The sequence below is a fragment of the Coturnix japonica genome, chromosome 2, assembly GCF_001577835.2.
Source record: "Coturnix japonica isolate 7356 chromosome 2, Coturnix japonica 2.1, whole genome shotgun sequence".
In the NCBI taxonomy this organism is placed as follows: domain Eukaryota; kingdom Metazoa; phylum Chordata; class Aves; order Galliformes; family Phasianidae; genus Coturnix; species Coturnix japonica.
Window position 1 is genome coordinate 54,891,042 of NC_029517.1, and position 60,948 is coordinate 54,951,989.

The 60,948-nt window shown below is 41.1% G+C and overlaps 1 protein-coding gene across 1 annotated transcript; it reads left to right on the forward strand.

Annotated features, from left to right (window-relative positions):
- Positions 1-1,878: 1,878 nt before the first annotated feature.
- BASP1 (brain abundant membrane attached signal protein 1) lies at positions 1,879-49,475 on the forward strand. The gene is made up of 2 exons (XM_015854432.2): positions 1,879-2,074; positions 47,839-49,475. The coding sequence occupies exon 2, from the start codon at positions 47,848-47,850 to the stop codon at positions 48,580-48,582; it is 735 nt and encodes a 244-aa protein (XP_015709918.1). The 5' UTR covers positions 1,879-2,074; positions 47,839-47,847; the 3' UTR covers positions 48,583-49,475.
- The last annotated feature ends 11,473 nt before the right edge of the window (positions 49,476-60,948 follow it).

The window sequence follows — 60,948 nt, forward strand, 5'->3', positions numbered from 1 at the left end:
AGGGGCGGTGGCCCAGCGCCGCACTTAACGCAACGTGAGGAGCTGTCGGTCAGAACCAGCTGCACCCAGATGGAAGAGCGAGGGGGTGCTCGGGGTTGGGTTTGTTCCTCCGTGGCAAAGATGGAAATGTGACAGTCGGTGCCACCTGGGAATCAGAGGGGGTTGAAAGGTTGCAGGGAGAGAGATGATGAGAGATGACGGGGCTGGGTGATGGGAAGGAGGCCGAGGTTTGCCATAGCGGCAGCATGGGTTCAGGACAAACAGCTGTGTTACACAGCAGGACCGGACCAGAGCTACGTGGCCAGAGCTCCCCATCCTTTGTCAGACGTTCTGTACTTTCTCCCCCCTTCCTGATTACGACCTCCTCCTTCATTCCTTGTACACGGGAGGAGAAACTGCGGATACCCCACACCTCTCCAGTTAGGACAAAAGAATGTCCAAAGGCAGCTTTAAAAAGCCATAGTTTAGTAGGAAAATGTTGGCGGTAGGTGGACGGTAGGACTGGATGATCTTGGAGGTCTTTTCCAAAGTTGTCAATTCTAAAATTCTATGATTCGGGGACCTGCATTTGTCTAAATTCCAGGTCAGGCTGGACGGGGCTTGGAACGACTTGATAGAGCTGTGGATGTCCCTGTTCATCGCAGGGGGACCGGGCTAGATGACCTTTAGGGATGCTTTCCAATTCAAATGATTCTCCGATTCTATGAAATCGATCACATCTATGGGGTGTGTTCATGCAGCAAAGAGGCCAAAGGGAGTGTCGGATGCGTTCCGCATTTGCGCTGTGTGCATTCAGAGATCTCTGACCCCGCGTGTCGCTGTCCCCAGAGGAGCGCCCACGCCCCGAGCCCGCGGCCGGAGCGCCCCGCAGGCACAGCAGCACCACCCGCTTCTCCTCCACTGCCGCATTGTTCTACGGCGCTCTCGTGGCAGTGCGGCGATGGCACGGCCCCGCCCGCCGGATCCGGCACTCCTAGAGGCACTGCTGCCTTTTTTTCTCTCTCTTAAATGTGTGTGTGTCCCGTTTCTTCGTTCCTCGATTACCAGACGTCACTCGGCGGAGTTCGGGCAGGTGCGGCGCACAACGGGGCGGGGATGCAAAGAAAATAAAGAAATAAAATAAAATAAAATAAAATAAAATAAAATAAAATAAAATAAAACAAAAGAAAATAAATGAAAAAGGGATTAGGAAAAAAAAAAAAAAAAAAAAAAAAAAGGGCGTGCCGAACCGCAGAGCACCGCAGCGCAGCGCAACGCAGGCGGTGACGCCCCGATGCCGAGCAGGGGGCGCCCCAACTCCGCGCATCGCCGTGCGGGCGGGGGCCGGGGTTGGGGGGAGTAGGGGGAGCGGTGCGGCACCGGTGGGGCTGGGGAGGCTGGGGGCAGCGCACCTCGAACCCCGGAGAGCTCCATGCCCCGATGCCAGGGCTGCTTCCCTCCGTGTCCTGCCTTTTGTTCTGCGGCACAGAACCTCTTGCGTGGGCTCTCTCGCTCTCTCGAGGGGGGTGCTCTGCCTGCAGCCCCTCCACCCGCCTCGGCTCCGAGATCCGTAGGGGAGAGCTTGGGGTTACAGCGGAGAGCCACGCAGCGCCGCTCCGCTCAGGAGCCGCTCCCTGCCCTTCCTCGACGGCACCGTCCTCCCCAAGATCGCTTTATTTTGGGGGTGAGGTGGGATATATAAGGCTGCAAGACGAGTGCGCAGCCCCCCCGTGCTGTTTCACATCCCGGCCCCGTGCGCCCCCTACGCGCAAGCGCCGCGCAGCGCACCCCTCACTCCCCTACCCCCGCCCGCCGGGCCTGGAAATAAATAAATAAGTGCGTGTGGCTTTTGAACTGCCCACAGACTGTCACAGGGAAGGGGGGAGGGAGGAGAGAGAGGGAGGGGGGAGAGAGAGAGCGAGAGCGAGAAATGCAGAGGCAGCAGCCGCGGTAGCGGCGGCAGTGCTCCAGCAGCAGCGCTAGGCACTCCGCGCCCGGCGAGCGAGCGGCAGCCGCAGCGCACAGCGGCTCCGGGCTGCGCGGAGCGGGCGGCAGCGCGGCACAGGCACAGAGAGCGGCAGCGGCAGCACGCGGGGTAAGGAGCGGCGCGACCCGTGCGTGGCGATGGGCAGCGGAGCGGTGGGCTCCGAGCCCGCAATGCTTTATCCCTCGCTCCCGGTGCGGGGATGCGAGGAGAGTGGGGAGAGCGGTTCCTCGAGAGACGGGCTCCGTCCATCTCCCGGGAGAGGCTTCGAGGCACAAAGCGGACCGAGGGCGATGCCGTGGGGTTTTAAATGCCCGACGGCGCTTTCTCGGGGTGGGGTGTGGTGGGGGTGGGGGGGCAGGAAACGATGGGTGTGGTGGGAACGAGAGGGTTTTGTGCCCGATTTCTTAACAATGAGAGGAGAAAACCCTCAGTCTCAGCGCACCCCCGAACCTCTCGGCGGGGGCTGAACGCGGGGGGGGGGGGTTCCTTGTGGGGGCGGCAGCGCGACGGTTCCCAGCCGGGCGGGACCTCCCGACACCGGGTGCGGGACGCGGTAGTGGGTAGGTGGGTGCATCGGGGTACGGGGTGCTGCGCTGCCTCAGCTCCCGGTCTCCATCGTCGCGTACCATGAATATTCATCGAGCGCCTTCTCGTTCTCCCAGGAGATTCCTCCTCACCGTTTTTCATCCCTTTTTCGCCAATTTCAACCCCCCATCCCCAGGAAACCGTACATCCCCAGCACCCCGCTGCCTACTCTCCTCCATCTCTCCCCACGAACACGCGTGTCCTCGCCCAGCCGCCGGACACACGCGCAACATCCCCCTGCCACGACCCACTGCCGCGCGGGGGGGCCGCCAGCGCCCGCTCCTTTGTCTCTGCCCGGCGCATGCGCGGGGCGGGGGCGCGGGCCCACCCCGTCGGGGATCGGGCCCGGGATGGAACAAAGCCGCCCCCCAAACCCCCCCGCCCCTCCTCGAGGAACCTCGAGGGACCCCCCCGTCTCTTCGCCGCGCTCCGGCCCCGCACTGGGCAGTGGAGAGACGGTGGAGCTCCCCCCCCCGCCCCCCAGCCCGCTTCCCACCCGCGGTGCGCATCTCGCGCGGCGCTGTCCGCTAATTCCAAAGATCCCTTCTCTCCCCACCGATCTCTCTAAATGACCCCTCGGCACCGATGGAAAATGGGGAATGCCCCCCCTCCCTGGACCGTGGGAGCCCCGTCGTCCGCTGTCGAGTCCTTTCGGCGGTGATTTCCGCGCTGCGGTTCTATCCCGCGTAGCGATACGGACGCGCCAGGGGGAGCCACCCGTGTGCCTGCATCCCCCGAGCATCCCCCGCTGCCGGGAAAGGGGGGTTCGGGGGGCGGGGGGAGAGAGCTTTCCGCAGGAAGATTTTCTCAGTGCGACATCTTGGAATCTCTTTTGTTCGAATGGTTGCGTCTCACCATCGGAGCTGCTGCTGCTCGTCCTTCCTCCGCCCCATTGGGTGCCCCTGCCTCAAAATGAGACAAGTGTTTTTGTGTGGTGGGCACTCTGCAGCCTGCTGTAATGGGGTGATATTGTCAGCAAATGGCTCGTCTGTTTCCGATGAGATATGTGAGGTTCTTGTCAAGCACAGAGATGACAAAAGAATGGTGCGAGTGGGCTCCTCATGAGGGTGGCCATGGGTTTGACTTTCCCCTATGAACACTGATTAGGTTCTATAGATGCCTGAAGTGTAGAGCAATGAACTGCCAGCTCCCAGCCCAGCCTTCAGCTTTCCAGGTAGCCATCTGGATTACCTGCCCTAGGGAGCCTGCTTTAGGAGGCTGTTGGATTCTGTGGTCACTGGGAGGTCCCTTCTGTGATTAGCTGGAAAGCACCTGTCCCAAGGCCTCAGGTCAGGATCCCTGCATGTTCCCAGCTGAGATCACTCCTGGAGCCCTCACACACCCCACTACCACCTCTCTGCCTGCTGGGCGCCACCCAAGCTCCAGACACAGGTCTGGGGTTAGGAATGCCATGTGGGAGCAATGCGGCACTGGCTGCTGCTGTCCTTAGGAGATGCTGCCCTGCAGCCCCTTTGTGTCTGGGGGTTTCAGGCATCGGGGAACTGCCCCCAGCTTTCATTGCGGTGGGAGGGAGAGGAAAAGGCGGGGGGTGACCAAAGGGCTCCGCACTGCTGTTCCTGCTCATTGTCTCATGGAGCGCCATGCGAGTGAGCAGCGTTGCTTTGTCATCTTCATACTGGTGGGACCGTATGCCATGAATATTTTCTTTAAAGGGGCTGTTCGGGTTTCACTGGAGAGCACTGATGTTCTCCGGATGGAACAAACCCAAAGAGATGGGAAATTCATGGTGGCTCTGCCTGTTCCTGTGTGCTCCATGTATGAGACAGCCGATTGTGTAATTTGGGGCATTTGTTACACGCCGCTGCCAAGAAGCAATCACGCAGCCCTTTCTTCTGCTGATAGGAATCTCTGAGAGTATCACATCCAGTTAAATGGAATCAGCATTAGAACTGGTTCATCTACCAGTGCTGTTGTTACATGAAGCAATTATTTGGTGTTAGCTTTTTTTTCCCCCCCTCCTCTCTTTCCATCTTTCTTTGCATTTGAAGTACAATAGCCGCTGCTATAGGAGCACGGTAGTAGGAGATAGGTTTGCCTTGGAGCAGGCACACCTTTGGAGCAAACCCCTCCATGAGATTACAGAATCTCTCCATAATTCTAAAGCTGCCACCAGAACTGTCCTTAAGCATTTGTCTATTTTGATCCTTCAACATGAAGTCTCTGCAATAAATTGAATTTTCCGAGCGAACCCTCTTGTATGTGTGCTGTGTTCCAGTGAAAGCTTTACCCGATGCAGTGAACCATGAACCACAGAAGGGCAGCTTGAGGCTGAGCAAGGCTTAGTCCTTGCCTTGTGCTGGCATCCACACGTGGACAGGGCACACGGAGCTGGCACAGTTCAGGAGCTGCAGGGCAGAACCAGGCATTGCCATGGCATCGTGGGAGAACTCTGTGTGGCTGCGTTTGCAGGTGTCTGGCCACCATTCAGCTGCTAATGATTTGGAAACTTGACGAAAACAAGAATTGTGGAGTATTTCTTTCTGGAAATGCTCTACTTGTGCGTACAGATTAGTATGAAAGCCCTCAGTGCTGACATAGGTCTGTAGGTGTGAGCATAGCATCCTTAGGCACACTACAGATTTGATGGTTAACGCCTCAGTTCTCCAAGTAAGAAAAATGGATGCTATTCAAATGTAACACAGATTTATTGACCCATGGTTGAGGCCCCACCTTCCTTCCTACAAAGGCCATTTTGAACTTCTACATCCATCAAGACAGCTTCATATGGAAAGAAATAAAGCTTAGGAGGGGCTGAGGGTTGTTTCTTCTGTGTCAATCAGGAATGATAAGAATGAGGTAACAACTAGAGAAATCAAAGAAATTCCTGAAATCATTAGAGACTTGAAAATAGAAACCATATGTGGCATAATAGAGGTTTCATGCATTAGTAGGAAATGCTTTCAAGTTTAACAAAAGTGCAGGGGGAGGGAGGGGGAAACACCTCGTGCAGGATGGAGAGAGCTTCAAAGTCTTCTCTGCAGCATCTCGTATCCCACAGCTGTCCTTAAAGCGAGATGCCAGCTAAGCCTCTTACTTCAAGATGGAGAGATGTGGCTATTATAAAAATGTAACCGTTGGGTATGTGATATGAAAATTCATAAGTTCAAAATAGAAACTGGTTGATAACGACATGGTTCTTCATACATGAAAGATTCCCAACTTGCCACAGTCTTAAAAAGAAATCCTTTGGCTTTTTTTCAACACACAAATAAATGTAAAGAGATACTGATTTTTAACATGTGTGGAATGGTCATGTTTCGCTTGGGGGCAAGATGTGTAGTAACTCCCTCTTAAGTATGGTTAAAGGAATTTAAGTCTGAGGAAACAGTTTTATTAATAAAACCCTTCTGTCTTAGGATATAGATTGGAGGCAGATCTCTTTTGATGTGTTTGGTGTTGTGTTCTGCAGAGCAGAACTGAAGCAGCCTGCATCGCTGACCTGGCTTGCGGGGTGTTGGCAGCCAAGCACAATGCGGTAGTTCTGGGAAAGACACATGCTTTGGGGTCAGGTGTTGCATAGTTTAGGGTTTAGCCTGGTAATAGAGCCACAGGGATTTACTTCATGTTATTTTATTTTTTACCCTGCAGGAATTTGAATGTATTTTCAAAAGATATAATTTTACTAGCAATTCTCTAACTGCTCTTCAGAGTGGCATCCACTTGGGACTTAATGTAAATTGTTGGGCTTGTGACACAAGCTTTGCTTTGATGAATAACTTGCGGAATGTGCAATAAGGCTGGTCCTTAACCTGCTACCTTTTGCTGCTTGCAGAGGTATGTTGATGGAGGCTTGCTCATGGGTCATGGTGCTGGTTGTAGTACCTACACGATGCCATCAGGAGGTTATGAACACAACACTGAAGTGTAACTTTTTACTCCAGGCAAAAAACAAACATCTGCATTGGTAAAACTTCCCATAGGATTACTTTTAATGGCAGAAGTGTCTGCCCTCGTGACTTTTTATGACAAATGGAAGCTGCTCCTGTTCAAGTAGTAAAATCAGAGAGCTGCTGGCCATCTTCTGTTCCAACAGTCCTTAAATGCTCAATGGGATGCAAAGGCTAAAAGCCTGTTTTATCTGATTATTTTCTGCTCTTGCAGTTTTCCTTATGGGATTGACTGCTGAAGGAGGGGCTTACACTCAAAATTACAGCTTGCCTTTATTAAACATTTTAGGATAGAGCTGATAGTCACACAGGAGAATGCATCTGCCAGAGGTTTAAGATGGTTGCTGAACTGTGGAGAAGAAATGAAGCAGTGTTAGTCAAAACAAAGAACATCAACAATAGAAATGATACATGCCCCACTATCTTACTACCTTAGGGAAGCACACACAAAACAAGAGCAAATAATAATCTGGAAACTAGAGAAAACCCACAGTTATGAAAAGAACCTGGGAGAGTAAAGTCATGACAAACACTGATACAGCGATCCAAGATAGGCTGGAGTCTGAGAAATGCTACATCAGCTTCCTGTAATCACAATTACTCAAATCATGTACTCAATTACTCAAGCATGTAATTCTGGAAGAAAACAAAACCAAGTGAAAAGCAGGCTGAAGGTGGTACAAAACTAGGCGTCTGCAAATGGAGACCATGAAACCTGTCACTGCTAGGCGTGGTGCTCAGGTGATGCTCCTCACCAGTATGCAGTTTCCATTTGCTTGTACTTCAGCCAGCACTGGTAAGTGCATGACTGACTGTTGATACTGGTTGTGCTGAGCTGGTGGTAGGAAGCAAATTCAGTGAGCTCCAGGATGGCGAAAGCAGCTTTTCTGGGTATCTTGCCTTCACAGCAAAGAGAAATAAGGAAGATATGTTACCTGCTCTAAACAACAAATTTCTCTAGCAGATAGGCTGAGTGGAGCTGGTTCTTTAGCAGCACCATTCAGCCTGGTGTGCGCGCTGTGCACCAATGAGGGTGTAGCCCACTGGGAGCAGCTGGTCTCACTGAGGGGTGTGCAAGCAAGCTGCTCACTGACCTGCTTTTCTTTCCACATCTAAGAGCCCTGTGAAGGCAGGGAGACAACAGGTTCCCAAAGAGTAAAAATGAATATCTGGCCAGAATTCCCAGCTTCTTCCATTCCGTCCTTTCCTTGAGTGGGACTAGAACACAGTAAGATTCATAGCTTTGTTTCACTGGGAGCTTTCACTAGGAGCTACATATAGTCAGTGAGGTCTCCACAGTGTACCCCAGTGCTTGGGATAATCTCTGAGCCTCATCTTCACACGCATAAATTAGTGGGCCAAAGCAAATGTGGTGAGTTTTTCCTTATCTGATGCATCTGGCATATACTCTGCATAACTCCAACATTTGTAGCCAAGAGCATCCTGGTGTCTATAGGATGTAAGAGGTCAAGGAGTGTGTGAAGGATTTTCCTTGGTAGACAGTGTTTTCTATTGGAACCGTTGCCATTCATGGATAAGGATTTTGGTAAGGACTTACTTGTTTTCTGTTCCTGTACTGTGCCTTTCTCCTTCCCTGCCCGCAGGGGTATTCATCTTGAAAACCATTCCACAGTGCACATGCACCAGCAGAACCCTTTTGAAGCTGCCTGTGGGTATTTGATATTCTGTCAGTATTATGATTGCTAAATTATCCATTTTGGTGTTATCCTCTGTGCCCAGCTCCCTAAGTGATATGTATTAGAGCATTCAGCTTTCTTCATGGTGGCCCAAGCTTTACCTCCATTTGCCTTGAACTGATGACGTTGCCTTTGTGAATGACACTTTTGTAACAAAATTAAGTCAGTGCTGCTGTTTAAGTGTATACACTTAAATACAATAGTTCACCTCCAAATGCTCTTTTTTTTGGTGTGTGTAGTATTAAAGTCTACAATAGTGCTCAAGAAAATGAACATAATAGTAATTTTTCTGTAAGCACAAGAATGATTAATAGTTTGCTGGAAGTTCAGCTCTCATCCTCTTCTCTGGACAAGGCAGCTAAGAGTGGATTCATGAACAAACTGTGGATGGCAATGGCAACAAAAGTGTGGCACTCCTCAAGATTTCTAATTCCTGGCCAAACAGTGCAGTGTATTGGCAACCCACAAAGCCATAATGTCTTGAAAGTGTCTTCAGTTTTGAGGTAGCTCCTGTTACTAAGGGTTCGAACTACACTGCAAATCACCTACCGGTATTTGTTCTTGTAAACATCTCTTGAAACAATGTTGTTACCAAGGCATTATGGAGAAAAGCAAACATATTGAGTCAACACATGACAAATATAATGGAACCCCCTTGCTCAAAATAGGCTAAACATTGTGACATTATATACTTGCCACCTCCATTCTGCTATGGAGTTGGTACAGGGAGGATGGTATCGAGGGAGATGAAGTGGCTTTGTTTGCCCTCTCACAGCCATTGACTACGCAAGCCCCTCACAATCTAAAGCACAGAGCTAAGAGGGGAAAAGGAAGGAATGAAACATCTTACCAGTTCTGTACTAACAGATTTATGGTTAAGAAAAATGTGTATCCAGGAGTTTGCTTTTAAACAATGGCAGCAAATTTATGGTCTGAGAACAGAAATATTTATCACTGCAGCCTTTATTTCCATTCTACTTCAAATAGGAAACTCTTTTGCACACTTGCTTATGGTTAAAGAAGCCACTCCATGTATTTTCTTATAGAAACACTACATTATCCCTTATGTATCTCTGTGCATACCGCGTATTTCAAAACATGTTGAAGTAAAAAAAAAATCAAATGCCTTTAAATATCTAGCTCTCATTCATATATATATATATATGAATATATATGAATATATATATTCATATATATATATATATATGAATATATATATATATACTTTCCCAGCAAAATTTGTTCTCTGTTCTTCCTTGTATTATTGGAGTAGATAACATTTTTATTCTTATTTTATTCTTATTTTTTAAAATTTCAGTTAATTGTCATACTGGTTATGTTGGTGTTTCCTTTAACTGTCTTCTCTAGAAGTCTGTATTTTCAGCTGTGAACTAATGTGTGTTTCACAGAAGATCTTGTTAATCACATGCTAACATGAAACGTGCATTAGCAGGTGTACAGAATGCAGTAAGATCTACACCATAAGATTAAACGTAGTCTCATTCCCTGTCATAAACAGGAATATGTGTACAGAATGACTTATTGCCGAACTTGAATTTTAAACTCTTAAACTCATAATGTTACCAGACCCCAATTTTTTACATGGATATAGCTCCTAAATCTAGATTTCCACTAGAATGAGATCATATCAACATGAGAACTTGATCTTAAACAGTGTTTTATGCAAATCTTATTTGAATATAGACGTGTTGGAGCTCTTCCAGCCCGAAGCATTCAACCCTTTTAACTTTTTATCACTTGAAAAACATATTCATGTGGTTTCTTCTGATGACTGGAAGGGAATTAGATTTTTTTTTTTCCTTTTTACTTGATACTTTATTTTTAAGCAAAATGGGCTCAAGACTAAATTAAAAAAAAATAAAAATCTGTTAGTTTGCCTTGCCTGTCTTGTTTCCAGAGGAACTAGACTTGTTTGATTGCTGTAGGACATTAAACAAATCGCTGCAAGATCACAAACTACATCACTGTGTTGCAAAATCTTCCAAAACACGTATTCAGGGGAACATATTTGCTTTTATAATAGACAAAGCTCATCTACCAAGCTGTGGCTTTGATGGGCAACATACTGCACGAAGGCCAGTAGCTGGCCTGAGTTTCTTCCATGGAGGTACCTTTATTTGGATCCACTTCTTATTGCTGTGAATTTGCACTGTGCCTAGATAAAGTGTCACATCTATAAATAAGAGAGACAACACCACAATTGTCATGCAAATTCATTATGAATGCCATCAAGATGAGTACCATGTTCAGGCCAAATGAATTAATGATGGCAAATTTATACACCTTTTTTTTCTATGTAAATTTGAAGTGTAGCTTTCATTTCAAGAGTAGTTTCTAAAGTATAGTTTTGTAATAAAGTATAAAAGTATAAAGTATAAGTATAGTTTTGATTTCAAGAACACCATTTTTTGGGGTTGGTTTTGTTGTTTTGTTGTTGTTGTTGTTTGTTTCTTTTATGAGTCATAGAAAATTTCTGCAAGATTCCTGGTCCTGAAGTGTCTTTCCAATGCCCGCATTAGGCCCCTCGTGGTTCTGCTCCTGAGCTGCAGCACCTCTTACCTGTCCCACCTTGCTTGTCCAGAAACCTCTCCTGTGAGTAGTCTCAGGGATTCCTCCAGACAAGAAAGACTTCTGGCTAACTGAGTTGCCTTCTTAAAGCAAGCACATCTAGTGAGGCTGTCCATTGAAGCTTTCTGTGCTGTCTTTGGTAGGTCTGTGTCCTTGGGGCACACGTGATCTGAAGTACCAGCCATCAGCTGCTGCACTCACTATGATCATTGTCTCCCTACACTGGAAAGGAGACCAAATACCTAACTTAATTATTAGAAATGCCCTGTTTCATCTTAATTAATCTAGTGATATGATTCTGCTTCCCCAATTTAATTAGCTAGGGAGACAGTTAAATATAATGTTGTGTCTCTCTGAACATTTATCTGGGCATGGTTAAATCTGCCCACAGTTCCTAAGAGACTGTTTCCACAGCTGGGAATGCCTCCCGTTTGCCCTTAATCTGAAATAAAAAAGAGAGGGAGCTCATCTTAATTAATATGAGAAAATAAGTTTTTACCTTAACATTACACTTCATAATTTCCAGCCATCTTCACATCTCTCATGAAGACAAGGAGGAATCTCTCTGTTGTACCAGAGTACTGGGAAGTGACTGTACTGTATGTAAGAAATGGGGCTACCGATGTTCGAGCAGATAAACATGACTTCAGGCTGTGTGTGGAAAATATTTATCCTTTGCTCTGTAACAGTTGGAAGATGGTCAGTAACCTAGATTAAAATGATAAGTGTAATCTGAAATTAATAAATCATTGTAAAAATAATTTTCTGTGGAAACATGTCTAAGAAAGACTGGTCTGTAGCCATGTGGCCCGAATAACCACAAAGATTTTCTTGAGCAGTGATGGTCAAGAATACATCATGTTGTGTAAAATGTTTACTGTTAATGTAAGAACAAACTGATTTGTCTCTATCCTAAAATGGACAGTTAAGAATTTCCTTTCGTGTACTATGCATCAGACATTTACACTTATTACTTGCATAGGTCACGTGCAGCATAAAAGAGACACCATTCAAATGGGTGCCTGTGTAAACAATGTGAATGATCAATGGAATCTGTGAAAGGAAAAATGAACAGGTTGGTTTTGAGCAATGTAAAGAAGAGGATAATTATTTTAAGACCAGGTAAGTAACAACACTTCAGTGTAAGTCATTGTGCCTTGAGGTAAGAAGGGGGATTGTTCACATTGCTTCTGAGGTCCCTGCCAGCCCTACAGTTTGTGGGATGAGGCACACCAGGAACCTTTGGAGTGAGCTTGTGCTGGAGTGCAGAGAAATTAGTTCCATTGAAAGAAAGTCCTTCCCAAATGTGCCAGTTTATTAGCGGTGGGCCTGAGCTCTCTTAAAATCACAGAATGATAGAGATCAAAAGATAAATTACTAGCGTGAAATGTATAAATAAAGCCTTTTTAAAGCTGGTACAAAGAGATTTAATTTATTGATTCTGGACAGCACAGTCTGTTGGGCAGATCTCTGTTGAGTACTTCCAACAGAATGCCTGAAATGTGTTGTACATTTGAGGCCACTCTTCAGATTGGGTCTGATCTGAAGGAATGGGAGTAAAGCTTACTAAAATTACCAAGGCTTTTTAGTTCCTAAATTTTATTTCAAGACGATAACATGTAGTCATGTGGGTACACTTGAAGCTTTTGCTGTGTAAGCCCAGAATGAAATGTTGTAACTGCATCTGAGAACGGTTGCAATGCTGACTGGTATGACACTAGCACACCCTTTGTTACTTAATCTATAGGCTGCAGAAACGTTTGTGGGGTTGTTCCACAGATGAGTGGAGGATCTAGCTGTGTAACAAAGGCTATACACACACTTTCACCACATGGCTGCTCAGACTTAATGGCATAATAACAATAGCTTTGAAGGTTAAGCCTGATATAAATTAGGCTCATTTCTAAAGAAATCCTTGATGTGTATACATAAATGGTTTTGAATGGATGTAACGTTTAGCTGAACAAACACCTCTGCATTCTACTTTGTGTGCAGGTGGGCAGCTGCATTTGAAGTTCCTGGATCAATACAGGGGCTGCCCATTCTGCAGCTATTTGGGACTGAGTTTGAAATGAGTCTGCCTTTTGTACCTGAGGGCAACCTGAGATTTGTTTAGTTCCCCTATGTGCTTACTGAAAGTAGTGGTGTGCTTTTTAGAAGCGATTGAGGGATTTGTGTGTATGCTTCTGTCTGATGAATCAGACTTTTGGCTCATTGCCCGTATCTTGGTGTTACTAGAGATGAGGAAATGCTCACCTTTGTTCGGCTGCTAATTGCCAGATTGCTCTGCTCGGTATGAATTTCAAGCCACTCACAACAGTGTGCTGGCATCTCTGAGATGAGTGTCTCATGAAGAGAGGCAAGTCTGGGAGCAGAGCTGGAGCTCTGGGCTTGTTTCCTCTTCTTGTACTTGCCTTGTGGATTATGGAGCCCGTACTTCGACTGTAATCGAGTTCTGCTAATAAAGTTGGAATTGTGAGCTTTTGGAATTGTAGGTTAATTGGTTTGGGTGGCTAGCACTGATTGAGTCTCATGCTTTTGTGGGACACAGCAACACTCGTGTTTGCAATCGTAATACACAATTATTTCCCAAAACATTAAATCAAAGCCTTTTGTCATCTGTTTGCCTTTCTTCCTGAGATCTTCCTTTAAGAATAGTGTTGATGTTAAAAGCAAGTTTCATACTGCCTGAAGAGGAAGAAGAATTATCTTTTTAATCTGCAGAAGTCCAATTTTCATGTTGAGTAGATAGCTCAGAAAAGAAAGAAAAAAGTGCCTTAGGTTAAGATTCTTTTAGTTAGAGACAAAATCCCTGGCACTAGGTGTCATTAATATTAATAAGCTCGTATGAAATGGCACAAAGGGCTGAGCAGGCAATTTGTTTTTTTCCCCTCTACATGAGAAACCAGCCTAGTAAAGGCAGCATGAGGGAAGGCAGAGTGTACTAGAGGTACCAGGCCATCCAGGTAGGTTGATGAACACACTCTGGTGTGTAATGGGAAGCGCTCTCTTTCTTCTCTGCAGCAGAGCTCTGTGCAGGAGCTGCTGGATGAGAACAGTGGGCTAGGATGGTCATAGGGTTCTGCTGCTAAAGCTGGGTTGGAGAAAGCATCCTGTGTTGGAGTTTGCTGTAGTTCAGGAATGAGTCTGGTGTGAGTAATAAAACTGCTCTTCGGTACAAGCAGTCAGTAAGCAAGATGAAGTGCTAAAAATGACCAGATTGGAACCTAATTTGGGGAATGTGCTCTAGAAAATAGTCTCTTTTGATCTTCAAGTATTATGCATATGCCAGTGTTTAAACTCCAGAGCTGGACTGGTTTGTTATAGAGAAATATCTGACATGTATAAACCAGATATGTCTGGCTTAATTAGTGCACTTCTACAAAAACCTCTTCTGCTTAAGAGACAGGCCAGTGAAAATAAACATGAACTATAAAATCAACACTCATGTTTGTATTCCAGGACTGGAGTTTGCTTTTGAGACTACTATCTACCACAGTAGAATTTTCTACTGTAACATAACTACCCTCAGTTTGTAGAGGTTTGAGGTCTATGACCTAACGTTTGCAGTAGCATAGAAAGCCTATGGACAAATGAATGTTAATTAAAGAAAAGCATATATCTTGTGCCTATTGGTAACACACCTTGAAGACATTCTGCAATAAGAAAACTTGTTGCAAGAAAAGTAGTGTGAACTACTTGAAATTTGGATATATTTCAGTAGATTTTATAGATTCCGTTCAAGCGCCACATACTATGCAATTTTTTCAATAAATGAGAAGTGTAATACTGATAGGAGGAAGGTTTAAATTAAATCCTACCATCCCTTCTTAGGAAGTGAAGAATGGCATTTATTTATTTATTTATTTATTGATAAGGGGATTTTAATTAAAAAATCTGAGATTTGAACAGGGTAATGGAACTGGCTCGGAATCTTCCAGTGAAATGTTTTCTGCTGGAAAATGTTTGAATTCTTACAGCTCAGCTTCTGTAGGAATAATGGTATATATCTAGCTGATTTAAAGGTCAGAATTACCATTTTGGGCTAGTTAATCATTTAACATATATGTAACCTATGTAGACAGCCAAGGTTCAAATTTTAGTTACTGATTCCAACTGATTGTTTAGATTTGCCTTCATGCAGCCAGTGAGCAACATATTCAGCAGACTGTTGTTCAGTCTTGGTTGGGTTGATCTGAGCGTCTGCTGATGAAACTCCATGCTCTATAAACTACTGACTGTCAGGAAAACATCTGTGATCTGAGGTGTTGAATGCTGAAGTTCAGCCTGAACTGGATAGAGAAAAGAGCTGAAATATCCACACTTATAGATGAAGTGGTTCTCTAAAAGCAGAGGGCTTAAACACGTGACTGTTTTTCGCCTGTTAAACTGCAAAAGCTCAAAAAAGAAGCCTCAAATACTGTGGGGACTGGAGCGCTTTTTGCTATGTAGCTGTAGTGCTAAACCAGTGTCTTTGTTTGAATTCATAAATTAAATAGGCAGCCCTTCTGTTATTTTGCAGTGTTTGATTTATAGGAGTCCCTAAGTGCCAATTGAGGGCCTGGCACTCATCTTAACCAAGGAGCTGGTCCTATTACTTTATACCAGGGCAAAACTCATAGGGTGGAAATTTGAAATTTATGTTTCAAGCTGCAAGATTTTTTACTTAAACGAGATCCGATTCCATCTGTGCTGTTAGGTTCTTTCAGCGGCTCCTTTGGGTGTCATGCTGTGTGCTCCTCCACTTGCTGTTTGCTGTTTCTGGCTGGGCTCCTTCACTGCCAGCTGGTTGACTGGGATCGCCTGGGCCAGGGCTCAGCCATGAGCCAGGCCAGCTGCAAGGGAAGGGAATGGGCAGCCAGCCCGTCCTGCTGGAAACAGCGAGCTGTTTGATTTGGCTTGGTTGTATCACCTAACTGTGCATTCATCCCAAGGCTTTAATCATTTTTAATAATGTTCCACCAAGCATGTTTCTCATCTAAACCCACACTTTTAAGCATATCCTTCTTATGAATAGAACATGGAAACATCACATAATGGGTCTTAAAAATTGCATAAACTTCTGCAAATTAAAAGCAATTGTGAAACTTTCCAGTAAAATGCCTTTTTGGTTTAAATTCTAATAAGTGAATTTCTGCACTGCCAGAGGTCTCAATCTGCCCAATGATCACTGTACATCCAATCTGACAGTGCAGTTCAGAAATGAGTTAACTCTGATCTGCAGTGGCCATCTACATCTTACACATCAGTTTATGTTTTGCATGAGGTAGGATCAACTCAAGTCTTAAGCTTTATTTATTTATTTAAAGCTACTTTGATTCAGGCAAAATGAGCACTAACCCCTGTGGTTTATACGGCGATTCTTTTGTTTACATTTGAGCTGAAACTAATGTGTAAAACTCAGGTGTGAGCAGTATGGTAGCAGTGTGAAAAAAAATGCCTGAGAACACCTGACACTTCTGGTCTTGGGCAGGAGCCAAACCTCTGAAGGGATATTGTGATCCTGGTACTGCAGGAGTGCTACAGGAGGCTCACTAAATTCTTGCTTTAATGTTGTCTTTTGATTCCTGTATTAAAAGTAGTGAGTAGGTTGCAATGATAAAGCCATCACATTGGGCTGACAACTTGGGTTCATACTTTCAAGTGTTTTTTATGCTCATTTAACACTGACTAGGGAGAGTTGGGGGGATTTCCACCAGTTTTAATCAAGGAGACTAAAAAATTAATACTTTATACATATTTATAATCCCTTCAAAGGAGCCACTTATAGCTTGCTTCACCAGATAAAGGGTTATTTAGTTCAGCTGTTTCATCTGTAGTTTCTGATGCCCACTACAAACCAAATCATTGAGACTACAGATTACACACCTCGATAGAATTAGAGCAGCAAGGCAGCATTTGAACTGTGCTGCACATAGGAAATTGCTACACTGGTGCTGGGGCAGGAAATCCTTGACACTGTAAATGAGAACTTAGCACTGTTTATGAAATGTTGTATCCCAAAGATAGCTTGCTCAGCGTAATTTATGAACGCGTGTAGTTTTCTCACTTAGCTCACTTCGATGATGGCCATAAAACTGAGCTTCAGTCTGTGCATTTTTGGAGTGATGTCTGCTCTGTCAGCCATTTGGCTGCAGGAGAACTGTAACACTTGCTGGACGGAGGCGAGTCAGCTCTGTTGGCCAAACACGAGACTGTTTGTCAGGGCAGTGAGGGAAGTGCGCTGCTCTTGTGTAAAGCTCTGTTTTACGAGGAGAGCCTAGCTACTATATTAACTTTTTATGCAGTAATCTGTCAGGTAATTCCTGCCTGCTAAAATTCCCCAAGAATTGTTTTCCACCATGCGCTGAGGCAATACAGTCAGTCAGGATTATTTATGGGATTTTTGAGAAACTAACTGCCAGTGCATTTCTTTCCCAGTTTTATCCTGAAATGGAGAACTGTTGGACCTGTCCTAATCCATCAGATCTTCAGCTCTGGACCAACACATTTCTGTTGGCTTATGCAGCAGCAATTAAAGTGGGGATATGCATGTAGCATGTTTGGTAGCTTTACAAGTGCCAGAGTTCCTGGCAGAACCACAGCTGTGTTCATCTGGAAGCTCTGTGTGAGCTAATTTTATCCTTCTGAGAATGTTTAGCAGCCCCTTGTAGAATTTCACATGTATTTTACCCAGCTACTTCCTCTAATGTGGGCGCCAATGCAATAGCCCGCTTGGTGCCCCATAATTCTTCCTTGCAACTAGCTGTCTCAGTACTAATTTCAATGTTGTGTTCCCTGGAGTATTTAGTATCCTTGTTCCTTTCATTTAAATTGAATTAAATTTAATAAAGATAACATTTTAGAAAACTATTAACTCTATGAGTTTCATTATAAAGCTTAGATTTTGTGCGTGTGACTCCAGAAATATTTGTAAAATCTAACAGTTCCTCTTAACTTTGGCTATAGGTAATTGAATAGATACTATTGCAACATGGAAACACAAGAGATGACAGCAACCATGGAGTTCCCCCTACCTTACTTTTGCACACTTCTTCAAATAAGTAACATTTTAGGGACTGAATCTGCCATGCAAATATGAACAGGCCTGGTGTCGGCCCCTAAGCACCAAAAGGCAGTATAAACTCAATTTATAGCAAAACAGTGTTTCCTCTGTTACAGGGAACAGAGCATTAACCCCCATTTTCTACTAGTTTTACATCCGTAAAACAAACTTGCATTGAACAAAGGAACTTAAGCTTGTAAAAAATTTGATGTAACTTATATGTCAAGTACAAGGCTCAGCATATCATCCCTGGTACGAACGCCAGCAGCCATCAGAACAGGTTGACAGAAGCACTTGTTTGTAAGCAGCATTCTGGGGCAAAGATGGGGGCTGACAAAGCTTTGAGGCCCATGGCAGTGCCACGAGCCCCTTGGTGAGAGAGCTAAACCCAGTGAGGTGTAGGAGTGCCCCAGTTTCTCGCTTCATGCAGGTTTGGTTGAAAACGCCTTCACTAAAAGGGCTGAGGGAGCTCTAGTGTCTATGAAGGCTGCTGCTACTGAGAAGAAGAAAGTTGCCTCTTTGAGAAGAACTTATTGAGATGAGGAAGAAACTATATTTACTTTGGGCTAAAACTCAGATGTTAATGATATCTAATCACTACAGTAATCCCATCTGAATGTTAACAGTTCCCTGTGCTCTTTTGCAAGGACAAACATTTCTTTCTAAATCTCAACAAAGCGAGCTTCTAATGTGGGTCAAATGGAAAATGTGTTTATTAAAAAGCAGCTAAAGACAACTAAATTTTTAATTTCAATGGAAGAGTCTTCTCTGTGACCATTGAAGGCATGCCAATGGACTCTTCCAGCACATGCCTCGCTAAACAACAAATGGATCACTGAGGTGCTCTAACAAGGATTGATGTGTCCACCCAATTAGAGGGATGTAAAGAGCAGTCCATTGAAATTCTGGTTCATTTGAGTTGCTCTGCAATTTTCACAGTCTAATACTAAAGCACTGCTTCATGAGTATTGTGGCTTGTGTGCTTTGTCCTAGCTCACAAGTACAAACTGTGTACAAATATTTCTCCTAGGAAGCATTAACAATAAAATGAAAAAAAAAAAAAAAAAAAAAGAAAAACAAAACCCCACCAACTCAACAAACATGAGTATGAATAAGAAAGTCAAATCAGTCATTAGTGTCCTTATGCTGATTGAGGTCTTCTTCAAACCTAACACTGCTACAAGCAGATTGAGAAGACTCTTTAAACATCTCCTTTCAGGGGCTTACATTTTCTCACTTCTGTTTGGATTTAATTTCTTCATGTCTAAAATATGTATGGACTGGGAAGGTGAGAAGTTGTAATGCACCTTGTTCACTGAAATTAGTGCAACTTGTCAGATGGAGGAATGCATGGAAAATTCATTAAGTATTTTGAGACTGTTTCCTTTCTCTCCTGGAACAATGTTTCTAGTTTCCATTTTAACAGTATATGGAACTTGTGCTGCTTCAGAAATAATTTCCTCATGGCATTTTAAAAGAAAACTAAAAATTAGGCCACGTTCCTACTTTCTAGACTATATTTCCAGGCAGATAGTCCAGTTGCTTGCATAGAATGGCATGAAGTAACCAAACAAGAGGCAATATGCAGATCAACAATAAAGCAAAGATCAGCATATGTTTTGTTTTTCAACCGGCTGTTGCTTCAGAAATTGTGGAACACTTCAGGACTTCAGATGGTGTCTTTCAGGTAATATTAAAGGCTCACTCTGATAATGTGTGGTGGCAATTGGAAATTCCTTGACCACGCTTCCAGGAAAACTGCATTGTTATTATGATTTGAGATAGTTTGATATCGGCAAGTGAAAATTTATTTCTGAGAAAACAAATGAAACATTGACTCATGAAAGAAATTGCCTAGACCAAGCAATAAATCCTTACAAAACAACCAATTGAGATATTCAGCCCATTCTTACAGAGGGTGCTCATATTCTCCCCCTCTTGCTGCTTCTTCTCTCTTAAGTATGATATGAGTCTGAATAGGGAATTGTAACTTAAGAAGTGTGGCTCATAACTATTTGTACTCAACAACAATTATATGCCTGGGTTATACAGCATTTTGAAGCCTAACTCATTGTGAATGAAGGTCCTTATACCTTATAATAAAGAGTTAGCATGCTCTAACACATGTAAAAGAAGATTTTGCTTAGTTTTATACATTTTATAACAATTAAGCATTTGGTGCTACCATTCTCACTGAATAGCTTAACAAATTATGTTTAAAGCCTAATTTTAAAACCTTGGCTTATTCTGGTGATGGAGAAAGCCAAAATCCTCAGTGTTTGTAATTACCCACTGAAGATAATTAGCTGACCATACTTGGGCATGGTTATCATACCTCAGATGCCATAGAGATTAAAACAATATGAGGACTTCTTTGAAGCAAAGTAAAATGAGAAGTGTGAGTTAGAAACAGACTGTGTAAGGTATTTCAATCCCTCCTTGTATAACAGGAATTCAAATATATCACGTGTGCAGTGAAGCCGCGCATGATATTTCAAAAAGCAGTAGATACTGAAGATTGATTTAAGCCACATTTACTGGAAACTGTAACTTCAAACTCAGATTTGTCTTTTAGCCAGGGAATATTCTTAGCTCATCTGTAGGCAATTCTTGATTTTTCTTACCCAGCATGACTGTATTTTATTAATTAATCCCCTGTGTTGGGGATGATTTGATCTCTTATTCTTACTGTTTATGTAATTGAGTCACTGACCCACTGTGGAAATTCAGTAGCATGCAGCTGTGATATGGAGTGTATGTGCCTTGTGTCACTGGCCTTCGTGTCCATCTGATGCTGTCCGGGATGCTGCTTGCCAAATCTGCCTGTTGCCAAGACCTTGAGAACATAAAACAATTGGCATTTTCTTAAAATTTAGGCTTTTTGTGTGTTTGTGTGTGTGTGTGTGTGTGTGTGTGTGTATTTTTTAGGCATTTTCATTAGAGCAGGGAAAAAGAAAGGCATAGTAAAATATTCTGGAATTACTTAAAAAAAAATCCTGCTGCAGCAGTGTCTGAGGTCTCCATCTTTAAAGTAACTGTAATAGAGTTAAATACAGGAGTGAATGGAAAAGCAGATGAACCCTGTTCCTGTATTTAATCCATTCCTCTCTTCCAGTATGTGCTATTTTTTGTAGCACTGGGGACCGTTTCACCTCTGCTCCTCTTGGACAGCTGCTTTGGGTCTAGAATTAACATAATGGGCAATTATTTGTTAGCTCTGATTACAGAATGCTAAAGTAATGAGAAAAGAAAAACACTGATGAGGTAGGTTTAGTAGAGAGAATATTGCGGATTTTTGTGTGCATTTGTTATTGTTGTTCAGTTGTTTTTAAACCGGAGAATTCCTTAACTGCTGAACAGAGTTCAGTGTCGGACCCATTATAGCTACCCCTTAGCCCTCCTGAATCCTGACCCATCCTTTGTCAGTCCCTTGGGAGGCAGCATGCAGTGCAGACATTTAATCTACTTCATTATGGAGACTGAAACAAGGACTGAAATCGTGCTGTATGAATTCAGGAATGTTGTGCTGCCCTGAACAATCTCCTTTTATCTTTCTCCCCCCATCCCCTTACTCCCTAATACCCAAACTAAAATCAAGTAGCAGACATCATTTCCAGCCAAGGGCTCTCAACCCAGCACATCTTCTCCCCTAGTCCCCTCTGGGCTGTTATCTCCCTGTCTGGCACTGCACTTCTGTGTTCCTGCTCAGAGGACGTTGTCCTTGTAGTTTGGCACGGATTGTCCTAGCCCTTATCGCAGTAATGGGCTCCAACTAAGACATACAGATCTCTTTCTAGTTAATTATTGGCACAGACACCTCTGATATCAGGCACCTCCCTTGGATAGTTTCCCCACTCTTCCCCTGAATCTTTGTCTTTGGGATGTAGGAATTTTCTTGCAGCTCTTTTCCATCCCAGCTCTACTTTTTGTGCTACCCTGTGCTGTAAGTAGTCCTATTCCCTGCCTCACCACGTGCTCCCTGTCACCCTTTGCTTCTCTTTTCTGTCCCTCCCTCTCCCTGAGTTCATTCTTGGCTGAGCACAGCTCAGGTGAGACCCTGCTAGTGCTGCCAGCCCTCATGAAAATATAGTTCCAACAGACATAGCAAAGCATGCCAAAGCCTTCTGCCAGGGCAGAGGATAGTTTGTTCTGGCATGCTATCTGCCCCACAGTCTGCCAGCTGGCTGCAGTACTTTTATGCGCTTGTAGTATCTCCAAATATACTGGTCTTTCCTTGCTTTGGGTTTATTTTAAATTGTTGCTTACATAGCCTAAATTTTATTGCATCAGTTTTTCCATTGAGGGATGCAGGAATGAATGGAACCCAGTAGGCATGCACTAAGTGCTGAAACATCTTCAAACATGCAGCTTCTTTTGTTCATTAATCATTAGCCACTTCTTCAGTTGTATTTAGATGAAAATCTCCAGTGTGTTAAGAAATTCTTTGAGACAGTCCACCTCCACCCCCAGTCAGTCTGTTAGGTCCCCTGTCAGGTCCATTTGACTCTTTAAGGACTTTTTATTCTATTCTATTGGTGCACACAAACATAGGAATTAAAAAAAAATGGACATAAATAAAATCTTTTTGGTCACAATGACATGGCTGATTCCTCCAAAATAATATTAGATGTCCACATTACTATTGTTATTTGCTACTTTATTTTTCTTTATTGAGCATATAAGACAGCTGAATTACTTAAAACTGCAAATTTCTTCTGAATGACTGAGCACCTACTGGGATAAATATTGCTAGCGTGGTCTTCCATGCTGCACCTTTTGTTTGCAGGTTCCTTACCAAAATACCAGACTATTCTCTTGCTGAGTGCTAACTTAATGGATGGGTGCAGATCACTTGCTCTGTATTCCTGATTCTTTGCTATCACTTTCCTTCTTACTAGGAGGAAGTTTTTCACACAGAGGGTGGTGACACACTGGAACAGGTTGCCCAAGGAGGCTGTGGATGCCCCATCCCTGGAGGCATTCAAGGCCAGACTGGATGTGGCTCTGGGCAGCCTGGTCTGGTGGTTGGCGACCCTGCGCATAGCAGGGGGGTTGAAACTCAGTTATCACTGTGGTCCTTTTCACCCCTGGCCGCTCCATGATTCTATGATTTTTGACAAAGTTATCAGAAGATGACAGTTGCTTGCTTGAAAAGCTCTGGGAATGTTTCTCCCATAATGCTGTGGCACTGATGTCACTGAAAGTAAAATGCCCTCTTTCTCCAAGGTTTGGGAGGCTAAGGCAAGTTGATGCATTTCTTATAATAAATGCAGGATGGAAGTCATAACTTTGGCTCTGTCTGAAGGCATTGCACGCTCTCTCTAATACTGATGTGCTAAGTTGATGTTATTGAAATGAACATCTATAGCCCCTCTGGGAAGAAGAACTGCTTATGCTGAATGCAGCAGAAGGCAACATGCAGGTGGGTGGGAGGAGGCCTTTGTCAAGCTGTGGCAGGGATCACAGTCTAAAATTTAAGGAGTAGGTTCAGTGAAGAATGGAGGGTATGTAATCTTGTATACGGTGGTTTTATTAGACGCAGGACTGGTGCCATAAAATAGTGACTGTTTATTTTAAGATCCTTGAATTTAAGGGATATCTTTTTTAAAATATTGTTCGTATTTTGCAAAATGGACATCTTGGAAATGCTGAGTTTTGAGGACTCTTATTGCTTATGATCTATTCCCCATTGCTTGCCTTCAGCCTGCCTTTCTGGCACTGGAATCCAATTCGCCAAGCTGATTTCCATCTCTCTTTCAGAAAGAAATAATAATGGCACTCCTTTCCCTTAACATGCCTGGGGCAATCCCACATCAAATCATTTTTCAACTTTGTACTTCATTTTCACATTTTTCCTCAGTACAACTGAAATAGTTGGACTCCTTTGGAGTCTGTGTCTTTATTTGGCTGCAATGGCCAGCATGCAAGGAGGAAGCTTATGTTTCTCTGGAGGCATGGCTTGTTTTTTTGTCATATGTGGAATAGTCATTTCAAGGTGTTTTTCAGTTCAATAGGGGAAACTCAATGCAGGTGAAATAGAGGGGCAGTTTCTTGTAATGCTTTGTGGTCAGTCTCACAGCATAGGCACTGCTTGAAGAAAAGCTACTCCTGCTCTCCCAGTTCATTCATTCCTACCAGAACTAATGCAAAAATCTACATGAGAACCCATTTGCGCTTGGTGCTGGAAGCATTCCCTCTGAATTCGCATTTTTCCTTGTTTAGGCTTGTACCAAACTTGTTGAACGTGGTATGCAGGTGGAATCTCACATGTTTAATGGTACAGTTTTGAAGGTCTTATACTCTTTTTACTTCTGGTCTCAGCACTGTTAGTGGTAGGGCTATGGCAAACATTTCTGGGCAGCCCTTATGAAGTCTTTTCTGGTTCTGTTTGAAATTACATCAGTGCATACTTTTGTCTGCAAAGCTTGTAGAGAGCAGCCTGTCTGCTGTTTTGCTTTTCAATCATTCAGAGACTGTAGTTACCTGAAATGTGTAGATGACAGAATCATAGCATCATTAAGGTTGAAGAAGACCTCTAAGATCAAGTTCAACCATCAACCCATCACTACCATGCCCACTAAACCATGCCCCTCAGTGCCACATCCAGCCTTTCCTTGGACACCTCCAGGGACGGAGACTCCACCACCTTCCAGGGCAGCCTGTTCCAATATCTCACCATTCTCATGTGGATACGAAAGACCCTGGCAGTGCAACCTGATGGATTACCTCAGATGTTTAAATACATTCTGCAGAAGTACTTCAGAGGCAGTGCAACACCAAGGCTTATGATGATTTTTAAGAGTGTTTTTATTAGATTGCCCAGAGCCAAGGATGATGTTATTTTTATTTTTACATTTATTTTTTATTATAAAAAATAGGTGATTTTCAAATTTTTCTTAGTTATTTTAATACATATGAAATATCAACCTGAGCTCTTCTCACTCTCCCTGAATTGCATGAACCACATCAACTCTACTTTGCTTCCACTTTTCAGCTAACTTGTGTCTATATTCAGCTACATGTGTGAAAACTTGTTAAGTTACGCTAGTTTCATTTCCTGCACCATTTCTGCTCTCCCTGGCTGATGTGTGGTGTGCACACACGCTCTGCTTGGTGCCGTGTTGTGAAACTTTCCTCTTGCAAAAGCAGTACCCTGGGGAGCAGGAAAGGCATGTTTCAGTGGCAGGAGGGGACGGGAAAGAAACAAACTGCTCTCTAAAACAATAATTTTTCATTATTTGAGTGGTCACATTCTCCTCTGAAAAAAAAAAAAAGAAAAAAGAAAAAAAGTGAAACCCAGACTATGCTTGTGTTTTTTTTCCCACTTATTTTTAATAGAAAACTGTTGACTAATGGCACTTGCTGCAGGAGTACTTCTACATACATGCTACCTGTGCTGTGCCTCTCCTGGACAGGAAGAAAAAAGCACCATTATTGACTGAACGTCTGTGCAAGCCTTAGAAATTCTGAACAGACAGAGGAAGAGAGGGTCTGGAAAAATAATCCTTTGCAGTATTTACTTGAGCCTTCCTTCTGTCCACACGAGCCAAAATTAGCAATGTCAGTATAAATGTCGGGTAGTTATGCCACACATGGATTTATGAGCTTGCATAAACATCTTGTTATTAAAACTTTAAATATTTATGCTGAGATTCAGCTGCCTTCTGGACTCCTATGAGAATATTTCTGAGCACTAGGGTTGTTTTTTTTTTTTGATTGAGAATATTCTAGTGTTGGCTTTTTAACGTAGAGTTGCACTCCACTGGTTTTCTAATCAACGGCTCTAGATTAATTTACACACTATCAGGGCTTAGGTGTTGCTTTATGCTTTTACAGTTCAAGTGAAGACTGACCCTTTGAGTAATCCATGTAGCTTTGAGAATGAGCAGTTTTAAGTAGGACATAAAGAAAAAAGAAAGTAGAGCTCAGAGTGCTGACTTCTGTTGGTATCTCCATGTTTGGATTCTGCAATGGTAGGGCATATTTTTGTGTTGGGCCCTCAGGAAATCAAGGCTTGTACTGACTGTTGCTCCTAAGGGCCAGCATAAATCCCCAAGTGAAACTTCTTTTGTGGTTGTTTTTTGTTTTTTTTTGATGAGGCATGAATTGGGGCATTAAAACAGAAATCATTCTAGTAGGTTAAACTTTAAGCTTTTTTTTTTTTTTTTTTTTTTTTCTGTTTAGCAGCATATACATGTAACAAAACATGCCCTTGGGTTGCCAAACATTATCCAGTTGGCAATTACATGGCAAACAACATGCTGAAGATTAAAATGCTCTGTGATCTAGACAGAGCTTTCTGTGCTTGATGCAATGTTTCCCTTTTAATTAGGTAGGGAACTAGCACACTGCTAAGCAGTGCCAAATAATTGCTATGAAAATGTACAGATTTTCTGAGTACAGGCATTACTTCAAAGTAGCAGTGAGGTATTCATGGAGGGAGGTGGGAGGTAAAAAACAGGCGCATATAACAGATGGGAGAATCGGCTTACACATGAACGGGTGCTGCACTTGAATCCAGCATGACCTGGAGGAGCTGCAGTCTGCTAAACATCACCCATCAAGCAGCACAGTAACAGTTTGCTTTTTAGCAAAACAGTAATGGCTCCCAGTCAGTGTGGACAGGGAGGACATGGGATGGGGCAATATGTCTATGCCAGGGGAACAAGCTCTAGCTCCAGTCATCTGTTCAGTTGATCTGCTCATTTTAATACTTTTAGCATAGTTTTATTTCATTCAAAGAACAAGCCAGCCTGATTATTATTATTATTTTTTTTCCTCTTTTAGAAGTTTGGAAGGAGGTAACAGAAGGAGTAAGTAATAACTTTGGAATTTTACAGTGAACATGAACGTTGGCTCTCTGTTGCTGTAGCTACATCATCCGTCTCAACATACAGTAGCTATGGGAACAGAGCTATTCGACATTGCAGAAGGAATGCAAACCTTTCACCCCTGACGTGCTATTTGTCAGAGACCTTTTCTCAGAAGTCTTAACATAATTTCCTTTCTGGTCTTAGCTTTTTCAAGACTCTAACCATGGCATTTCCCTCCTACAGAGATCTTGGTCCCAAGGCAAACAGGTCTTTTTCTCTATATTCTTGAAAACTTTCTATCAGATTCAACTGTTTTGTCATAGCTCTGTGCATGGCCATTTTCTTAGGCCTTCTTCCTCCTTGACTGAGCAAGAACACTGAGTAAAACACTAATGTAGAAAACAAAGGAAAGGAAATAGAATGTGGTGTAGCCTCTCTAGCATCACAAACAGCTTCACTGCCCAGGACACATCAGTGCTGTGGCAGCTTAGTTGCAGAATACTGTAGTTGATAGCATGAGTGCTTTGTTTAACATGGATCTCAGGTGATATGGTGATGGAAAGCAGTTTTAAAACGCTTGATTAAATCACTTAGTAAAAGGAACAGAAACAATGAAACTCTTGTGTTGCTAAGTTCAGAAAACATAGCACTTAGCTGCAAGAAATGAAGGACATTAAGTAATTGGTCCAAGAAGGTACTTTGTATGAAAACTGTAACTTTAGTTCTCCTTTCCACATGACATCCTGACATATACTTCAAAATCTCTGTCTTTTCCTGTCTGAAGGACTGGCAAAATTTGGTTCTTATATTCTGCTCTGTGAGAGTAGAATATAGCTGAGTTTGAATCTCAAGAATTTGATCCAGGCTTACCATTTTTGGCTAGAAGTGAAGCCAGTAACATCCTAGTTCCTAGGAGATGAATTAAAATAAATCACCCATGAAGCCCGATTCTGTTTCTTGCTTCTATCTATTCTACTGTGAATAAGACTTCTTATTAAAAATCACCATGGATACATGATCCTTATAATCCTGTGAGTCTTATTCTGATTGTCTGCTTAGCTGCAGCAAGTTAACTAATACGGTGCCCAAACTTGGAGAAATTTTTATGGAAGTAAAAATGAGATTAATATCTTCAAAGCATTGGGAGAGGAAGAGAAAGAAGTGTGCTTATGAGATTTCAAGTGCTCTGCCAGAGACTGGATAACAAGTTGGCATCAAGGTAGAATAAGATATTTGGACTGGTGCCATTGGTTTTCATACTTGCAAGACTGGAGGGTCTCTCCTGAGAGCTATGAAATTGCTGTATAGTTTTGCAGATTTCCTCCTATTCTTCCTCTTCTCAGAGCACTGAGCAGAGATGGTGTTCTGCTTCAAATTATGTTTAATTGCATTGTCTCTCTGTGGAAAAATATCTGTTTTTACAGAGTTTTCCATCTGGATCTGTGTGTTGTCCAGGGGACCCCATGGCTGTGGGAAGAGAGAAGGCTGCCTTGCACGTGTTGTTCATGTTTGCTGAAGGACAGATTAGCCTGCCAGAGATCCAAAGTTCAAAGTGTTCATTCATTAGAGTTCCTGTATTCTTCCCCCTGAGCCGGACAAGGCAGGGACTTGAAACCAAACCTCACGTTTCACATGGTGCTGCCTTCTCAGGCCCCTCAGCAGTGACTATAGCAAGAATTGCTGTTTCTCTCCCCAAGTTCCACAGCAAAGAATCATAGAATCATAGAATATCCCAAGTTGGAGGGGGCTCATATGAATCAGTGAGTCCAGCTCCTGGCTCAGCAGAGGACCATCAAAACACAAGGATCACACCTTTAAATAAAGCACAACTGTTTTGACCCAGTCTCCTGGTGGCAGACAGTGGGGCAGTGGGTTGCTTTCTCTTCAGTGAGATCTGTAGCACTTGGGAGCATTTTGCAGTAGTAGAGGGAAAAAAGCCCAATCTGAAAACTGCCTTTGGTGTCTTTGGAAAGGGTGGAGTAAAGTTCAGAAGTAATTGTCATGGTGCAGAGCTTTTTCACAGAGGCTTGTGTGTACCTCAACAAAAGCCTTTATTCAACAGATAGCATGATTGTTGTGGACCAGACTGTTTCTACTGGTAAAGTGCTCAAATCTGTGCTCTGATTTGTCCTTGCAATGACAATATAAATGTAGTCTCTGCTTTTCAACCATTCATAAGCATGAATTTGACCCTTTGAAACTTGGTGGCATTCAGTACTTCAAGTGCCTCAGATGCTGTTGAGAGCAACTCCTGAGCTGCCTACTGCCTGGCTGTACATATCCAGTGATCAGAAAGGAAGGATGAAGACAGAGTCTTCACTTAATTAACCAGAGATGCCTTTTGTACAGCCATGTACCACTGCCACTACCTTTTACTGATAAGATATTTCAGTAGAAGGTAGCACAAATGATTGATGCTGTGTGTATCCTTTCTGGGTCTCTCCTTAGCAGCACAGATGGGTTATCATTATGAGCTTCTCAATGAAAAAGAGTGGATTAAAAATGACTTCTGGTTTTGTTTAACGTACTGCAGCAAATGCTGCATAGATCTGTAAATCAAGACATTTGTTCTTCATTTTCAGCAATGCCCTTTCCCTGAACTCTTTTAATGAGGCTGAGTTGTAAGATGTTTGTATGTTATCCAGCTGGACTGGGCTTGCGATGCTCGAACTCTGGCTCTTACTACTTTCTTGTTTTAAAACATTCTGTGTCAATGGATGGTGGCAGCTATACTCTTAAGGCAGCCTTGTTTTATACAATACCACTCTAGTGTTGCAAGCAGCGTAGTAGACAGGAAAATGCCTAAGCCTGGGAGTATTTTAGAATCTCTTTGTTACTGGAGTCCTTGACAGCTGTGTTTCATAAAAATGAAGGGGCACTGAAAGTACAGCTCATACATAAAAGGTAATGTGTGAGCCAAAATGGCACACACAGCAAAATGTGACAGTGAAGAACAGAAGACTGCGTGCTTTATTATACTTGTTTGTCCAGTATCAGATCTCACAGGAAATATGCCTAGAAATCAGTTCCAGAATATAAATGCAGTTTATGCAGTTCCAGCAATATAAACAGTTACAAAAGTAGTTACACAGGCATAGATCATCACTCTAATTCTCTGTTAAGGGAAAAAAAAAAAAAAAAAAGAAAGAAAGAAAAAGGGGGAAGGGGGGGGAGGGGGAAGACATTTTCATTTGCTGAGTAACCAGCATTCATATTTTCTAACTACTCTAGATGAAACTCAAGGTGTACATTTTTTAGAGCTCTTTAATAATTTTATACTCCTTTTCCACTGAATGTAGTGACCAATGTAGATTGCTCAGACTGTTAGGTCAACTATACATCTTGACCCAATGACTCTGAATGGCTATTTATGAAGGATAAGTTAAGTATGTTACCTTTTTTTGTATGGTTTCCTGTTAAATTTCATCTGAAGCTTAGGCCTCATCTCACTCATTCAGACTGTGCCTGACTGCAGTAATTCTGGTCCCTTGGTACAAGCCAGAACTGGCCTGAGAGGGGGATCACTTCTGTTTTTTGTGTGCTGCTTTGTGGCTTGGTCAGTGTTTTGCTGATGCTGCACACTTCTTATCAGGGCCAGGAGAACATCTTACATTTGTGCACAACACCCAGCATCATGAGATATTACCTGGCTTACATCAGTGGGTGGGGAGGATTCGTTGCTTGCAAGGGCCCCATGAATGAAGAGATCAAGTCTGGTCTCATAACAGCATATTCTTACTTGTTTTGAACAAAGAGAAGGACAGATTTCCTATATATCCTTTTATTATGTTTTCTGTCCTCTCCTCATATCCATCAAACTGTAAAAGCAGACCTCCTCCCTTTGTGTGTTTTCATTTAGAAACTCTAGATTCTTTTGTAAGGTCTTTTGTTTGCTGGAAGGGGAAAAGGGAAAATGATGTTAACTGTTGCCAGGAAAACAGGGCACTTCATACATTCAACTTGCACAGGACAGCTTGGGCCGAGGTGCTGTCATGGTGACAAACAGCTAAGCAGCAGTGTGGACCATGCTGACCTTGTACTGAAGTTGCTTGGAACAGGATAGCTTACTTTATGTTTATAATGATCTATGCTTCCCTGCTCACTGGAATAATTTCAGTAAGAGCGTTCCTTCCTTAAGTAACACAGTAAAACACAGTGGAAACCAAATTGGAGGGAATGATCTGCCATGCAGGAGGAGCAGATGAAAGACATCCTTTTTTCAGAAATGTTCTGAAGGGAAAAAGTTACCCTCTAGGCATTTCCCTTTTTCTTCCAAACGCTGGTGGACATAAATGAGGTTTCATTTTTTAACATTTACAGATTGACTATAAAAATAATCAACAGCGTCTTAAAATGACTGTTAATCCTAGAGGCTACAAAGACAGCTACCTTTGTCAGATGCTTACACCAGATTTGAATAATCAAAACAGCAAAAGTGTCAATTTAGTAACCTTTTCCTGACATTCCTTATTACACTTTTGCTGTCAGACTGTGCTCAGACTTTTCATCTTCTAAATTACTGTAATTCCTCACACTTAGGTATTTAGAATACTTTAAATCTGTGTTTAGCTTTTTTTCAGTAACTTCAAACCCTCAGATTCTAAATGCGCCTTCCTTGGTAACTCTGCTGATAGTGCTCAGCTCAGTCAGTTTGAGTTTGCAGACTCTCCACCACTCTCTCACCCCCAGGAACCTACTGCACCAACTTGTGCTAGAAAGTGGGTCCTGCTAATGCCACAGACATCTCTCAGCAATATCGTGCAAAAGTAAGGGTTGTAGGTGTCTGTACGATAATTTTCAAGATCAGCAATGGAGTGTGGAGGGAGCCTTTCAGAGCTGTAATGTTGCTGATCTTACCAGGCAGGATGGAAAATAACATCCCTGCAATGCACTCCCATTGTCTGTGGATAACCATCCATTGAGAATGGGTACAGACAAGCAGGCTGACGACATACCAGAATGGGAATGGCAGGTAGTGTAAGGAATGCAGAATGACATTTCTCTCTCTTTTGTGCATGTGTGCATATGTGTGCATGTGTATGCATGTGCCTTTCAGTAGTAAATAAGAAATAGGAAGAAAACCCTTTTCTAAGATCTCGTTGCCTCTTAACAGACTCTAGACTTTGTTTCCTGGTCTAACATTTGTTTTCTTAGCACAAGAAAGTTTATGTGCCCAAAGTCACTCTCCTCTTGCTCCCTTGTCCTGACTATTTATTATCAGGACTGTCAACTGCTTGATAACAGCATATGAGGAAAGACAGGGCTTGATATTTTCTTAGGCATTAGTCTGAGGTTGATTTACAAAGTGCTGATTGGGAGTCAAGTTGTAATTTTATCCTGCTGTAATCAAGTATCTAAATAATTGTTGCATGTTTTGTGGCTGAGTAATAAGACTTTTTTTCCATACCCTTAATCACACGCACTGAATCTCTGTGAGCCCAGTGGTGCATTCTTCTTCATAGCATTGTGCTGACGTGCTCATTATGGGGAGGCTCAACCTCAGAGATTTACAGAGGGGCAGTGCTGTTGTGCCTTGTGAATATAAAGAATATGCTTTCAAGAATGTTCTAAATAATATTTAAAGGTGAGGAAGGTGATGCTCAGCTAAGCAGAGTTAACTGATCTCAGTCTGTATAGGCAGGTAGCTGTTTACAACTGTACAATTTTTTTCCCCTGACCATTCAGGTTATGCATCCAGGTCTACAACTGTTATTAATGTATTCTGTCTGCTGCTTGGTAAAATGAGTGTATTTCTGGTGACTAAGGATCATAATAGAATAACCATAGAGGTCATACAGTTGGGCTGCATATGAAACACATGATTTTTGAAGAAAAAAATGTTAAATAGGAGGTTCAACAAATCCTGGTTCAGCATTCTTTGATCCAGCTGCTAACCTCATTTGTAATGGTAGCGAACTCTCTATTTTTCTTGGTTTATTGGAAAGGAATTGTATTGGCAAATGCTGGAGTTGTGGTTGAAAGTCCCAGCAAAACTTTACTCTTCTAAGTACAAAATCTAGTACTTGAAAATATAGAATTAGAGGCAGATGCCAAAGATTAACTTCTGCTGAGCATTTTTAAGTGTTACTCTGTAGTTCTCTGAATGAAACTGCAAAATTATGCTTAGTGCTAGTGGCATTTTGTAAAGACCGATTTCTGGCTTAGCACTGCTTTTTGTAATTATCCTTAAAGGAAAAATCAGAAGGAAAAACATTAGCTGAATTTTGACAGTGTCACACATGAAAATAAGAATTGGTACTTAAATTGAGTTGAGGAAACTCCTGTCTCTTCAGTAATACTGCAATTAAACATCAAGTTATTTTTGCATTACTGGGTGCAACAGATAATATCTCCAAATTATTCTGAACAAATTTGAGGACTACTATTGTTCTAATCAAGCATGATAGCAAATAGCTGTTTGCTAATCACTAAAAATAGGAACAAGATTGAAACAAATATCTAGGAGAAACAGTAGGAATGGTCCAACAGGCAGTCAGTTTCAAATTCTGAGGCTTTCATTTGTGGATTTGTTCAATGCTATAAATAACATAAATAAAATCAAACAATTGTTATAGTGCTCCAGCTGGAAAATCACTCAGAGCACCCAAAATATCAGTTAATTGCAAATGAGCAAAAGAATTTATGGGAAAACACTCCAGAAGCTCGCTAGATGAAGAGATAATGGCACAGATCATGCAGTGATGCACTGTGGCAAGCTTGTGGGCAACCTTCTCAATATTTAAAAAAAAATAAAAATCCATCAAGATTTTTCAAATATCTTTCTTATTTAAACAAAATCACTCTTGACATTTTGTTTTAAAAGAAAATTTTGGATTTTCCATGAGTTTTCTACGGAAAAAATGCTGGGAGCAGCTCTTTACTAGTAATGACACTGACTCTCAGCTCCCACTGGTGACATACTGGTTACAAGAGACTCAGTTCTTGTCTCTCCCATCCACAGCTCTCCTGTTTTCTGTATGGCAACCCTTTAGGGTACTTTGTCAGGTTAGTAACTAATGGTAGCTTCTTATCTACTGAATATGCATGGCTAACTTGTCAAGCTATAGCATGCTAAAGAGAAATATTTAAACAAAAACTAAATTAAATTTGAAGAACACTCGTTATTCTGAATACAATGACAAATCATAAAATAAATTGCCATTCAGTTTTTAAAGAATATTTCAGGTAGTTTTTACTCCTTGCAAACATTCTGTTTTCCTAACCTTAATCATCTAAAGTCAGTGATGCCTTAAGAAGCCAGGAGACAAAAGCATGTATACTGTTTGGGTCTTTTTCAGGGCTTTTCTCACTAAAATGAGGATTCAAAAATGGAAGGTCAGATTATTTTTGTAATAAATTCTAGCACTGGTGCTTTAAATAAATCCAAACACTCTGAATTTATGATTAAAGTGTGAGTTGACAACTTATGAAAATGAGAATTCATAGAAAATGAGTTCACTTGAAACTGAGCATTGTGTGGCAATGATCTCATATGATTTAAGTTCTTTGACCTCACTTCTTGCTCAGCCACAGACCTTAAAGATTTTTGGCAAACCTGATATTTTTTTCTAACTAACTGACCTCTGTCAAAAGTGATAATGAAAGCAGTTAATGAAATAAGACCTCTTAATCAAAGGACCCATGATGATCCCTTGTAGTCACTTGCCCCTTGGTGCAGATGCAAAGAACTGAGACCTCCATGAACATTCTTCATTCTCACTGGTATTATTTATTTACTTTGTGCTCTTGGTCTGATCTTAGAAGGCTTCTGAAACTCCTGAATACAGGCTAGGTTGAGTAGACACTTAAAGGTTTGGAAGCCAATTTACGCAAATTTGTCATGCTAAATCCAGCAGAAGAACCTTCTGTTTCCTGCCCTATTGAGCACCACATTCAGCAGCTCTGTGTTGAAATGGTCTATTTGATATTTAATCACAATTTAAAGGAAAATATTTTTAATTTTCATGACTTTCCATTGTTGTAATGACGTGGTTGCTAAACACAGATCTATGTATAGGAAATGCAGCTTCTGCAATGTGTAACAAATATAACTCAGAATTTTCAAACTTTCACGGTCTTTAAAAAGGTCTTGGAAAGTTAGTGAAGCAGTTTAGAGCTTCCTCTTACATCTGTTCATATTTGAGTGATTGTTACAAAAAGGAAGGCCCTTTTAACAAAGACATGCATTTAATTAGTAAGTATATCTAAAATGCAGTACTAGCTATGATGTCTCAGCCCAGTGCCTGAAAACTCAGTACCAGCAGGTTCAAAGGGATTTGCTGTAGTTTTTCAGGCATTCAAAATGTTCTATTTAAGCAAAGTAATTTTCTTACATCTGTCTTTAATAAAGTTCTAAAATGGCTGCCAAGCAGAAGCTTCATCTGTATCCAGCTGGATACACCTAAACTTTCTTAGCTTGAGCAAAAAATCCTTCTCAACACGTGTACTGAAACTGACTGAAATGTATGCATTGGGAACTATAAATCAAAGCGTCCATGTACAGATGTTCTCAGCCTAGAGGCATAATTGCAAAGGAGCTTGATTCCAGAAGGGACTTTCAGTTATACTTGAAAATGTTCAGAGATGCTTTCCATCTCTATACTATAGTTACACAGCACCATAAAATCTGGATGAGTTAAGCTGTTCATTACAATATTCTAATATGTTTCAGAGATAGTAATTTAGTACAATGCCAGTATGTATCACTGCCTTTCCTAATGAAGAGATTCGGGGTGAAGAAGTCGTATTAAAAAGAGTTAATGTTTTAAAACATGGAAAATTCTCTTTGACTCTTCACAGCACCTGCTGGGAGCAGCCAGAGCTTTCCTGGGGAAGAAAAGTGATTTTACCAGTATTGTAAAGAGAAAGTTAGATTCAGATGAGCAGAATTTCCAGCAGCAGCTGGAAGAGATGGGAGTAGGTTCTGAGCTCATGCCTTCTCTATTTCCAGGTTGCTGTGGACCCCAGAAAACAGAAAGAGAGAGATATTCTCATGCTTTTGTACTACATTACATTTTTATTTCAGTAATACTTGTCTACATTTAGGTTTTGGAAGGTAAGAGCTCATCTGCCATTTTACCATATTGAAATTTGTGCTGTGACAGCTGCCAGGAGCTTGCTGCAAGGGATTTTGTCTCACTGTTCAAGGATGGTACATTTTATCTTAAAAAAGTTCCTGTGTTCCACAGGAACATGGTGTGATTTTAGCGATGACTGGAAGGTAAGGCTGGTTCTTTAGACCTGAAGGAAAAGGCAGATCTGAGATAGATCTCACAAACAAAATAAGTGTGAATGGCAGGCTATGGCAAAATGTAATGGTGTGATAGTAGTTTTGCATAATTTCTCTAAGTTGCTGTTAAATAAAGAGAATAATTCTGTCACTACTTGATTTCTATATTTGAATAAAGTGTCTCATGTCAAATTTTTCAAGAAGAGTGTGTGACATGAAAGTTCTTTGCACTTACCAGCAACCAGAATAAAAGGACCTCTATTTTTACTCTCATATATTCACATAGAAATTTGAGGGGATATTAGTCAAGACTTTGAAAAGAAATATTTTTTTAATCTTTCCTTTCCTGAAGTTAATGTGTAATTAAATAGAAGTCTTGTCCCCTGGTAATGAAGAATTGCTGAACTGAAAGCAGGTGGAGAAACTGTCTCTTTATGGGGAAAAAAAAAAAAAAAAAATAAAAAAAATTAATTATGTTTAAGAATAAATAGAAGAAGAAACTGTACTGTGGTATTGTTTACCAGTTACTCATGATTCAGAAATAGAAGAAATTCCACAGTCAAAGTTTGTGACATCTCAGAGAATTAAGTGAAGATTTTGAGTTACAAGAACTGTTAAAACCAGTCATGCTTCTTGATACGTGTTTCTTTATAGTACTTCACGTAGCATTTTCTATAGTACAGACCTATGAGATTAATATTTTTAAGTATGTATACGAGACTTTTATGCACTTGAATCATCATTCTGGTTTGGGACAGGTGAATTTAATACTTGCCTTGTGCATGTGAGGGGATTACCCGGAAAACTGCAGTGAGCAAACTGTGCATAGTTTCTGCAGAGCTGAATGCTTCTTGGGTTGTAACAGCCAACATCTTCGTGAAGAACAGCTCTCTTTTGCCACCCTGCCCTTAGCAAATGAATTGCAAAAACCCTGGTAGCCAGAGCTGAGATAGGAGGTCAGAGGGACTCACTGGGTTCCAGCTCCTCAATGAGACACGGGAATTTTGTACCACCACCTAAGCTTGTAGTGGGAGAAGAAAAAAAAAACAAATTGATGGGCTGCTCAGTCTGACTACTGCTACATTGTCAGCCAGTAGAACTGATGCGAAAAACCTTTAGAAAAGCCAGTTATTTGTGGGAGTCTTGGCAACTGTGTGCTGCTAATGACATTAAAATGTCTCGATATCCAGTCATGCTGTTTAAATTTTAGACTTTCTGGGACACATGTGGATTCCATGTATGAGCCAGTATGGGGGGCAGCAAAATGGGACCTGGTGCATGTTTAAATCATGAGCTGCTACTGAAATGTTTTTTAGCAATGAAAGTGCTAATGGAAGTGTTTGAATAGTACTTACAGCTCTGTCTTGAAAAATGAAACCCAATCTTTCAAGCTTTTCATGTCTCCATTGCATTGAAAGACTTTTCTCATTTTAATCATGAAATAGATTAGTTATATTTCGTACTGTTTGCTTGCCTTCTTTGGTTGGAATAGATAATTTTCAAATAGCCATAAACAGAAAGCTCAAAGTGAAGGAGTGACCCTCAGAACTCTCCACAATTTTCTGTACAGCATGTGGGCCTTCAAAGGTAAGATCTTTTCTGTTACATGGTCTGAGTGGACCAAAGCTGTAAATTGGTACATTACATACATGCAACATTGATGGAGAGCTAGCCCACTTCAGGAGTAATATAATCTAAATCAATTCTGAACTGCAAAAATTGAAATGTGGTCACATTAACTTATTAATTATACCTGTAGTCACAAATGCAAGTCAGTGCTTAGATGACAAAGAGAACAAGGAAGGAACTACATCCAACTCTACAATTATCCCTAAAAAGCTATTTTTGTTTTGTTTTCGTTTTGTGAGTTTAAATCTGATATCTCTAAGATGGTCATTTCCTACTGGTATGAAAATGCAAAATAAAAACGAGCTTTTTTATTTTGAGGAAATATACACCTGATCACTTTTCATGATTTCTGGTCTTCCTTTGATTCTTTCTGCACTGCATTTTCTTCTCTTTTTTTTTTCTATAGCCACTAGCTTGGGAAAATTCTGGCTGAGTAATTATTAAATTGGGTTTCTGTCTTGCTTGGTTTGAACATAAATCCCTTAATGCAATTCAGGGATTGAACTAGCTAGTGACTTTAAATGTTGCCGAAGAACCTTGCTAGCCTTCAATCTTATGCAGCCTTCCTTCTCATAGAGCTGATTTGCCGTCCCTGAATAATCTGAACCAAAACCAAGCCAAAAAAAAAAAAAAAAAGAAAGAAAAAGATACAGTCAGTGAAGAGGTCAGAAAGAAACCCAGGCAATCAACCTATATCTGGAGTCTCAAATCCAAGCTGACATGTCTAACAGCCTAACACATGACATGGTACGGCCTGTATCCTGGCTTAGCTCTTATAATGGGATTCTAAGAAACACTTTATGTTTTCCAAGTGGATTCCTCAAAGCAAACTGTTGTCATATTGAGACACAAGACAAAGCTCTCTAATAGACAGTATTTTGATTCTGCAGTGCCCTGTGTCAGCTTGTGCCACTGAAAGTTAAAAGCAAACTCTTTTCTCAGTGTCATCTATGGCACTCTCTAAACAGATACAACTTATAGCAAAACGTGGTATCATAGGGGTGCAATAGGCTCCACAGGACAGTTTGCTGATATATACCTATGGTTCTTCATCTGGTTCAAGAAATGCAGCTCTAATTTCTGAAGGTTTGGAGGGCATTGCTAGTCTTAATAAAAAGATTGCTTAAGGCATCCTGTTATTTTGAACAGCCATTAGAGGAATGCAAGTTAGTAGTGGTGAAAATGATGGAGAGAGACATTTGCAAGAAAAAAAACAGAAATCAGATGCTTGATATTCTTTGCTTGCCAGTGAATGTTGTATGCACATTCCATATTATTTTGATAATCTTCCCTCAGTGAGTTGAGTGAAACCAGTAAGTTGGGTAGTTTGACTGCAATGCTTTAGTTAAAAAAGAAAAACAAAGAAAAGAAGAAAAAATAAAAAGACTAAAAAGGGTAAAATCCAGAATAAACATGCATTCTAAATATAATCAAAATAAAGAAAGTTTGGAACACAAGATTTTCATTTGTGTTAGGAGTATGTTGTTGAATATGTATATATATATGTATTATACAAGTGTGAGAACCAGGAAATGAGAATGATTGAAGTGACAAACTTTGCTTAGTAGAGAAAGCTACAGCAAGGTAGAAAATGTAGATGGCACAGAAGAGCATCCAGGTATATGAATGCAAAAGATCTTCCAGAATGCTAAGCATGCTAGCTTGCATTTCTGCCATTTCTTTTGAGCACGTCCTGATTATTACAACAGAACTGTGAGAAGCTGAGAGCTGATACGGTGCTGACATTGATACTGTGCTCATAAGGAGGAGGTTTTTCTTAGCAGCTTGAAGAATACTTGTAATGCAGCCCAAAGTCTTGCAGAGTTTAATTACAGGTAGTTTTAACGCTTTGTGAAACATGACTGGACTTGTGTACATTGACTTCAGTACTGAAGTTTTCACTCAAAATGAAATTTCGTACGCAAGATGAAAAGGCAAAAATTGTTGCTGCAGGGGGAAATGTGGCAGCTCTTCAGGCAGCTCTAACAGTGACTTCAGGAAGTCAGGGTAAAATCCCCTCTAAGTGCTGCTGAGGGTGAAAGCAGGTGTTGTGCTGACCACCTCCAGATGGATATTTTCTACCATAAAGTCCTGCTGTGTAGCTCTGTTCCACAGCCACATGTGCCTTCAGCTTTCTAGTGCAATGTTAAATGTGCGGGTATGTTCAGAACATTGTTTCAACGACTAATTTGTCATTAGCAGTCATGAAATAATTGGAGGATGAAATGGGCATAATTCCTCAATTCATCCATAAACCTTCATTTCTGAGGAATGCCATCATGGTGTTCAAGGCCAAGGTTAGCAGGAAGATGGGAACGTTGCTACTACCTCATGCATTCGCATCTTCTCTGACTCACGTTTGGAAGAAAAGAACTGTGGGTGCTTTTTTTAAATCAAGCAACTTCTTTCAGTGTCTGAGCCTAAAGCTGTGGTATCTGCTGGAGTACCATGTGTATCTGCCATTGTTTCTTTTGGAAGAAAATGGAGAAAAGATAGTGGTGCAGCCCTATTACAGTGGTTACGGTGAGAGTGGGGTAAGTCTCTTCTCACTGGTGACAAGTGACTTGAGGAAATAGCCTCAAGTTGCGCCAGGGCAAGTTTAGGTTGGATATTAGGAAACACTTCTTTACAGAAAGGTTAGTTAAGTACTGGAATAGGCTCCCCAGGGAGGTGGTTGAATCACCATCCCTGGATGTGTTTAAGAGTTGTTTGGATGTGGTGCTCAGGGATATGATTTAGCGGAAGGTTGTTATAGTTAGGGTACTATGGTTAGGCTGAGGTTGGACTTGATGATCTTCAAGGTCTTTTCCAACCTGGGTAATTCTATGTTTCTATGATATTTACAAAAGAGGATAAGGAATGTGTTAGCTGGGTCCTAGATGTTACAATACTTGAATACTTAAGTGATGGAATAAAGGAGTCAACAAGAAATATTTCATTTAAATTCCTAATGTTCTGTTTTGCCGAGTAAACTCTACACTGTGTGTTTTGGAAGGAAGGGCTTGCAGTGCTCTCATGAACACTGAGGCATTGCAGCAGAGTGCTGCACTGATTGGATGGTGGCTGAACTTGGCTCCCTTCTCCTCTGCTTTGTGGTGTGATTGGAGTTCATGTGCTGCAGTCAGGAGTGGCTGCTTGTGTTTTAAAAGTTAAACAAACTTGAAACCCGTAGAATCATGGAGTCGTAGAATATCTTGAGTTGGAAAGGATACTCTAGGATCATATAGTTGCAATCCTGGTTCCATGTAGCACCACCCAGAATCCAAACCCTGTATCTGAGAGCAATGTCCAAACACTCCATGAACTCCTTCCCCATTTTCATAGCCCTCCTTTGGACACTCTCACACAGTTTTATGTCCTTCCTATACTGTGGTACCCAACCTGCATTTGAAGTATTTGAGGGAGACAAAAAGTGGCTCACCATAATTGGAATGATATGCAAGGAATCTCACCTCTCCCTCTGCTGCAAGTACTCTTGAGGACTGAACAGTTATAAAATACGTGGGTAATCAGCACCTCTGAAATTTGCATAATTTCCTATTTAGGAACTTAATTCTAGGGTACATTAGAAAGCTTTGGCTAATGTAAAATTTTTTGTTTAAATGCTTTTGGGGGAGTCACACACAGAAAAAGCAAGGTGATGTTACAACTCAAAACGAACCATAAGAAGGCACAGACTTATGTTTTTGGCTGTTATGTTAAGTTAGTTTTGAAGACCACAAACTACTTCTACAGAAGGGTTTTTATTTTTGTAAATTTAATCCCAGTCTCTGCAAAACAGGTGTTTACAGCAGAGTTCCCCCTTCTAACCATGTGCCCAACAATACTGTGATTAGGATCTCGATCTGGGGCAGGCTGACTTTTGGCTGCATGTTTGTATCTGCATGAACATGTCCACATGCTGTTTTTATTGCTTGACGGGAAGAATATATGCAGGTAATCTGAAGAGAAATGCTTTGAAGATGAGGTAGGACTCTAGCCTGTAGGATGGCTGGTAGACTGAATGGGAGAGATGAGGAAAATTAAAGTGGATGGAAACATTTTTAATTTCAGCAGTCAGTCTGAACACTGAACAAACTTTTGCAAGGCTGCAAAGCACCTACATCACCCTTTACTTCAACACTTCCTCGGTGCCGGTCAGTTTTTAATATGACTTCTACTTTTGTACAAACAGTGCAAAACAGCCTTAGAAGAGCTGCTGGAGATGAAACTAGAGGCACTGACAATTCTACCTGTGCCACTGGGCAAGACAGTGTTGTGTTGGCTCACTGAAAAAAAGAGGTGGCAAAACCACTGTGGTTCTGATTTGAAGTCTGCAATAGACAAGTATCAAATAATGATTGCTCTAAAACTCATTGGACAGTGGCCTAAGGTAAATTGGAATAATGCTACTTCTATCCAAATTAACCTATCTGATAGAAGATATGATCTCTGCTTGCAAAGCACATCCTTGCCTGGGGTGAGTGGGAGTTTGCACACAGTGGAGCACCATTTCTATACTGCTTGTGGAACAGAGAAGGCACAGCACACTGGTCCAAGTTCTGCTACTGTATTTTAGATGGCTTTACATCCAGAGAAGCTAAGGGGTGTAACAACCTAAAGAAATGAAGTGTACTTATTGCATTCAGGAGGCTGTTCCTACAGAACAGCTCTGCAGCATGTCCTCATACAGTGCACAGTTCAGCAGTGCACAAGAGAGGCTTCATTGGAGGATTACATGCGTAAAGATTAGTTAATACAGCACCTTGGTGAGTGTATTTCTGCAAAAGCTCCTAAAACTAAAGTGGGGCTGGTGTCTGACCAGCCAGACTGCGTGGTAGACCTTCCATAGCTCTGTTCCATTGGTCTCAGCTGAACAGTCCTCCAAGGGAGGAGGACAAAGTCTGGAGCCTTTGATAGCTGCTATCACTGTAATCCAAAAAATCTTCATTGTTTCTTGATCAAATAACGGATGCCTTTTATTTTTACTTAGGAATTCTGCCTAGTTGAATAGCAAAGATGAATTGTGCATGTGAAGTAATTGTGGTATGAGGTTGATGCTAATATGAGTTGATAATTTCAGCAAAGACTTTGCCTGTGATAGACCTGCTGATAGATTCCTTACCTATGAATTAATACATATCTTAGAGCTTAAGTATTTCACTTGGATCTTAGTCATTCTCAGGTATGAATTCTCAAAAGAACCAGTTACTCAATTATGAATTGCTAGATAGCCAGACACAATTTCATATCTGCCTGCAGTGTGTTTAAATCATTATAAGTCTCATAATGGCAATCTATTATAAATTGTCATCATTTACATGTGTTAATGACAAATGGGTTATATGAAAAAAGTACAGTATAATTCCCATTTTTGTGTAGCATGTGTCCCCAGGACTTTTAAAATAACCAGAAAATAAAAGTTCCTCTTTAAATAAAGAAAGAAAATAATCAAATTGGACCCTTAGACTGGCAATACTACTTCTTAGAGGTCTTCTACTATCTATTATCTACAATAATAAAACTAGCATTGGCCAGCAATAAACACAATAAACAGACTGAATATAACCCCTGAGATAGGTCTCCAGATGAGAGATGGTCAGGGTCCTGCTTCCCATTGACTCCCAGCACCACAACCTGCCTGACCATGAGAGATTGTTCCTATCCCTTTACTAGAACATGGGAGGTGAGAGGAGAGGAGAGGAGAGGAGAGAGAGGAAGGAGAGGAGAGAGAAGGAGAGGAGAGGAGAGGAGAGGAGAGGAGAGGAGAGGAGAGGAGAGGAGAGGAGAGAGGAAAAAGTTATTGCTACTGAAGTGTGATGAGGCTTTTAACCTGACTGAAACCTAGCATTTCTGCTCTGTTTATTCCATATAATAGTAGAGGAAAAGGAAGATGTGTGAGGGCAACTGAGAGGCAACAGAGAAGCAGGTATTTGTGGCTAAAACACAGAGCTAGAACCAAATTCTATAGAGAAGGTTGCTATAGTCATCTTCTAAAATTAACCTGGTGAACTGCTGGGGTTGGTGAGATAGGAGCATTTGTGTACATGTAAGGGGAAGCATGAAATTGTACTTCATATCTTAAGAAAGAGTAAGTTCTTCTTTTTCTTCAACAAAAAGTTTCAGAAAATTTTTTGAAAATTATGTTTGGAAATCCCTTTTTTTCCCCTAAGTTCCTATGTACACGCTTGTATGAAAATTTCCACTCACTTTTCAAAACAGAGATGTAAAGATAATCAGTGAAGTGTAGAGATGCAAAGCTTTTTTCAAGATTTTTTCTTTTTAACTTATTTTGAGCAGCTGTGGCTGAGATAGCTTCTGGGATCTGCATTTCCTTTGATTTGGTGTGTTGTTATCCTGCTTTGAGAGGAATGTGCATTTTACTACTCCTTTGTGCAGCTGAGGTGAGATAGCTTGTGCCTGGGAACTGGCTTGCTCCAGGCACTGTTTGGACCAACCCATTGCAAGGGCCTGCATTGCACTTTGGGCAGCATTATTTCAGAAGGCATCTATTACCTTCCTGCACTCTGTGTTTTTGGAGGTGGACTTAGTTCCTCACGCTCCACATGAAGTTGAACAGGAGCTTTAGAAATTTAGCTTTGGAAATCAGATGATGGTAATGTGAAGGTGCTTATCTGTGTTTTTCATCCTTTTGTGATGTACTGTTTTCTGTATTGAGGATAGGGGTGACAGGAATTCCTCGCTTGTCCATTCTCATGAGAGCCAGACCCTTTCATAGGATGTGAAAATGTTTGCTAAATGAAACTTTTAGAAAGTTATATACACTTAAGAAAATGGCCTGACAAACCATGACTGGCAGAAGAGAGAGGGAAAGGGGTTAATTATAGGAACTTGATCATTAGAGAGGAAAAACTAAAATATATAACTTGGAAATAATATTTTCTTTCCCAAACTGTGTAGGTACGTGTTTCCTCTTTTCCAGGGACCCACTGCTATCCTCAGTCTTCACCTCAGTCTTCAAACAGTCTTCTGTGAATTCTTCTATATTATGGTCTTATTATTAACGTTTTCGTTAACATTTTTTATCCCATGAAATCCTGATTATCACAAACATTTCATTTTCAAAGTACTAAACATTCTCTGGGTGATCTGTAGACATGTTATTTCGTAATGCAAATACTGCCAGATTATTTCTTCTCTACAGTGAGTGAGATACCCACGCCAGCTCTCCATTCTCTTCTTGCTTTCTAGAGGAGAATGGAAACTTCAGGATAAGCAAAATGACTGGCCGCTCTTAGGAACTTGAGAAATCTTGTTCCTCTTTAGATGTCCTCTGTAGTGCTCGCTGGATCTGTTTCTTCCTCTCTGAGAAGAACACTGCAGATAAAGCATACTAAGCACACTGGAAAGTAGATGAAGTCTTTTATGACTTTGGAGTGTGGTAGTTAACTTTGATTTTCAGAAACACTGATGTGCCAACTGGTTTATCACAGGTCCCTGAAAATGGCTGATATGTTGCTGCTTCTTATATCAAAGCTTCTAGATCGTCTCTAGACATTTTTCTGTCAAACAGTGAAGGGACAAAGCTGTTCCATTTTGCAGGAATGGTGCTTGGCACCAACATTTTTGAGAGCCCTCCTTTTGAACATACTTATTACAGAGCGCTTAGCTGGTAGTTTCTGGAGCTAAGAACCACTACAGGACAGTGGCAGTGCAAGTAACTGAAGGCATACTTGGCTATAGCTTCCGAAAGTAAGTAGTTGTAGACAAGTTTTCTTCAAGGCTTGTCATGCACATTTATTTAACTACTGTCATTCTCCTTTTTGTTAGATTTTATCTCTTTGGCAGGGGAAGCAAAGAAGTCCTTGCAAGTGTTAGTGTATAGGTAGTAGTGCAGGGTAGGCATAACACCTTATGCCTTAATGTTTTAATGCAGTTTGCCACTTCACTTGTGAAACTTTTCACTGAGATATTTTCTCAAGGGGTTTTATTTGAATAAATGACACTCCAGCAGTTTTATTTCTCCCTTTCTCCTTTTCTCTTTCTCTGCTTCTTTTAATTTAAATACCTGTTTTCATAAACCCACCACTGCTTAGACAACAAAGTAACCTGATTGACAGCAAAGCCAAATGGCTTGGATGAAGAGACTAACACTAGTGTTGTACACTTAGGACAGGAAAATAATTCCTTGTGGATGTTTTCAAGAAGGACACTGGCATACAGCCTTCATATGGCACTAGGCAGTATTATCCCTACAGTGCCTTGATTTATGTGCTAGGCTTCTTCTAGGTACAGCTAGTTCTGAATGTTTTCAAAGGTCTGCTTTCTAACTACTCTGCTCTGGACAATGCAGAGTTGTCCTTCTGGCAGGGATTAAGTGGGACAGGGACCAGAGCAGCATCTGCTTGTGATAGTGGAATACACGGGACTCTGGCTGGAGGATGTAATGGAGAGCTTTCTTATGCCATGGGGGTTGCATGTTGGCCTGGTATAGTTGTGATGAAGGCTTTTAAACAGGGAGATTCAGGATCTGGTGTCAGAAGGACTGAATCTGTTCTGCTATAAAGCAAGTCCATTATGTTCTGTTATGGCAGTCCATTTGTAGCTGTAAATATTTACTAATAGAGTGTAATGATAGTCTCCATCTTCTCCACTCTCTCGAGCCAGCTGGCTGTGATGCAAATTGAGACTCAGCAATTTTGTATCTTACCTCCAAGCAAAGACAGTGCATGTTTCTGTTCATAGCTTGGGAGCACTTTTCTCATATGAATGCTTCTCTGCTTATCAAAGGTCCTTAGGCACATGCACTCTCTGCCTAGCTTTATATGTAGTTAAAAGCTTTATTTATTTATTTATTTATTATTTATTTGTGTCTGTGTATATGAAAAAGTAAATCTTTGTGAGTTCCTATACACAGAATAGCAAATCTGGAAAAATACAGCAGATACAGCAAATAAAATTAAGCTTCACTGGGAAACATTTACATATGTAATTAGGGATTGCAAATTGGGATACACACATGAATTCAGTATACATCTCTAATCCTTCTGACTTGCAAAAAGCCCTTTCAAATATTTCGGCTTTAACTATACACAGACAGGAAGCTGGAGTACCAAGAAGTCTAGAAAACAACTAACATCCATATTCTTCCCCTAGTCAGACCTGGTATCTCTGCCCTGAAGGTAGAGATTAGGTTGCTCAACTGCAGCTCTGTGGAAGTTAATCCTTTTAGTGGCATTACCCATAAAACCCCAGACAATAAAGTAGTGTTTTAGCAATATTAGATTACCGCTTTACAGGGCTGTGTGCTAACCCTTCAACAATATTGGCAAATTCTTCTTCTTGAGAAAGATCTCTGCTGGAAAACTACTGAGAAGCAGCTGGTTCTCATTGATATTTAAAATAGTTTACTATATAGCATTCTATGAGCTCGCCTGTATTCACAATTTTGTAAGGTGTGAGAAAAAGATAAGATCTACTTTTTAAAAACAGAAAATGAGAATGATTCATCTCTACTTAGAGAAGCTCTTACATATTTATTTAGCAGTACTGTGAAAAAATTTCCTTTTCAATTGTTTTCAAATAGCACGAAACAAGGAATTTATGGTTTTGTTAACCTTTTGCTGAGGATGAACAACACCTTTGTTTTAGAACATAGAGACTGTCTTTTAGGCAATCCTAGGGATTTTCAAGTCCACGAGGGAAGCAATGTATCAGGAAAGAAAACAGGAAAGCATTTCCCTGTTTTAATAGATTCAATTTGCTTCCAGGAACTATGGAAGATTTTAAATATTCTTAGTGAAGACTCCCACACATAGGGTATATAAATACCTGTATAGTTACATGTGCTCAACAGTTGTAACCATATCAGCTCTATTAAGCAGCTGAACTGCACACCTGATCACTTCTGGTGCTTGAAAACATGGGTCAAAGCATGCGCCTCTCTTTTTCCTCTCTACCTTTTATTGCGTGATATCATGCATTATACATCATTCAGAAGCAGTCATATTACTTTAGCTGCCTTGCTGAGGGGCAGCGATCTTTCTATATGTAGTCTGTGCTCAGGATTTCTGGTCTGTATCCATTCCACTTGTATGAACATGAGGCATGATGCAGATGAGGTCCTCGCTGTGTGTGATGCCCTTCTTTTGACAGTCTTGGAGCAGGACTGCACATAAGGAATGTGGCAGTAGTCCTGGGACGGCAGTGCTCTGGGGCTGTGTGGGATGGTGGCCTGGTGGCAGTGGTGCTCATCACGTTGGGTGTGCTTGGCTGCTAGCAGCAAACCCAATGGTTAAAGTCCCCACTCATTGGAAAACAAATGAAAAAAACATTTCAGGAGACTGAATTGTTTTTCCTGTAACTCAGTTGATCAGCTTTTGATTCTCTTGGTGATAAACAATTTGAATAACCACCTCTTTCTTTTTTCTGTTACAGAGCTCCAACATGGGAGGCAAACTGAGCAAGAAGAAGAAGGGGTACAGTGTCAATGATGAAAAAGCTAAAGACAAAGACAAGAAGGCTGAAGGAGCAGCAACTGAGGAAGAGGAGACTCCAAAGGAGGCTGAGGATGCCCAGCAAACCACAGAGACCACAGAAGTGAAGGAGAACAACAAAGAGGAGAAGGTTGAGAAGGATTCTCAGGTTGCTGCCAATAAGACAGAAGAAAAAGAAGGGGAGAAAGAGAAAACAGTGACCCAAGAAGAAGCCCAGAAAGCAGAACCAGAGAAGTCAGAGGCAGTTGTCGATGCAAAAGTAGAGCCGCAGAAGAACAATGAACAGGCACCCAAGCAAGAGGAGCCAGCTGCAGCCTCTGCTCCTGCTGCCAGTAGTGAAGCACCCAAAACTTCTGAGCCTAGCAGCGATGCAAAAGCTTCCCAGCCTTCAGAAGCCACAGCTCCCAGCAAAGCAGATGACAAGAGCAAAGAGGACGGGGAAGCCAAAAAGACTGAGGCTCCCGCAACACCTGCAGCCCAAGAAACTAAAAGCGAAGTGGCCCCAGCTTCAGACTCAAAACCTAGCAGCAGCGAGGCTGCACCTTCTTCCAAGGAGACCGTAGCAGCTACAGCAGCACCTAGTTCCACTGCCAAGGCCTCGGAACCATCAGCCCCACCAGAGGAAGCGAAACCTTCTGAAGCCCCAGCGACTAATTCGGATCAAACCATAGCAGTGCAAGATTAAATTGGACAGCCTGTTGAAACAACCACTTAAAACAACCTGTGTCTTTTTTTTATTTTTTCAGCTATACTAACTTGTTTCAGATCTGAAATAACAAAAAGTATTGCCCAGAAAGAGAAGGAAAAAAAGGAAAAAAAAAAAATAATGAAAAGGATGTCCCATCAAGTTGGGAGGGAGGGAGGGGGGAGAATCCAAATAGTATTTTTGTGGGGAAATATCTAATATACTTTCTGCCAACTTGACACAAGTCCTGGATTAAAAAACAAAAGAAAAGAAAAAGAAAAAAAGTAAAATAGATGGATGTCTGAAAGTACAGCACATCTTTTGTATCTGAACTGCTGTAAATGCACTCCACCAATGTATCAAAATCTTCTTTTTGTTCTGTAATGGGGTTTGGGAGTGATGCGTTTGATTCTGCCCACTGGGTTTGTGCCAAGGCAATCAGATCTTTATGAAAGCAGTATTTTCTGTGGTTTTTTTATTTACAGCCTTTCTTATTTTGATATTTTTTTTATGCAGTGGATGAATGCCAACTTTCAGACAAAACCCACTTAGCTGTCCACATATTTCTCAATGCCAATCCTCCAATTCTTCCTCTCCAAATATTTTTTGGGAGTAAAAAGCATTCTCATCCTACTTAGCCTTCCTAGATTTCTCATGACGAGTTAATGCATGTCCGTGGTTGGGTGCACCTGTAGTTCTGTTTATTGGTCAGTGGAAATGAAAAGTCTGCGTTCATTGCAGTTCCAGTTTCTCTTCCATTCTGTGTCACAGACACCAACACACACTCATTGGAAAACAAATGAAAAAAACAAAATGTACAATGGATGCATTGAAATTATATGTAATTGTATAAATGGTGCAACAGTAATAAAAGTTAAATAATTTAAAAAATATAAAAGCGTAAAGACTGATTAAATCTCCACTTTCACATTAGGAATTTGGCATAGGAAATACTTACACCCAGAGCAGAAACATTACATCTGGGGCTGCTGACTCTCCCATTTATAGCAAAATAGAGGTAAACAAAGTATCATCAGCCTCACAGTCCTAGAATCATGCTGCTATATACTCCTGCTTCAGCAGCCACAAGCATTCACAGGTGAGGCTGGAAGTGGCAGGTGGACAGTACCTCTCATATGTGTTTAATTCCAGGCAGGGTTGAAATGCCTATCTAACATCCAAAAAGCACTCTCGCTGTTTCAAAGAGCCAGAGGAATGCTGGCCAGGTTTTAACTGCGAGTAAGACAGTGGATTTGATAACCTGATCTCTTAAAACAACACAATTGCATTTAATCCTAGTCCAATTAACATATTCCCAGTGTTGATACAGTTTGTTCTTTTTCCCATTGCCACTGTGGAGAAGATGAAATGCAGCTGTCAAAAGAGGCTGAATCTGTTGATTTCAAGTACAATTAACTTTGTGCAGCTCAGCAGAGCTTAGCCTAGCAGAAACAACATTCTTCAGTAGTTTTGCTTTTTGCCCCATTTTCACTCAGCAGATAACTGATAAGTGCAGTTTCTTCTGAGCAGTGTCCTTGCAGGGCACAGATGAGGTGCAGAATTCACAATACGTGTGAAAGCAGCATTTTCAGCCTGTCCACCAGCAAGCTCTTGGATTGAGCACAGGTTCTGAGAGAAGAGGCCAATGGAAAATGGAAACACAGTTTATACACATTCCAAAGAGATAGATTATCTTGTATTTATAATAAAGAAGGCAGATAGTGCCTTAAAATTATATATATTATTTCACAAATTCTCCCTTCACACAGTGAGGATCATTCTCTTTACAGACTTTCACAATTTTCATCCTTTATTTTGTTTAGAAATCTGGGGGTCTTATTTCAAGCTGGGGATAGTGATGTGCCTTGGTCCACCCAGGGAAAACTTACTGGAACAGTCAGCAGCAGTCCTCCTGGTTTCATATCAGGCCAAATACTTGCATGAATCTGGTACCACCATCAAGTTTTTGCATCATTAATGTAAAGGAGTTGATTTCCTGCACAACATATCAAAACAAACTGGATTCTTTTACACAAAGATCAGTACTGTGGCTTAAAATGAAGGCAGATTTCTCAGACAAAAGAGGTGAAGTACTGCACGGGTTAGGCAGATTAGCCCCTTCGCGTAGTTCACCAAAGTTTTTGCTTATACAGCTGTCATGACCTACGGCATTCTTGTGAGGTCAAGTCAGCAGCTTTCTAGCAAACCTGTAGAAGCCCTCTGCCATTGTTCCCCAGTGTAGATGTGTCTTGGAGAGGGAAAATTTTTGCCAAGGACTCCTCCATGAGCTTCATGAGAGGTCCAGGATGAAGAAGAGGCGTGCAGAGATCCTGCAGTACTTCGCAGTGATGCAGTACAGAACCAATGCAGCGCTGGTGGGACTAAGCTGATGCTTTGCCTTCAGGCTGGAAGTGCTTGCCAGTAGAGAACAGGTATGTAAATTATTTACTGGGATGGCTGCAAGCATGCCTACTGACAATAACATGCCTCGTCTGATACCACACCCATTCACTTTCAATAAAACTTTCAAAGTAGCACTTAATCTCTGTTATTAAAACAGATGACAATCTATTTGACAATGCTTTGTTTTCTCATGAAATGTCTTCAGTTGGCATGCTTAGACCTGGCGAGAAGGTCTTACAAGTAGTCTTACTTTAATTCTTTGGGGCAGTTAAAAATACTCCTGTACCCCACAGCTGTATCCAAACCAAGCAGTTTTGCAGCTGTTGACAGAATACTCTTCCCATACATGCTGCAGTTCTCACAACTTGCTTGTTAAAGGAAATTTCTTCCTGATGCTGTCAGTAGTGCAAGGGAATGTCGTTCCATGTGACTGGAAATCACTAACATACAGGCATGGAAGTAGGCACATGTTATAGGGAAGCTGAGAGGCAGTGATGATTTAGCAGAGGGTTGTTAGAGTTAGGGTACTATGGTTTAGGCTGCAGTTGGACTTGATGATCTTTGAGGTCTTTTCCAACCTGAGTAATTCTAGGATTCTGTGATTCTATGATACCAAAAACTGATGCATTTCAGTGCTTGATCTTCTCAAAGACTTAGCCATACAGTATTTTTAATTCTTTTATTCATAGTCTTATCAAATACTTAAAAGTGTGCAACTGGTAGTCCACAAGCATTCCCGTTTAGACCATTACTCCATAGTGTTGCTGCACCTAGATACACAAGGATAGATACTGCCTCTGCTCAAAGAGCTCATGAAATATGTATATATGATGGGGATAATATAAACATGAAGCATGTTCCTTTCCTGAAGTGGCACGTAAAGGGGTTAGAGCCCTATTTTTTTTCCCCTTGGTGCAGAAGCTCATCTCCAAGGTCCTCCTTTTCTGAGCTATAATCACTTTTCAATAACAAAAGTATGTAAAGAGTACTGAGCCAACAGGCATGTTAATGGTTTGAGTGTAAGCACATTACAGATAACCTCAAAGACCCAGCCCTTTCATGAAAGCATGCCAAAGGAATAGAGAAACTCAACCCTGGGAAAGAACCATTGCTATTGTTTAAAGCCCCTACAGAGATATGTTTGCAAAGTCTCTCTTGTTTTTCCTTGGAGATCATCAAGAATTTGTTTCTGTCCCTTCAGCAACAGGAAGGTCAGTGCCATTGGCTTCATTCAAGTTTTCACAGCAGCTGCTGCTAAAAAAGGAGCAACTTAACCTTTATTTATTTTTATCACTGTATAAACAATATACTTGTATACATATACATATTTGTATATGTGATTTAATATGGTTTGTATATGTGTTTTAATAATGGAATTCTGAGATGGAAAAGCAACTAGAATTAGCCACCTCAGAGCCACACTGAAGCTGGTTTCTGTACATGTACATGGGACAGACACTTCTGTGAAGCAAGTTTAAAACAAAGCATTTCAGGATGCATTGATGCTGTATGTGACAGCACTTCTAGGTATGAGATTAGACAGCTGTATGTATCTAAGGTTACTGGCTTTCCAGTTTGTTTTCCCTTTGTTCCAACTCCTAATTCATGGGTGTCCAACATTTTGGCTTTCGTCGGCCATGTTGAGTAAACATAAATTATCTCGAGCCTTATACGCAAAGGTCACTCCAAAAGTAATACCTTCTATTTTTTTCCATGGAGATTACAATTGATGCAAAGAGTATAACAGCACTATTTGATAGAGCAAATTCTCAGCTACAAGACACATAGTCACTTCATTAACTATGAATGCACGCATGCTCAACTCATAAATAACTGCACCAGTGAAGGTGACTTGCTTTCTCTGTGGCCACTGCTGAAACATATCATCAGCTCCTCACTGTGCTCACATCCATGGTTTGGAGTCCATAAGCATTCACCAAGCTTCAATGAATGTCAACAGGTGCCATTTTTTCATGTGGAAGAATTCAGTTCCACTCCTTTGCTTCATATGAACTTCCATGTCAGATGCCATTTTGTCAGACTGCCCCTCTGCTACCAATCATTGCACAGCAACAACATGTAAGGAAATATTGGCAGGAAGGTTCAGCCTCTACTGCCATACCACCAACACCCACTGCTGATATCATGGGTCAACACGATAAAATAGGAGGCATTACTTTTGGAGCAAAGCTCATAAAATTCAATATATGGTTCGTGTATATTAATGACAACATTTATTTTAATCTTTAATATTCTTTATTAAAGCAAAAAAGGAGAGGAACAAAAATACCGAATTAGTGGGATATGTGACCTTGCCTTTGTGAGAGAAATGCTTCATTATCCGGTTTGATGTCAGTGGCTTCAGCTCTTAGTGAGGTCTCAAGGCGTTCACTGGAGATTTCTGATGAAATTTTTCTTTTCCTGTTCTTCATCCTTGACAATGTTTGTTCACAAAAGTATATACAGCCAAAAAGTGATGGCGTGAGTAAGACACGACTGCAAAGTGAGTAATGTTTTTCATTGATAAGAGAGGGCTTATAGAAATAAAGAGAAATGGTAAGTTTTTGAGTTGAATGTCTGATTGCAACTCTATGCACTCCATTCGATAATTCCCACATAATGTATTTATGTCGACTGAAAATGAAGTTTCAAATATACAAAAGATATAATGATTTTATTTTTTACAATCTTGAAACCAGTTCTCAAATTCCTTTATCAAAACAAAAAGCACAGCTGTGTACTTTTCACTGTTCACAGGACTGTGTTTAGCCAATGTATCAAAATGCACACAATTATTTGCTATAACCTGACCTGGCACCGCACTACACCCTCCTTGTGCCCTAGCTGCAGGTCAGATAGCATTAATCGCACACTGATATTTGGCTGTTGCTGAGAGGTGGGTGTGTTCCCCGGGCCGGGTTGGGATGCTTGGTAGGGAGCAGAGGCAGCAGCCAGGCCACAATTCCAGCTGTGTTGGGTCCCATGCAGACCAACAGCCATGAGTTGGACATGCCTGTTCTAACTGAAATGTGTATCAGTTCTCTGTCTCGCATAGAAGTTGCTTTCTCTTAATCACATTGAACTCCTCTTCATTCCAGTGTATTGAACTGAGCTTGAAGAAGTGGAGGAATTAAGCCCTCAGCCCTTCTTCAGAAGCTGGGGAGTGTGTTGAGAAGTATCTCAGATTTTTGTTGTTAAGCAGAGGGAACGTAGGGGATATTTTGAAATACAGGTGCAGGAATTGTGCTTGTGACACAATTTTTTTGTTTCCTGAGACAGCATTATTATATCTTAACTGGTCACTGTAAGGTTACCCAGTCTCTCTCAACTTGTTGCCGGCATACTTGTTCCTCTTTTAGCATATTTATTTGTGTTGGCAATAAATATTAATTCCAGCACTTCCTCTCATGGCTATCTAAATGCATTCCTCCATCTTCAGCTGCTCTTTCCTCCACAGTGTGAGTCATATCTCTGAGTATCTCTTGTTGCATCAGGAATCTGACTGAGCTTCTTGATGACTCAAGCACATCACAAACTTGACTTGATTGAGATGACTGAGATTGCTTAGCCAGTGAGGTGCAGATCTGATTGAATTACAACTTTTTTCTATTTACAAAGAAAAAATTCAAAGGCTTTGCATGATACTTATGGTGAGGATAAGGTGAGATCTTCTCACAGGATCCCACAGGCCTATCAAACTGTTATTTGGGATGTCACCAGGTCACTGCAAAACGAATGACTTGCTAAACATCGCTGGCAGTTCCACCAGGCAGTAATGTTAAATTAACACTTGGGAAAATTCAACATCCAGTCTCATGTGAAAAGTAAACATATCATACCGGGCTCACAAGATATAGAAGAATAGAACCATTCACATTAGGATGGAGAGAAGCAATAGAATCCAACTATTTTTTTCTCTCCACTCAGTTCCAGCCAGTTCAGAAACACAGCGTGGCACAGGATTCTCTCCCAAGATGGTCTTTTCAGTTTGGGAATGGGACAGGCACGGCAAAGCTCATAGCTGCCAGGCTGTCATGCTAACTACTAACTATAGAATGTCTTTATAACATACGTGAAAACTTCAGCCTGACTGGTGTTTTAATCACAGGCTACACAGCTACCCTGAGAAACTAAGCTACTGAAGATACCCAGTGTGGCAGGAAGCCAGCTGCTGGACTTGTGGTCTTTCTGTTCCAGTGGCTGTCATTTTTAGCACTCCTTTTCCCCTATCCCTGTTTTATTGGCTTTCTATCAAGTTTTGGTTTATTATGTGTTAATGAGAATAGCTTGCTGCAGTGGCAGACCATACTGATGCTCTACTAATAAAGTTTTTCTGGCTCTTATTTATTTATTTATTTGGTGGAGTTCTGGCATTACTTTCAGTATTCTGGACAATGTAAAACTTTATATGTTTCCCAAGTAGAATATCAACTGACATGGTGGAAAAATTGGAAAAAAAATAAAAATAAAAAAAATTATATTGCTAGAAATAGGTGCAAGCCTGAAAGAGCAAAACCTTTATTCTGCAGCAGTCCAGGATTCTGAATTGGCTCACTGTAAGCTAAAAGACCTTATGGAGATTTCAAAAGATATCACGTCTGTGTGCCAAGTGAATTGTTGGTTTAAGCTCTGCTGCTCTGTCCGATTATCTGAACTTTGTCAGCTGCACTTCATTTTGTTTATTCTTAAATAAAAGGAAGCAAACAACAGTAGCTGATAATGACAATACTGTAAAGGAAAATTTCAGTCCTATTAAACATTGAATAACCTTTCCCAGCAGAAGAGGTTCTGACACTACTTTGGAACCTCTTCCAACATTTTATTTAAAACAATAATTTTTGTGTTTGGCAGTTTTTCAAAGACATTCATGAAAGCAAATCTTTATAGTTTAATTTTTGAAGATAAGCTAGTTTAGCTTGACCACGCACCTCATCCTAAAACAGAGAGAAAATTTGGAACAGCAGTGGCTAATCCATCAGCTGGCATAGTCAACAAATCTCTACCAAACTGAATGAAACTCCTTTTATTTACAATTATTTCATATAGATCTTAATAATAATAATAATATTAATAATAATAAGCGTATTAGCAATAGAATATCCCACTATGACAGGTAGCATTGCATGATTGGATGTGAGATAATTAATCTATCAACCTTAGTGATAAACCAATAAGAGACAGAATTGGATTTGAATTGTGGCAGTGTGTCAGAACTAAATATGAATGTAATGTAACTTCTAAAACAGTTGATTTGAAATATTTATCAAAGAATTATGTGTCACAATGCTTATGTGAGACAAGAGGGACAATATAAGGATCAGCATATTTCTATATATGCACTTGAAGAAGGATTGGAGAATACAGTACAGTGGTACTGGGAAGGAGAGCTGTGTACTTTTTAATAAATATTAAATTTAAGCCAGTTCATCAAGCTGCTCTTAAATATAGTACACTTTAATTTTGCTTTACTCCAAGTTTTGATGTTCTAGCTTAGCAGTGTCTAATAGTGGACTATTTCTGGGTGAGATTTGAAGAGAAGCTCTGTTTTCATTATACTCCCACTGCCCATGCATCCATATCCGACGTTGCTTCTCTGGTTCAATCTGCAAGGATCAGTGGGCCCTAGAACAGGTGATGACCCAATTCTTTAAATGGGCCTCCTCCATCCAACTTGAGCTCTGTTGTATTTGATAAACTTAACTCTGGCTTTGGCACGTCCATACCAATGTCAGGACTATGAAAAAACAGACACTGGGTTTTAATGGGCATTGGATGTCTCACATTGCCCTCATCTCTGTCATGCTGAAAAAGTAGGGGCTGCTGGTAGATGTTAGCATGCTGAGCTTGAGAGTTCTCCTCTGGGTCATATGAACAGCTAAAACTGGGATGTAAATGTAACTAAAACATGGATGAAGATATACAGTGGTGTCTAACCTCATGGTAGAGTTAAGGTGACAATGATACAGGCTGCTTCCTGAGGAGAGCCGAATTACACAAAGGGGATCACATACAGTATTGCAGTGGAGGAGGCAGAGTACAAGAAATGTATATGAGGACAAATACTGCTTTTCTCTAAAAGCAACACTTATGATGACTGGAAGGTCCTTGAAGGTTGGACTCTTGAGGTCCGTTCCAATACCTTCAATTTTGTGATTCTATAATTCTCTGACTTCCAAGTCTAGCAGAAAGACATGCCCCCCCCCCCCCCCCCCCCCCACTTTTAAAGAAAAGATCCATCTTTGAAAGCTAAGCTTCTTTAATGTTTATGTTTCTGAGACTTAATCCAAGCAAATTTGGATTACAAATATGTGCACGTATATTTTGGTGTACTCAGTGGTATTTTTTGGCAGACTAGAAAAGTCTTACCCCACTAGTATGCAAAAATGTAAAATAAAATAAAAGTAAAGAACAAGACCACAGCTACTGCCCTGTAATATGATATGTAATATTTCCAACAAGAGTGTGAGGAAGGCATAGAAGATTTAGCCAAAGTTAAAAGGGGATTGTCAGAAAATTGCAGGCACTATGCTAGGCCAGGATGGTGACTTTTGAAGCACTATTTTGTGTGGGCATGGAGATGAGGTCCCATCTGAGTGTCTGAACAAGCCAGCATATGCTGCAGGCCAGTAAATCTATGCAGAAAGAATAGGATTTTTGTCTGCATCTGAAAGCATGGAGAAAATTGCAGTCTGCTATTCTTTTCCTCCTTATCTCCCACCTTGATATTTGTTTGTTTCTACTGCTCTAGCCATACCCTCAATAATTATTTTCTTCTCTTCCCTGAGCTATGCTTTAGGCATTTGAAGTAACATTTTCCTGCAGTGGCCAAACTATTCACTGAAGAGGAACATGTGACACATCCCAGATGCTTTCCAGAGAGTTCCTGTATTTCTGGACAGGCACCACATTCAGCCTTCTCCTTAGAAGCATCTTGTAGTAAACAAAGGCATGAAAAAGAAATGACCTTGTTCATGCAAAGAGATCACTTTATAAGCAACTTCTGTCTGCCACATGTGCTGCCAAACCTGGGCTGACTGTGTGGGCAAGGGCGGCCATGTGCCCTGGCCTTGTCAGGTTTACCTGCGGTGGGCTTCAGGGCTGCCTCTCACCTGAAGAAGCCATGGAACTGCTGCAGGGAGACTAAAGATCTGAGAAGAAATATTGGTCAGGAGTTATATGGATATGGGTGTATCTCCCTGAAGGTGAGGGAATGAAAAGCCTTGTCAAAGACTTAGAAGTTTTCTGTGGTTCTAGGATGACTTCAGATTGCTCCAGTGAAAACTCTCTTCCTTCAAGTGAATAAGTAAGAGTAAGACTATATCTGCTTTCATGGAATAATAATTCACTGTAGATTGCCTTCAGCAGGTTTAAGGGCAGTACAAGGTACACTTCCATCTCAAATAAATCCTCTGGTGCTGTATTTCAATAGCAGCATGCTGTTACTCCGGGATACTGAGTATCTCCTTTTAAAATATTTTTTGAAGTATTTTCTGAGTGCCCAGAAAAAATGCTTCTCCCTGTCCCCCTTGCATGATTTGATTTAGTAATTCTTTTATTTTTCAGACCATCAATAGGCAAAGCTGTTTACTTTTTCCTGTATGCACCAATCAAACTACACATGAGAAACAATAGCATGTATTTTGGTCATTGTCTTCTCTTGGATATATATTTGTAGTGCTCCTGTTCATGTCTCAGCTTGCGATAGGCAGATAAATATATTGCTGTTTCAACTGGGCAACATCATCAGCTGTTACAAATGGTCTTGGGGATATTTAGATGTCCAGCAGTGGTGAGAATTTTCTAATAGTTATGGGCTTTAGTTAGACGTGCAGTTCACAATGGATCTCTGATTGAAAGTGCTAGTAACCCTGAAAACTCTCAGAGTGCTGCCTGTGCAAAACTGGATGAGGCTTTCTTTTAAGAAGTACATCTGCTGATGTGGCAGAATTGGACCAGCAAATTGTAGTGATCAAACAGATAAAAATAACCTGGAAAATCCCTGCCCCACGTACATGCTGACTGCTGAGCAATCATTGCTATTCTGTGCTTTTTCCTTTGTGTTGGCCTATGCATAGCTATGCTAGTACTGGGTTAATTTAAAGCTGGGGTAGATGTAGGAGAAACCACAAAATTTTAAGCTCCTTTTTCCCCCCTAAGAGAGAATTATTTTCTAATACTTTTATTTTTGGCACAAGGAGGGAATGATGAGGATAGAGACTTGAAGCTCAATCAGACTTTCTTGAGACCATGTGTATGTATTTCCACTCAGCTACTATAAACATCAGAAAGTTCTTAGAAGTGACTCCACTGTGTGCACAAGAGTAATTAGATCCATTTGAAACTCAGGAACTGACAATTCTGAGGATACTTTCAAAGACATTCCAATCAAAAACTCTGTGAGTACATCTCCTTCCATACTTCTTCTTGTCTCCTGGCATCCACTAATATATAAAGTTCAGCACAATCTGCAAAACTGATGGGCTTTGTTTCTACAGTCTTGAAAAGCACCATCGTTTCTATCTCCTTGCACTCCTCCAGTTTTATTTTGGCCAAGTTAATCTAAAGCTCAATGAACTGAAAGACCAGACTGGGTGTACAACTTGCTGTGGTTTTTGTCAGAATAACTGTCCTGTTCAAATAATCATTAACACTGTTAAAATGAAGGAAGAAAGAAAATAAAAGATTTGTTCATCTGGGGCAACTGTACCTAGGTAAGATGCTTGAGTTTTTTTTTTCTGTTATTAAAACTGGAACTGAGAAGTTTGCTGTGTTCTTCTACAAGATCTGGGCAGTTTGTGCATGCGTGGTGCCCAAAGTATCTGATATCTGAAACAGGAGGGCATTTTGCCCTGCTAATGTATAGAATTTCTCCATTGTTTCATCACATAGCAGATATGGGCAGGTATTTTAGTGCCTGCCTGTAACTATATATAATACTCCCCTGAAGTCCCTAATCTTTATTGAACAGCTTTATCTTTTACAAATAAGAAACATTAATTTCTTATGGAGTGTGCAATTGGGCCAGTCAGCAGAAGTTACTGAATAAGTAAGGAATTCCTTGAGCCATTGTACTAAAACCTAAACACAGTAATAAAAAATGAAAGCTCATTTTCTCTTCTTTGATTCAGTTAATAAAGATCTTAGAGAGTAGAAATGGCAGTATGGTTTAAATTTATTTTTCCATTTGAAAAGTTACCATTTTTTTTTTTTTTTTTCAGTTCTTATACTTTGCTTTCATGGAAGTATTCTAAATTTCTGCTATATGTGAAGTACTTGGCATAGCTGTTTCAACAGTCCATAATACTCATCATCTTTTGTTTTGCAGAATTGATACCATTTTGAATCATTAAATGGAACTATTTAATGTACTTTGGCAGCTTTACCCATGGAATGAATACTACTGTATTTGATTAGTTGATTTCACAATGACAGACAAATAGCAGTATATATACTCCCATTACATACAGCTGCTACAATGGGCCCTGTCATTCTGTAAAGTCTGTGGCAACTGGAACCCAGTGGTGCCGTATGATAAGTGAAACCACTCCTGCAATGGCTGATAACTCAGACAATGACAGATATCACAACTCTGTTCATGAATATATTTTATGAGATACTTTCCCACCCCTTGTGAGAAAGACAAAATACTTTTTAAAAAATTTACTACCCTGGCAAATGGATCTAGTACCTGATTTAGTAGGTGGCAACCCTACCTATGGCAGGGGGTTGGAACTAGGTGATTATTAGATCCTCTACAACCCAAGGCATTTGGGGATTCTGTGATTTACTTACAGTTAAAGTAGTTGCCTAAGTAGAAGTTCAGAACAGTTCCCAAGAGATGCTTGGGGAGGGGCAGGGGGAGTGGGAGAGGGCAGGGAGTAGAAAGGATAGAAGAAAACACACTTTTACTTTGTATTAATTTCATATTATGCAACATTTCTCAGTTTCTTTACTACAGTTCAG

Coding starts and splice junctions, on each gene's coding strand:
- BASP1 (XM_015854432.2), top strand. CDS start 47,848: ATGGGAGGCAAACTGAGCAAGAAGAAGAAGGGGTACAGTGTCAATGAT.